We start from the raw sequence: 71,603 nt of genomic DNA, 5'->3' as shown, positions 1-71,603 counted from the left end.
ACATCATACTTGGTATTATCTTATGTATAAGTAATGCATAGAAAACCATTACATTAGTAATACCAAGGCTATTAATGCATGCATTAGTATGGATAAAGACAAAATTGTTCTTAAAGTCCCTTAATGCTAGAGAATATGGAGGGCATTTTTGTAAACAACTATTTTTCTTAAAATTTATACAATGCATTATAATTTTAATACACCACACTAAACAATAGATAAGAAAAAATATTTGCATAACTAATGCTTGCATTACTAACACATGCATTACTAATACACCTTATTCCGCACTATTTTTATACACCCTACCAAACGACCTCTGAATATTCGAATTACTGGGATTTACTAACCCACTCTTGTACAATCGCTTATGTCAATTATTTTCAGAATATTTTCCAGAATTTAGCCCAACTGAAATCATTTTTTGCAATAATCAGCTATATAAGTAGTAAAAATTAAAGAAACATGACGGATTGACAAAAATAATTCGCGAGAATGAGAAAAGAATGCGATTCACCCTTCACCATATTCACCTAATATTTTTTCTCATTTTCTCATTTATTTTGTGTTGTGGGAACAGATTTTATTCCTTTGTTTGTCTTTGTCCTAACACTTTTTCGTAAATATGATCATATTTGAGGACTTTAACATACACAAAAGCTGCTGATGTCATGATGGGTATACGTGGAAGAGCAAAAGCCACAAAATTTTAACTCAGTCAAGTACATATATGAGCCTACATATTAAGTGAACACGTGGAATTGAAGGGCTCATCTTGCCATCTTTCGGGGTTTCTATATTTTTTTCTATTTTTATTCATGTTGAGCTATTCACCATTAGAAATTACACTCCCCAAAAATTATAGCTATTACTCTTACATTAATGTTAATCGTAGTATCATATCTTGATTTAGTTTAGAAGTTAGAGCAGTAGTAATAGTTATGGTACATAATTAATTATTGTAATATAATAATGCAAAGAAAATTGAATAACTAAAAAGTTTAACATAATAAAGAAATAAAAAGGTAAACACTCAAATTCCAAGTTCTAAAATCAGTGGGTCCTCCTTAAACTCGGACAATGTAAGCCGTAAATGTCAAATTAATTCTTGCATTTTAATACATGAGCTTTTAATGCAAACTTTTTCAAATCTTAAATTTACTTTTAAGTGCTACATCCTATAGTTTAGGTGTAACTTCTTACATTTATTTTATAAATCAAAATAACTAAGCCAGCCTTATCTTTTATAGGCGCCACATTGACTATTATTAAAGCCATAAACCAAATCATAGCGGGAAAACTAGAAAAATACTTGAATCGAGTTTATATAGCTTCCAAATTTCTAGGTTATAAATATGTATTAACCATTTCATAAGCTTCCCCATGAACTATTGTGTCGCTGTTTTTAGCATACCATGTTGGATACTCTTAATGGATGAAACGTTTTGGAAAAAATCGTTCGGGCTTAACCCAAAATAAATAATACCAACCATGTCAAGAGTATCTTTTGGTCGTTTTAGTTCAATAACTGATATCCATAACTTTGAAGATGCATACATATCTTTTGAGCTTCAATGACCGTAATTACTCGGATCATGTAGATGTCACATAGTTAATTTCCAAATTAGCCCATGTATAATAATGGGTCATGTGAAACTTAGTTCAAGGGGGAGATTGTTGGATGAGTGTGAACAAAGTCCGACATGGAAAGTGAAAAGAAAAAAAAATCTACTTAGAAGGAGTTGGATACTCTTAATAGTGTAAGGCATTTTGGAAAAATCGTACAAGCTTAAGCTAAAGTGGACAATATCACACCATGTTAAGAGTATTTTTAACCCGTTTTAGTCTAATTTATTAGTTTTCCTTGAATTGGTGCAGAACTAATTAGCGATTCAAATATAAAATGTTCTAGTTAATATTGTCATATACCTTTATTTATAATGGTACTACTTTTTATATCTCCCTTTAGTACTTGTAAATAATGACAGACAATTTAAAAAATATCATTCTCACGGGTGAAAGTTCATAAAATATTACGATTAGAATTGTAAGATAACACAATGTACAATAAAATAATATACTCCCTCTGTTTCAATTTAGATGACATACTTTCCTTATTAGTCCGTTCCAAAAAAAATTACACATTTCTACAATTGGAAATAATTCAACTTTAAACTCTTCATTTTATCCATTTTACCCTTAATGAGAAGCTTTTATAACCACACAAATATCATGGCCCTACAAAGCTTGTACCAGAAGAGTCCACGTGTAAAGCAAAAACTTTCTCTCTCTAGAATGAGAGCTTCTCTCAGCTCCGCTGATGACGAGAAAATCGAAGACTAGAGGGAGGGGGCAACAATCGAAAGGTAGCAATCAAGGAATAACCATGGCGAAACTGGGAGTACCGGACTCTGCAAATGCATAGAAACAGCGTAGCATCAATGCAATCCAAGGAATAATACCATTGGACTTAACAATAGCATCCTCATCAAAAACACCACAAAAGTGAACAGAGAGAGGGGAACTCAGGATCTAAGCTTGGGGAAAACATCATGGGCTGACATGGTGGAGGAGGAAGTCATAGAAAGAGAAAATAAAGGTACGCAATTGAATTCAAACTCAAGCCCTAAATCATGGAGTCGTGTAGTTGGAGCAATTCCAAGTACAGAGGGGCTAGATCTGAGCAAAATAGTAGAGAATCATAAGAATGTGAAAATTACATTGGATGACATCAGAGATGAGGTGGAATATTGGGCATCGGCGGTGGTCTGCTACGTCCTAAGATCCAATCCTCCATAACTTGTAGTGGATGGCTATTTTCGGAGGATATGGGGGCAATTGGGAATTGATAAGGTTGCACAGATTAGTCGAGGGGTATTCATTGTACGCTCCCATGATTTGGAGAATAGGAATAGAGTAGTAGAAGAGGGAGTCCAAATGTTCGACAAAAAGCCAGTCATAGTAAAGGCTGGAAACCATATATGGACTTCACAAAAACTCAAATGGAGAAAAATCCTCTGTGGGTAAGACCATTGGGACTGGACATCAAATATTGGGGCAAGGTGCACTGACTAAGATAGCAGGGCTGATTGGCCAACCTCTCAAAGCAGATAGTGCAACTACCAAAGGGAAAGATTAACATATGCTAGAGTATTGGTGGAGATTGTGTTGAATCAAACATACCCTACATCAATAATGTTTGAGAATGAATATAATAAAATAGTGGAGCAAACTGTGGTATATGAATGGAAACCTGTGTTGTGTGACAAATGTGATAACTATGGTCATGAAATGAAAGAGTGAAGGAAATTCCTAAAGGAGGAAAAGGGTAAACAGGAGAAAATAGAAGAAATAAAAATCACCAGGGACAGGGGAATGAAAATAACAAGGAGATCAGTAATGAAAAGGATAAAGACACAGAGGTAATGACCAAAAGTAATGCAGAAAAAGGGGGTAAACCAGATCAAACAGATAACAGGCAAGCAAGGCAATCAACAAGGATTCAAAGCTGGCAAATACATAGCAACAGGGGTGACAGTGCAGAATGCAACCATAAAGCTAGGAAACACTTTCTCTAGTCTAATAGAGAAACAGCTTGTTCAAGAGAGGAACAAACACTCGGGAGAACCTAGCTCTTCTGTCCCTGAAGGAGTGCAAGGTGCAAGGGAGCCAGGACTTGGAAAGGGTGGGGGACTCCCCCATCCTAATGGATAACATAGGTTTCTAAAATACCAGAGGACTTAATAACCCTTCCAAACAGAAGGAGATAAAGCTATTCATGCATAATGCTAGGGTAGGGGTATTTGGTCTTCTGGAAAAAAAGGTGAAGAGAGCAAAAGCTCAGCAAGTCTCTCTTCACCTCTGTCAAGGCTAGTCATTTAGCACTAATTTGTCCGATATCCAAGAGGAAGGATATGGATTCTATGGAATCTTATGCTATATGGAGTCAACATACTCGGAGTAACACCACAACTTATTCACTGTGAATTACATCATAGAGGGACTGGAAGCACACTACATGTGACAATGATTTATGCATTCAATGATGCAGCACTCAGAAGAGATCTATGGCAGGCAATCAAAGATATTTATGGTCAGATGAAAGGCTCCTAGGCGATAATGGGGGACTTTAACTGTGTTCTACACAAGGAAGAGAGAAGGGAAGCCCATTCACAATGGCAGAGATAAAAGATTTTAAGAAATGTGTTGAGGAATGCTCATTGTTAGACCTTAAATCCACTGGAGCATTCTTCACGTGGACAAATAAGCAAAGTGGAGGAGATAAAGTACTCAGTAGAATTGATAGAGTAATGGTGAATGATGAGTGGAATCTTGACCTACTAGCATCAGTAGTACATTACAGGAATGAGGGGTTGTTTGATCACTGTCTAGCCATTATAAGTTGGGACAAGGGAAGCCAACCGAAGAATAAAATGTTCAGGTACTTCAATATGTGGAGCTTGGCCTCTGACTTCAAGGAGAAATTAAAGGCAGGATGGAGGACTGATAGGAAGGGCACAAAAATGTATGAACTATTGGGAAAACTACACAAAATCAAGCATACTTTGCAAGAGCTGAACAAAGATAGATTTAGTGAGGTAGAGAGGAAGGCAGATGAGGCAATGCAGAAACTCCAAAAATTCCAGGAAAGTATGCAAAGGGATCCATGTAACATTCAACTGATAGAAGAAGAAGGTATCCTATCCCAGGAATGCAAAACATGGAATAATGCTAGAGAGCAGTTCTTGAGGCAAAAATGCTAAATACAATGGCTGACTCAAGGAGACATGAACACAAATTTTTTTCCATAGTATGATTAAGGCAAGAAGGAACTCCAATAGAATATTCTCTATTGACACTGCAGACGGACAACACAAAATTGATCTAGAGGGAATAGCTAAGGCATTCATAACCTTCTATGAAGGCCTATTAAGAACAAATCAAAGGGATAGGGAGCATGTATGTAGTGGCTTGGTAAGACAGGGCCCTACTATTTCTGTTATGCATAGAACAAAACTAGAAGAACAATTTATTGAGAATGAAGTAAAAGAAGCATTATGGGCTATTGCTGGAGACAAGGCACCATGACCAGATGGCTTTGGCAGTCAGTTCTTTAAAGATGGATGAGAAATTGTAGGGAAGGATGTGGTAGATGCTGTGTTAGAATTCTTCAGGAATGGGAAAATGCTTAAAGCATGGAATAACACAGTAATTACTCCTGATACCAAAAAGTGCACAAGCATCCAGTGTAGGGTATTACAGGCCTATAGCATGTTGTAATACAATATACAAGATCATATCAAAGATGCTTTGTCACAGGCTCATAATAGTCCTCCCTGATCTAATATCAACAATCAAAGTGCATTTGTAGCTGGCAGAAGTATTGTGCAGAACATTCTCATTTGTCAAGATATACCAAGACTATATAACAGGAAAGCCACAACCAAGAGCTACTTGATTAAAATTGATCTCAAGAAAGCATATGATACAGTAGAATGGGGATTTGTGGAGGAAATGCTATATGCTATGAACTTCCCTGGAAGGTTCATTAAATGGGTGATGAATTGCATAACTACAACACAGTATAGCATTGCTTTGAATGGGGGTTTGTATGGAAATATTCAGGGTAAACGTGTATTGAGGCTGGGGGATCCTATATCACCACTTCTCTTTGTCATATGCATGAAATACTTTTCCAGAATAATGAAGAGGGTAGCAAGTATGCCAGGATTTGAGTATCACACAAAATGTAAAGGGCTGAAGCTGAATCACTTATGTTTTGCTGATGATGTTCTGCTATTTTGCAAAGGAACATACCAGTCAGTCTTGCTGATGCTTAGAGGACTTCAGTCATTCTCAAGGGCTTCAGGACTATGCACAAATGCAGGAAGTCTAATATCTTCAGTGCCAATATGAAACAACAAAGTCTGATGGATCTATGTGACATAACAGGCTATCAGAATGGGACTTTACCATTTAAGTATATGGGTGTTCCATTTTCAACTAAAAAGCTGAATGTAGACTGTGAGATATTGGTAGATAGGATGACAGCAAGAATTAAAACATGGGGATCAAGGCACCTATCATATGCAGGCCGAGTGCAGCTTATCAAGTTAGTACTGATGCGTGTTCACACATATTGGGCTTCCATTTTCCTCTTACCTAAAGCAGTGATGAAACAAATTACAACAATTTGTAGAAATTTTCTATGGGATGGGAAGGAGGTGAGCAACAAAGCACCATTGATGGCATGAGACTTGGTATGTAGACCAAAAAAATGAGAGGCTTAGGAATCACAAATGGGGTGATATGGAATGAGGCTGCAATAAGCAAGTATGTACGGAATATTACTTACAAGCCAAATGATAGGGTAAAATGGATAGACCACATATACTTAAAAGGTAGCTCTTGGTGGAAATATAAGCCTCCTAATGATTGTTGCTGGTATTGGAGGAAAATATGCTCGGTTAGGGACAGGTTTTCACAGGGGTATGTTGAACAAGAGTGGCTAGCAAGTAACGACAAATATAACATTAAAAGTGGCTACATTTGGAGACTAGTAAACATGGAAAATTGGCCTTGGAGTAGATGGGTATGGAACAAAGGAAATGTTCCCAAACACAATTTTATATGCTGGCTGGCTGGACATGAGAGATTGCTAACAAGAGTGAGATTGCAGATAATGGGGATAACCCAAGATACAAATGTACAATATGTGACAACGCACCTGAGATGATAGAACACATGTTCTTTGAATGCCAGTCCTCAAAAGCTTGTATACTGGCAATGACAAAATGGTTGAAAATTGGAATACAAAATACCACATTACAAGGCATATAGGGAAGGCTAACAAGAGGGGTCAAAGGAGAAAGTTGCAGAACAATCGGAAAGTTAGTAATTGTAACGACCCGGACGGTCGTTTTGAGAATTTAAGTTCTGTTCAGTGGCGTAAGGTCTTGATAAGCTTCGTATTATATGTATTGACTTGCGTGCGTGGTCGAGTTCAGTTACCGGATGATTCGGAGTCAAATTGGAAGAAAGTTTTTTTTTTGTTTTGGAAGCTTAAGCGGTGTGAGGTGACTGAAATTTGGCTTTTGTGTGAACGGCTCCTAAGTGAGTTTTGGATGACTTCTACAGCTCCGTATGATGATTTTGGACTTAGGCGTGTGTTCTGACTTGGACTTGGAGGTCCGTAAGGTAAATTGGAGCATTTCGACGAAAGTTGAAAAAGTTAAAGTTTGGAAGATCGGGAAGTTTGACCAATAATTGACTTTTGTGATATAAGGATTGGAATGCAATTCCGAGAGTTGGAACAGCTCTGTCATGTCATTTGGGACTTGTCTGCAAAATTTAGCGTCATTCCGGGTTAATTTGATAGGTTTCGGTGCGAGTTTTAGAAGTTGGAAGACTTGAAAGTTCATAAGTTCGATTCATGGTGCGATCCATAGTTTCGGCGTTATTTGATATGATTTGAGACCTTGAGCAAGTCTATATTAGGGTATGGAACTTGTTCGTATGCTTGGACGGGGGCTCGGGGGTCCCGGGCGTGTTTCAGACGAGTTTCAGGTGTTTTTCATAGTTTTGAACAGGTCTAGTTCTGGTGTTTTCGCACCTGCGACACTTTGGAGCGCAGGTGCGGCTCCACTTCTGCAATATTTGAGTCCTGGGAGCTCGCTCGCTTCTGCAGAGGCCTGCACGCAAGTGCGAAGGCCTCTTTTGCGGTCCAGCGATCGCACCTGCGAAGAAGCTCGCTTCTGCATCCCCATTCGTACTTCTGCAGTGCCACTAGTGCGACTGTAATTCCGCAGATGTGGATCTAGGACTGGCTATCAGAGTTCGCAAATGCGGACTCTTTCTCGCAAATGCGTGTGTGCAAGTGCGCTTCCTTATCCGCAAATGCGGAAGTCCTTGGCAGAATCATATAAGTCGAGGGTTTGACCATTTTCTTCATATTTTGAGTTTTAGACCTCGGTTTTAGGAGCTTCTTTGTGGGATTTTCAAGCAAATCGATTGGGTAAGTGTTCTTCACCTAGAATTTATTATATTCCATGATTTTATCTTTATTTTTAATATTTAATTTGTGTTTTGAGTTAATGAAAATGGAGGTTTTTGAAGAAAATTCTCAAAATAAAAAAATCATGATTTGAGGGACGAATTGGTATCAAAATTGATAATTTTAGTATGGTTGAACTCGTATCGGAATGGGTGTTCGAATTTTGTGAAATTTGTCAGGTTCCAAGGTGCGGGCCCAGGGGTTGACTTTTGGACCGATTTTTAGATTTTGTTAAAGATTGAGACTTTATGATCCGAATTAGTTTCTTATGAGTTTTATTTATGCTTTGAAGTTATTTTGGTTAGATTTGAGCCTTCCGGAGGTCTTTTCACCCGAGAAGTTCATTTTAGAGTATCGGTTTGTCTTCTTTGAGGTAAGTATCTTGCCTAATCTTGTGTGGGGGATTTCCCCTTAGGATTTGAGTCTTCTATGTTAATTGTTTTCTTTCTTATTGAAATTACTGTATTTTTAGCCATATCGCGTAGTCTTTATGTAGACATCATACTCTGTTGTTCCTATACTTATATTTGGTCAGGTTATCAGACCAGTAGGTGTCTTGACTGTTCCTCGTCACTACTCCACTCAGGTTAGTCTTGAAACTTACTGGGCACCGCTGTGGTGTGCTCATACTGCGCTTCTACACATTTTTTGTGCAGATCCAGGTATTTGATCGTTAGTAGCTATGCGGATCGACGCTGTGGAGACTCTAGGTAAACCTGTTGCTGCGTTCGCAAGCTACAGAGTCACCTTCTTATTTTGTATTTACACTGTTCACTCTTATTTCGAGACAGTTGTATTTTTGAGGTTTTCTAGCAAATTCTGTAGAGCTTATGACTTGTACTACTGGTTTTGGGGTTGTAAATTTAAAGAGTTTTCTATTTCAAATTGTTAGATTTTATTTAGATATTGTTGTTGTTTCATTTAATGTTAGGCTTACCTAGTCCGTAAGACTAGGTGCCATCAGGATATCCAACGGAGAGAAATTTGGGTCGTGACAAGTTGGTATCAAAGCTCTAGGTTCATAGGTGCGACGAGTCATAAGCGAGTTTAGTAGAGTCTTGCGAATCGGTACGGAGACATTTGTACTTATCTTCGAGAGGCTACGGAACTATTAGGACAATATCATTTCCTTCATTCCTATCGTGCAAGTTCATTGATCTCGAAGTTTAAACTTTTATCGTTCCATTCTCTCACAGATGGTAAGGACATGAGCTGCAGTTCCTGATGATGTTACCTCCAGAGCAGATGTCGCAAGGGGCAGAGGCAGAGGCCGATGAGGAGCACGTGCCGCAGCTAGAGCACCTACTAGAGCAGCAATTGAGGAGCCGCTAGTAGCTCCAGTTGGGGGGCAGGTACCGGAGGCGCCTGCTGTTAACCCCGGACTTCAGGAGACTTTAGCACAGTTCCTGAGCATGTTTGGCACATCGGCTTAGGAGGGGTTGATTCCGGTTGCACAAGCTACTTCACAAACCGGGGGAAGGACTCAGACTCCCGCCGCCCACACTCTAGAGCAGCAAGTTCACGTTGGTCAGGTTCCAGGTATCATGGCGACACAGCCTGTGGTTCCAGTTCAGCCTGTGGTCAGGGCAGCAACATCTGAGGAAGAGCAGCGTAGACTTGCAAGGTTCAAGATATATGACCCTCCTACTTTCAGTGGTTTGGCTTCAGAGGGTGCACATGGCATTCTAGAGGAGTGCCATCGAATTCTCCGCACTATGGGTATTTTAGAGACGAGTGGGGTTGCTTTTACTATGTTCCAGCTTAAGGGAGCGGCTTATCAATGGTGGCGGGCGTATTGATCGGCTCCAACCCTGTACCACTATAAAATGGCAAGAGTGGTCGATGCAGCTTTTAGCCGAAAGGTCGGGATCGATATCCACAAGGAGCTAATATAGGTTGGGAGTTGGGTTTCTATCCAATCTAGCTATGCGTGTTGCTCTTAATTGCACTTCTAAACATGTTTGGATTATTTTCTATTCTACTATAAGTGCTACTAGTTGCTGAAAATAATCTAAGTACAATGTTTTTGAAGGGTTTTTCTCAATTGATAAAAAGCACCACGGAAGTGACTTACACCTAGGCGAGTATCTAATGGGGTCTAGAATTTAGGACAGACTTGTTATATTTGGGATCATGATGTAACCTTTGCACATAGTTACTCACTCTATACCTCTCGGTAGTTTGAGTGACTCTGCCCTAATTGGCTTTCTCAAGCCCAATTGGGTGTTCAAACAATGCAAGCAAAATTGGCTCAAGTCGGGTATTACTATCTCTAGGTTTAACCCTTTAATTGGGGCTATCAATCTCTTGAATGCACCCCAATTCCTTGTTAGCCTGAATTTCCTAGACTTAGTCTCTCTTTCTTAAGAAGAGTCTAAGTCATAAAGGCACGAATCGGTGTTTGCAACCACCAATTCAACAATTAAAGCATGAATCAGGCTAAATATCATTAACCCATAAATAATTAAGCCCTAAAATAGAAGACCCATTAAATACGCACACTAGGGTTGGGTCACAACCCTAGCTAATGGGTTTAGCTACTCATAATCAAGGTAGAAATCAAAGATGGAGATGAAATATAAGCCATAAAAGTTAATTACGAGAAGAGAATCTAAGATTAATAGCTAAAGCTGCTCTAAAATTACTCTAAGTAGTAAAATGCGGCTGTTCACGAGCTCCTCAAAACAAAAGATGACCTAAAATGTGAAAAAGAACTATTTATACACAGCTATAATTTATGGACAAAAATACCCCTACGGAGGTTCCGCTGTCAGCGAAATAATAAGCGCCTCAGCGTAAGGACTTCTGCGGCCGCGCAAAACAAGCACGGAGCGCGTTTCTTCACTTTGTGCTTGGTTTTGAATCTTGATTCCGCGGACAGCTAAAAGATACCGCCTCAGGGTTGGTCTCAATCGCGGCCGCGCAATTTGGACGCGGATCGCGCTTCTCAGATGGACTCACTTTGCAAGGTCTCTGAACCTTGATTCACCGCTCTCAGCGGAATTACCACCGCGGCAGCGTCAGGTATTCCGCGGCCATACTTTTCCATCGCGCCCAGTGGTCTCTGTTGCAACCAAAATGCCTTCTCTGAACCTCAATTCCGCGGACCACGTAATTGTGGCCGCTGTAGCGTTGGATCTTCCGCGGCCGCTCTTTTCCTTCGCGGTCAGCGCTTTTATCTCAGCTTTGAATTTATGCACTTTTAACTCCTTCATGAGTTGATTTTGGCTTTCTTGCCTCATTTTGACCAAACCCTATACACAAGCATTATAAGTTAGTTTTCGGGAATACTTTTACACATTTTTTATCCAAAACCCAAGCAAAAGAGAGCATAAGATAGGCTAAAATCCATAGTTATCACGTATGAGTTGGGTAGCCCGGCTGATGCAGCATCACTTAGATGGGTTAGTTTTCAGAGATGTTCCTAAGAGAGTTTGTACCTCAGTCCCATCGGGATGCATGGCGCATGGAGTTTGAGCAGCTGTGCTAGGGCACTTTGTCAGTATCGGAGTATTCCGTTAGATTCAGTGATTTTGCTAGACATGCCCCTACTTTGGTCGCTACAGTTAGGGAGCATGTCTTTAGGTTCATTGAGGGGCTCAGGCATGATATTCGGTTCAACATGGCTCGGGAGTTGGAGTCAGATGTTTCGTTTCATCTGGTGGTAGGGATCCCTCGCCGGTTAGGGGGCATGTGGGATCAGGAGGCCAGAGGACAGGCGGGGACAAGAGAGAGAGGGCAGACGAGGTCAGGAGAGAGAGGACATGGAGGCTAGAAGGCCTCGTAAACTAGAGAGATCCACTGGTCCTTATTTTGGAGGCAGGGTACGGCATGGTAGAGGTTTTGTGGGTCAGCCAGTTCAGTTTGCACTTCCAGCTTCGCATAGTGTTTCCGGTGTTCATGGGTCTCAAAGTACCCGTACCGCACAATTCCCACAGCCACGTCAGCAGCGAGGTTGTTTTGTGTGTGGGATACTAGCCACATGGTGAGAGATTGTCCCAAACTTCGGACAGATTTGTTATAGCGAGGTATTCATGCGAGAAGAGGGCGCCAAAGAGGGGGAGGCCCGACCCGTTGATGTGTTCATATGGTAGGCGTGAGGTCGTTGCGCTAGATGATTTCATACAGGTATGCTTTTGGTTTATTATAGAGGAGCACCATTCGTATTTCATTACAGTTCTTCTTATCGGGGTGAGTTCCCCTATTTGTTGTTCCACCTATGGGTGAGTTCATGAGTTAGTAGTATGTTTATGTGTTTGCCCTATCGGGAAATTCTATGAGTGCCAGCCCGTGTCTATCGTTTGATTTTATTCATTATTGAGAGTTACGAGACTAGTAGTGAATTCCTGTTGTCCATTATGGTAGGCTTGATGTGATTCCTGAGTATGTTGGTTACGAGTTGTGATTTTTATGCTCTACCGCTGTGGGAGCCAGTACGTGTTGTAATTTTGTTGACGGAATTGATCTAGTGAATGGTTCCAGTTGGTTTGATGTATATCCTACTTGTGATTCAGAGTTGGGGGTGAGACCCTCGTGATTTCATGTGATTTGATGTGTTCGAACCGGGTTGTGTACCGTAGTGGAAGTTATATCAGGATGAGATCCTTGTGATTTGTTCATATACTTTAATTCTTTCCTTGTTATATTGTTTCGTAGGATAGTACTGATAGAGAGTTGTGCCTGTCGGACTTGTTTGATAGTTCTCTTATGTGTTTCTCTTTAGATGTTCAGTCATTTTTGTTTTGTGCTCCCAAAGTTTTAGCTTGTCGGGTGTGTGCCCGGTGGTGTTAGTTGTGACTTGTTGATCCGAGTGTATAGTTATGAGGTATTCGTGTTCCTCGCATCATTGTTAGTGTTGTGGAGGTTTGAAACAGAGTTCTAACAGATATGAGGCTAATTACCGGTGCTAGATTTGATTTCGGGCAACTATTATGATCAGAAATGCTATTATGGGCCTATATGGTGTGTCACATTGTGTGGTTGTACTTTGCGGGTGTAGGCATGAGTTGTTGCAGCTAGTTGAGACTGATACCAGGAGTGAATGTAAGAATTGGATCTTTTGGAGATGAGTGGAAGGTGAGAATTTTGACTCTAAGGCTTTTTGGTATTAGTGGAAGGGGTAAATTACTGTTGAGATGGTCTCATCAGGATCATGTGGATTGGGGTGACGAGGGGTCACCCGCGGGTGTATGTTGAAAGTGTGCATTTAATGATTTGATGACTTCGAGGCGAATATTGGCACGTTCGAAGACGAACGCTTATTTAAGAGGGGAAGGATGTAACGACCCGGCCGGTCGTTTTGAGAATTTAAGTTCCATTCAGCGGCGTAAGTTCTTGATCAGCTTCGTATTATGTTTATTGACTTGCGTGCGTGTTCGCGTTCAGTTACCGGATGATTCAGAGTCAAATTGGAAGAAAGTTTTTTTTTTGTTTTGGAAGCTTAAGCGGCGTGAGTTGACCGGAAATTTGACTTTTGTGTGAACGGCTCCGGAGTGAGTTTTGGATGACTTCTACAGCTTCGTATGATGATTTTGGACTTAGGCGTGCGTCCGGACTTGGATTTGGAGGTCCGTAGGGTAAATTGGAGCATTTTGGCGAAAGATGGAAAAGTTGAAGTTTGGAAGATGGGAAAGTTTGACCAATAGTTGACTTTTGTGATATCGGGGTCGGAATGCAATTCTGAGAGTTGGAACAGCTCCTCTATGTCATTTGGGACTTGTCTGCAAAATTTGGCGTCATTCCGGGTTAATTTGACAGGTTTCGGCGCAAGTTTTAGAAATTGGAAGATTTGAAAGTTCATAAGTTCGATTCATGGTGCTATTCGTAGTTTCGGCATTGTTTGATGTGATTTGAGACCTCAAGCGAGTTCGTATTAGGGTATGGAATTTATTGGTATGCTTGGACGGGGTCCCGAGGGCCCCGGGCGTGTTTCAAACGGGTTTCGGATGTTTTTCATAGTTTTGAACAGGTCTAGTTCTGGTGTTTTTGCACCTGCGACACTTTGGAGATCAGGTGCGGCTCCGCTTCTGCGATCTTTGAGGCCTGGGAGCTCGCTCGCTTCTCCGGAGGCCTGCACGCAGGTGCGAAGGCCGCTTTTGCGGTCCAGCGATCGCACCTGCGAAGAAGCTCGCTTCTGCATCCCTGTTCGCACTTCTGCGGTGCCGCTAGTGCGGCTGTAATTTCGCAGATGCGGATCTAGGCCTGGCTATCAAAGTTCGAAAATGCGGACTCTTTCTCGCAAATGCGTGTGCGCAGGTGCACTTCCTTGTCCACAAATGCGGAAGTCCTGGGCAGAATTATATAAGTCGAGGGTTTGGCCATTTTCTTCATTTTGAGTTTTAGACCTCGGTTTTGGGAGCTTCTTTGTGGGTTTTTTCAAGCAAATCGATTAGGTAAGTGTTCTTCACCTAGAATTTATTATATTCCATGATTTCATCTTTATTTTTATCATTTAATTTGTATTCTGAGTTGAGGAAAATGGCGGTTTTTGAAGAATCAAAATGAAAAATCATGATTTGAGGGACGAATTGGTATCGGAAATTGATAATATTAGTATGGTTGAACTCGTACCGGAATGGGTGCTTGGTTTTTGTGAAATTTGTCGGGTTCCGAGGTGCGGGCCCGGGGTCGACTTTTGGGCTGATTTTCAGATTTTGTTAAAGATTGAGACTTTATGATCCGAAATAGTTTCTTATGAGTTTTATTTGTGCTTTGAAGTTATTTTGGTTAGATTTTAGCCGTACTCTTTTCACTTTTAGAGTATCGGTTTGTCTTCTTTGAGGTAAGTATCTTGCCTAATCTTGTGTGGCGGATTTTCCCTTAGGATTTGAGTCTTCTATGTTGGGGATTTCTATTTACAACCCCAAAAATTTGGGGTTGTAAATTTTAAAGAGATTTCTATTTCAAATTGTTAGATGCTATTTAAATATTGTTGTTGTTTCATTTAATGTTAGGCTTACCTAGTCCCTAAGATTAGGTGCAATCATGATACCCAACAGAGAGAAATTTGGGTCGTGATAGTAATAGCAGCATTGGTATATGCTATATGGAAGGCACGAAATGAAGCATTATGGTACCAAAGAGTTCCTAATCCTGGGACAATATGTGCTCAAATTCAGTAGGAATGCAAGCTAAGGAATGATAGAATAGGCGGTAAGAAAGGAAGTAGAAGGGATAGGGAGTGGATAGAAGATCTGTATAGACAAAGGTCATAACACAAAAGAATACATAGGCCAGTTTTGCGACTATGGAAAGATTATAGGTAGCAATACCTAGCTTTCGTAGTCTGTATACATTTAAATTGTATACCTCATACAGTTGTCGTTGGAATGATTTAATAATATTTTTTTTCTTCAAAAAAAAAAAGTTTTTACCCTTTAAGCTTTTAAGACCACAAGTTTTAAAAGTCTTCTATTTTTTCTTAAACTCCGTGTCGAGTCAAACTAGCTCATCTAAATTGAAATTGAGGGAGTAAGCTTTATTTACGTTGCCCGGTCTACCCCTAACTAGTCTCGGGTAAAGGTAACAGTGGAAAAGTGAGACAAAAAAAATTTCAAAATCATATATTCATTGTTCAGTCTTCCAGATAAAATGGGAAATCCACAAAAGACCAACCTCTTCCTTCTTTTTCCACTTTTCTTGATCTTAGTTGCATTGTCATGTCAAGTTTCTTGTTTTATTAGTGATTCCCTAATACTAGACAGAATGAATAAGTTACTTTCAGATGAAACAGTTTTCAAACTTTTCCAAGAATGGAAAAAGAAGCATGGGAAAAGTTACAAAAATGTTAAAGAAGAAGAGATGAGGTTGGAGATTTTTAGAAGTAATGTGAAGTATATAATGGAAAAGAATTCAAAGAGGAAGTCAGATTCAAACCATTTGGTTGGCTTGACCAAGGAAAGTTAGGCTAAAATAAAATGGATTATCAGATTCCCGGTAACGGAACCAATTTGTTTAACCAAAAAATAGAATTTTGACTAAAGCTATAATTTAGAAGAACACGGGTCACTGATAATCGCAAGAATGTGTAAAAGAAAGTAATTTGGATAGCCAGAATATAATAGAACAAGTAAACCAAAGTATATTGAGATGATCTTTCGTATGCCTACAATTGTTTAGCCCTCTCCTTTTTTATAGTTATTTTTGAGATGTATGTCTTACCTTTGTCATAATAAGGCCATTATGGGCAATTAATGACATTGAATGTTACTTTACATAATTATTATATTCAAGACAGATTCTCTAACGTTTTTAGCATTTAAAGCTTATTAAATACTGTATTTGGACTCCCATGTGTTGTCAAATTCATTCCCTTGATTCCTCTTAATTCTTGAATTTAAATTCTTGAATAGGTACGGGCGCTGAATCCTTTGAATGTTCGCCTATGCCTCTTCCTTTGCCTTTGCTCACATCCATTGCTACTCGTGCCTCTTGGCTGGTTGAAATTCTTTGACCATTTGACCAGTCTACGTGTCACGACACGTCATCTCCATACTACTTTAATATGTAAACTCAATTTTCCCAATACAGAAGGTGGTTATGTAGTTCATCAACACAAGTACACCAAGGATCTCTGACTTAGACGACTAGGGTTTTCCGCTCAATCCAATTCTCAAATTTCTCTTTGATTTCATAGGTTAACAAAGAGTCACAACTTTGTCATTTGAAATATTACTCAATATGTTGCCAGATCTATTTTAGAGTGTTAGACTGAAATACAGTCGTTCAATTATATGATTAATATTTAGAAGGCGCATATTGCTTCGGGAGGAATCAGAATGAAAAATTGCACTTATAATATCATCTATCACAACCCAAGCAGTATATATAACTATATTTATGAATTAACTGAGTAGGACTTCTACTTTGATGATGCCACAGACTCACTTATCTGTGCTCTATCCAAGAAATTCATCATTTAGATACAAGCAAGATTCGTCAAGGAGTCGTTCTTGTAATTTTAGAAGCAAGAAAGCATCTAAAATTCCTGGCCTTTAGTACCTGGAGCCATTGGACAATCTAAGAGTCTTCTTTGGTATCAGTAGTAGATATTACTTTCAGCATCTCAACAAACTGATTCCTCTTCCACTGCAGAGGTTGATCCATCTCCCTTCTTGCTTTACTACTCCATGATGATTTGTACATGGCCATTCTTCTCTTCTTTGCTGCTACTCCTACATAGTCTCCATACTCCTTCAAAAATGAGAACAATACATGAAACCAATTAGTAGCTGGCATTCAAGATTTATTCAGGTAAATTAATGATCAAGTAGGGGCTGGTTTTTTGCCCTTTATTCTCATCCCGTGTGGTAACCTGTATCAGTTTCGGAATTTTCAAGTGCTATAATAGAAGTCATACCTTGAGGCACAGGCCTTAATTAACATCACAAATAGGATAGTCACTTGGGCAGCAATATTCTGATTTATCACATCAAACACCACTTTCATAAAGACAGCATCCCTGAATGAAGCATAATCCAAAAAACTCCAATTCACAGCAACATGTTTGACCTGCTGGACAGTAATAGTAGTCTCCACATTCACTTGGTGAAGGCGAAGATGGAGGGGGAGGTGGTGGAAGGACTGGAATCGGATAAGGAGATGGCGAAGAAGACGATTCTTTTGTTGGATAAGAAGCCATTGAGTTAATGGCACAAACTCCATATGGCAAATCAGTGTTCCTTCTTATATAGGCATACCCCTCCATTCCCCAATATGTACCCCATGAGTTCTTGATAATCCAATACTCATCATCTCCTACTGTTACTACTGCATGATCTATGTCATCTGGATTACTAGAACAATCTCCATCATAAATTCCCTGCATTAAAACATCCATGTCATGATTTCTGAAAGGGAAAAGGACAGTACTAACAAAGATAAATAGATAGAGTTACTCCTTTATATAGTTGAAAATCCAAGCTAGATCCATCTATGCCAACACTAACAGGTTGTTGAGCAACAGCACAAAGAAGGTCACTTTCCTTTTGTGCAACATCTTGGTATCCATCAATTGTTACAATCTTAGTCTTTTCCTGTTAAAGAAAAATGATAAGGACTTTCTTTCTTATAATTAAAACATATTGTTTGTGTAAGAAATGGATTCAGATTAAGAGGAAATAGAAACATTTCATGCCTTGGTGATATTGCAGGTGCCTTGAGATGCAGTATATGGATAATCAGAAGCTGAATCAATGCCACCATTGTTGATCACCCATTCAAAAGCATAGTCCATAAGTCCACCATCACAACCTGAATTGGATGAATCACAACTGACAAGTTCTTGTTCAGAAAGGTTAATAAGTTCACCAGTGGCTATTGCATTTATTCCCTCCATTGATCCACATGCCGAAAATGCCCAACAAGATCCTGCAAATGTTATGCAGATATCAGATATCAGGGGTGAAATATTGTGCATGGCTAGGTAACGACTGACATGAAAATAGTTAAAGAAAAGAATTCTTACCACAGTTCCCTTGGTTTTTAACATCAGTGACAACCCCATGTTTCCTCCAATCCAAAGCAGAAGGAGCATCACAAGAAGTCACTGAAGGTTTTCTCTCCACATTTCTCATCTGAATGGTCCTTTCCCCTTGTTCCGGGCTCGTTAATTCAGGTAGTGGTGGAACCCCCAGCGAACCATAGGAGGGAGAACCAGGTAATTTGGTTAATTCTGAGTTACAAAACTTAGTACTAACATTGCAGAAACAGCTCAAGGAGCAAAGTGACCGCATAGAGCAAATACCCGGGGTGCCACCAAGGATCAAAGGGGTAGATATGGATAAGTATTCTCAACAGCCCTGGAAGCCAAGCGCTGCTCCCCTTTCAATTCCAAAGAAGTTCAAAATGCCTGATATTCCAAAATATGATGGAATAACAGACCCACGAGATCACGTGACTGCATTTACAACAGGCGTAAAAGGCAACGATTTGGCTAAGCAAGAGATTGAATCAGTATTAGTCAAAAAATTTGGTGAAACACTCACTAAAGGAGCACTAACATGGTATTCTCTTTTACCCGAAAATTCTATAAAGTCTTTTTCTGAGCTTGCAGATTCTTTCATTAAAGCGCACTCGGGAGCTCAAAAAGTCGAAAAAAGAATGGAAGATATTTTCAAGATCAAGCAAGGGGACTCAGAATTGCTTAGGGAATTCGCGGACAGATTCCAACGTGAAAGAATGACATTACCGCGTGTACCTGACAATTGGGCAGCTATAGCCTTCACAAGCAATTTGAATGAAAAGAGTTAAGAAGCTACGAGGCGACTCAAGGAAAGCCTTCGTGAATTCTCAGCTACAACGTGGAATGACGTTTACAACCGTTATAGCACAAAACTGAGGATTGAAGAAGATATTATTTCACGACATCAAAAAGAAGAAAAGGTAAGCTCAAGACGGGCGGAAAACGAAAAAAGGTTCGGTAAAAATAGGTACGAGCCATACATGGGACCTGCGGGAAAAGACTCACGGTCAAAATAGGACAATCAAAGGTACGATCACAGATCGAGGAATAGAGAGCCAGGCTCATCATCTAGATTTGGGAATGACCGAAGCACACGTGAATCACGAGATGATGATAGAGGTCTAAAGGCAAGGTTTGGCGGTTATAACTTCAACGTGAGCACTTCTGAACTCGTGGCTGTTTTAAGAAGCATGGGAGATAAGGTACGATGGCCGAAGGAAATGAGATCAAATCCAAACAGACGAAACCCTGATCATTGGTGCGAATTCCATAACGATCATGGGCATAAAACGACAGATTGCAGGTTTTTGCAGGGTGAAGTTGATCATTTGTTAAAACAGGGGTATCTCACTGAGTTATTCAGTGAGAAAGGTAAATAAGCATACATGAAAAACAGGCAGGAACCTCCAAAACCACCTTCTCCCAAAAGAACTGTCAACGTTATAAGCGGGGGTGAAGACGTCAATGGCGTATCGTATACCGCAGCTAACAAGATTTCCAAAGTTACAATTACCCACGGGAAGCGGCTGCGGCATGTGTTAGAGGAAGAAAATATTACGTTCAATGATGCAGATGCCGAGGGTCTATTAACTCCACATAACGACGCACTGGTAATATCTTTACTTGTACATGACACTATCGTGAAACGAGTTTTAATTGATCCAAGTAGTTCCGTGAACATTATTTTGTTGCGAGTGCTACGCGAGATGCAAGCAGAGGATAGATTGGTACCAAAAGCGCATACTTTGTCAGGATTTGACAATTCCAGTGTTGTAACAAAAGGGGAAGTGATGCTTACTACATTAGCGGAAGGCGTTGTCAAAGACACAAAATTTCAAGTAGTGGAAATGGAAATGGCTTACAATATAATTCTTGGGAGGCCATGGATTCATGACATGGACGCTGTTCCATCAACCTTGCATCAAGTCATTAAATTTCCAGCGCCATGGGGAATATGTCAAATCAAGGGAGACCAACAGACATCCAGGAGCATCAACTCCGTGGCAAATTTAAGTGCGAAGGGTGAAGAGAAATAGCAATTACAGAATCTAGTTGAGGATAACATAACATCAACCTCAACTGAACAAGGGCAAACAGATGTGGATTCAAGGCCCGATTCCATTCAAGAACCAGAGGAAAATGAAAACATCAAAACGACGATAGAAGAGCTGGAGGCAGTGGTTTTGTTTATACACTGGCCAGAAAGGAAAGTGTATATAGGAGCCAATCTCAGCCCGGATATGAAACGTAAGTTGATTGATTTTTAAAAGCTAATGCAGATTGTTTTGCTTGGTCCCATTCTGATATGACAGGTATACCACCGGAGGTAATGACTCATAAGTTGAATGAAGACCCATCTCATCCACCTATCAAACAAAAGAAGAGAAAGCAGGGCACTTTCAAAAATAAGGTGATTCAGGATGAGATGCATAAATTGTTAAAAAATGGGTCTATTCGCGAGGTAAAGTATCCTGAGTGGCTAGCCAACATTGTTGTGGTATCTAAAAAGAACGGTAAATGGCGAGTCTGTGTAGACTATACAGATCTTAACAAAGCTTGTCCTAAATACTCTTTTCCATTACCTCATATAGATCAACTAATTGATGCAACTGCAGGGCATGAGTTGTTAAGTTTTTTAGATACATATTCAGGTTATAATCAGATTAAAATGGATCCGGGAGATGAAGAAAAAACTTCATTCATAACAGACAGTGGGACTTACTGTTATAAAGTAATGCCTTTTGGTCAAAAGAATGCAGGAGCAACGTATCAGAGGTTAGTTACCAAAATGTTTCAAGAGCATTTGGGAAAAACTATGGAGGTCTATATAGATGATATGCTCGTTAAAACTCAGCACTGAGGAGATCATATATCGCATCTGTCTGAAACGTTTAAAATTTTGCGGAAATTTAATATGAAGTTAAATCCCGAAAAATGTGCATTTGGTGTTGCATCAGGTAAGTTCTTAGGTTTTCTTGTTTCTAACCGTGGTATTGAGGTGAATCCTGCACAGATTAAGGCCATTGAAGAAATCCCTGATATACTTTCGAGCAAGGAAGAAGTTCAAAGATTAACAGGGAGGATTGCAGCCTTGGGAAGATTCATTTCTAAATCATCAGAGAAGTGTTTTAAATTCTTCTCAGCCCTTAAGAAGCAGGATCATTTTGAATGGGAGGAATGTCAACAAGCACTCAGGAATTTGAAAACATACTTATCAAATCCACCTTTCCTAGCAAAACCAAAGGCTGGGGAAAGACTACTCATTTACCTTGCTGTTTCAGAAGTAGCTGTAAGTGCTGTTTTGGTTTGAGAAGAACAAGGTAAACAATCCCCTATCTATTATGTTAGTAAGTCTTTGTTAGATGCGTAGACGCGGTATCCTCAATTAGAAAAGCTTGCACTTGCATTAATCATGGCATCTAGGAAATTAAGACCTTACTTTCAGTGTCATCCTATTGGTGTAGTAACTGCCTACCCTTTACGTAATATATTACATAAGCATGAGTTATGAGGTAGGTTGGCTAAGTGGGCTATAGAGTTAAGTGAATACGAAATCACGTACCAACCTAGAACTGCTATAAAATCACAAGTGTTAGCTGATTTCGTGGCTGATTTTAGCTAAGGGATGCAATTAGAAGCAGAAAAAGAATCACAGGTGCTCAATGGAACTACTCCAGGAACTTGGACTTTATTTGCTGATGGTTCATCTAACGTAAAAGGTGCATGTTTAGGGATTGTTTTCGTACCACCTACGGGTGAAACCATTCGACAAGCTATCAAATGTCATTTTGTAACTAACAATGAGGTAGAGTATGAGGCTGTGATTGCAGGTTTAGAATTGGCACGAGAACTTGGCATAAACCAAATTATAATCAAAAGCGATTCACAACTCGTGGTTAATCAAATGCTGGGAACTTATACAGCCAGGGAAACAAGGATGCAACAGTATTTAGAAAAGGTGCGGGAATTGATAAAGCAATTTCAAACCTGGAAAGTTACACAAATACCAAGGGATGAAAATCTCGAAGCAGACGCCTTAGCTAATCTCGCATCTGCGGCTGACGTAGCAAGTGGATGCAAGCGCCTCAGTTATTCATTTATTTCATTCAGTTCTTGACCCCGACAAGAATGAGGTAAATTTTAATAATTTAACTTGGGATTGGAGGAACGAAATTGTTTCTTTTTTGCAGTATGGAACCATCCCTGATGACAAAAAAAGCTCATGCGCTTCGAAAAAAGGCTGCTCGGTACTGCTTAAACCAGGGCAACCTATATCGTAAAATGTTCGGTGGTCCCTTAGCCAGATGCCTCGGACCTTCTCAAACGGAGTACGTAATGAGGGAAATACACGAGGGGCATTGTGGGAATCACGCCAGAGGAAGATCACTGGTGAGAACCTTAATTAGGGCTGGTTATTACTGGCCTAAAATGGAAGAAGAAGCAGAAAGTTTCGTGGCCAAATGTGATAAATGTCAAAGGTACGGTAATAATATGCATAGACCTGCGGAGTTATTACATCCAGTCATTGCACCGTGGCCGTTTATGAAATGGGGAACGGATATCGTGGGTCCATTACCACAAGCAAAAGGGCAGGTAAAATTTCTACTCGTACTCACTGATTATTTTACTAAATGGGTAGAAGCAGGAGCATTCAAACAGGTACGAGAAAAGGAAGTCAAAGATTTTATTTGGCGAAATATCATATGCCGATTCGATGTACCAAAGGAGATCGTATGTGATAATGGCCCTCAGTTTATAGGAACTCAAATCACGGAATTTTTTCAAAGTTGGCAGATTAAAAGGATTACATCTACACCTTATCATCCGGTGGGTAATGGGCAAGCAGAATCAACGAACAAGGTTATTATCAATAATTTAAAGAAGCGTTTAGAAGACTCAAAAGGAAATTGGCCAGAAGTGCTACCTGGTGTTTTATGGGCATATCGCACAACAACAAAAACAAGTACGGGAGAAACACCATTTTCATTGGTTTATGGAGCAGAAGCTTTAATTCCAGTTGAGATAGGAGAGCCAAGTACGAGGTTTGCACATGCAACAGAAGAGTCTAATAACGAAGAAATGCGTGTAAGCCTCGATTTACTTGAAGGAAGAAGGGAAGCTGCATTAGTAAGAATGGCAGCACAAAAGCAAGTCATAGAACGGTACTACAACCGGAAAGCACGCCTCAGATTTTTCAAAATTGGGGACTTTGTGCTCAAAAAGATTTTTCAATCTACAAAAACAACTAATACAGGAAAATTAAGTCCAACATGGGAAGGACCCTACAGGATCTGTGGCATTGCAGGCAAAGGAGCGTATGAGTTGGAAACAATGGATGGAAAAATACTACCTTCGCATTGGAATGTTGTTCACCTGAAGAGATACTATTTCTAAGGAATACCCACGGTCAGGTACCCATCTTTTAAAGTTTATTTTTGAATTGTTAAAATTTTACTAACGATTTTAGATGATAGGCAAAAAGCTAACCCGTACTAAATGATGAGTCACGACCTGTAAGGCACACAGAATAAACTAAAATTCCTGGCCTAGGGTTACAATTATTCTGATAGAAATACAAACGGGTTAAGCAGTCTTCATCTAAAATCGCACCTCCGAGTCCCGTATGTTTTTCCTTTTCAGGAAAAGGACCAAATGAGAGAAACAATCAAGTGCTCGAGGCTTCATACTTCAACGCTCAAACACTTGGGGGACTACATAATATACACGAGTATGTGTTTAAAGAAGGCAAAGAAGATTGAGGAAAAATCTTGAGGAAAAATCAAGTCTGAAAAAGTCAAGTGCAGAGTAGAAGTCACAAAGTCACGAGCCAAGGCCAAAGAAAACCTTACTGTAGTTAGGGTAAAAGCCATGTACTAAAACGAGTTATAAAGAAAAACCTCGTGTTTTTATTATTCTGAAACGGGTTATAAAGAAAAACCTCGTATTTTTATTTTTCTTAAAAATCTGTTACAAGAAAAACAGTTACGAGAAAGTTATAGATGTAATTCGAATACATGTAAAGAATTATTCAAAACTAGACAAAGTTCAAATAAAAACTTGTCAATGTTATTTCAAAAGAAACATGTGTATTCCTATTTCTTTTATCGTATGTTAACACCATTATGAAGTTGAGACGTCTTCTTCATTAAGTGTCAAAATATAAAAGGGCCCTCTTTTATAAAATTCATGTTTAATTTAGCTATTCATGAAGTTAACAGAAGCATTTTCTAAAGAATAAAAATGCAGATTATTCTATAAGTCCTTAGAAATAAAGGCAAGAATAAATTAAATAGAAGTTCAAGATAGTAACGAGAAAACATCTAAAATATTAAAGCTTAAGACTAAGTAAGAACTTAGTCGAAAAACTACGAATTGTTTATATAGATTGCCCCATGAAAAGACTTGGGGACTTGCGTTTCCAAAATAAACCCTCAAATGAAACCAAGGGTTTTAAACATAACCTTCCAAAAAAGTACCTACAACAAAAAAAGAGAATTCAAACTGTTTAAATTTATCACTAAAAAGATGAGGGAACTGAAGAAGGTGCATCAACGGCAACGGGCTCAACTTGGGCAGGTGCATCAACAATTGCGGGTTGATCTTGACTCGCAGCAACAGGCTCGACAGGGCTTGGAAGAGCTGGGATACCCATATCAACTTCAACATTCACGGAAGCTTCGGCCGCAGGAGAAGGAAAATCTTGAGTTTGTTGAGCCTTCTTAATGGTTTCATTAACCTTAGCCAACTCAGACTCTAAGTTGAAATTTTCTTGGCCAGCTTCAATCAGGGTATCATGGCGTGAGTTCAGAAACGCCCAACTTGCCTCAATAGCAGATTTCTCTTCAAGGGTCTCATAATCCCTTTCCCAATCAGCAATCTCATTCTTTAGCTCTTAATTTTCAACCAGGACAGAGTTGTAAGAAATTTGAAAAGAGGCATGGGAGCTTTCTAAAGAACGCACCTTATCAGAAGAGACTCGAAGGTCTTCTCGTGCTTGAGTTAAGCTTTGCACGAGCTCCCCAGAGTAAGTCTCTTTTTGACTCAAGAGAACCTTCAACTCTCTGTTCTCTTCACTGGCCTTGGATAGTTATTCTGAGAAGGAAGACACGAGACACTCTTTTTAAGGAAGACACGAGACACTCTTTTTCTTTTTCTGTTTGGCTTAAGGAAGCTTTTGCAACTGCTAATTTTGAGGTTAAAGCTCGCACCTGCTGCTCTAAGGTACTCCTGCTCTCTAGTAAATCTTCCATGTCAATTTGTGCACTCTCAAATTGTTCCTTCCAATTGATCGCCTCCAACTGAGAATCACGTGCTACCTTCTCCAAGAGGGGGATTCTGTTCATCATTTCTGTGCTGATAAGATTGGCCTAAAAAAAGGAAGGGGAATAAGAATCCCAAAGATAAAAAATTTTACAAAGTAAAGAAAGGAGAGAAAGAAAATACCTTCAAAGTGGCGTGCACGATATCATTCATTAGGGTCAGGGAACTATGGCTCTCCAGCTTTGCTCTTTCAATTGGGCCAATCAAAGGCTCCAGTCATACATCTGCCTGACCTGATTTCCTCAAAAGGCTGCTCTCAGCAGGAACTTCAATAACCATCCTCCTCATAGCGGCACTTCTACTTGAAGAACCCACCTCAGTATGATGAACGATTGGAGGTGGAATTGTCAAAAGAGGAGTGGTAGAAGAGGTAAGAACAGTTGAGGTAAGAACAGTTGAGGAAGGAACAGTAACAGCTGGGGGTGGCAACGAAGGAATCACAGGCACGGGAGTTGAAAAAGAGGCTAGGGGTGTTTCATCTAAAACAGGCCCTAAATTTCCACTATTAAAACCGCTAATAAAAATCTGTTCAATGGACTCACGAGTATCACCAGGGTCAACGTCATCGTCAGGAATTACCATCGGGGTTTCAATGGATTCAGTAAGAGGAACGGGATGACAGAGATGCCTGTGCTTCGTCATCGGAAATTATGCGTCTTCGAGCTCGAGGCCTTGTCACCAAAGAGCCCCCATCTTCCTCTTCTTCGGAATCTTCTTCTTCAACGGTTTTTCTCTTCGACGAAGAACCCAAGACTATTTCTTGAGCTCTTTCCAAGGAGATACGGGTTCCTGAAGAGGCACGGGAAGCCGCAACTGCCTCGGCAGTAACTCCTCGAATAGCAAATCCTGATAAAAAGATGGATTGAAATTAGAGCCATAAAGAGAAACATATGCATCAAAGATGAAACAAAATAAGAAGCTCTTACCATGAGTCTTTACTTTCCTACCAAAACGGTTAGAAAGTGTCTTCCAAGACCTCCCATCCATTGGTGCGGTCTTCAGTAATCTGTCTACCCAGCCACGGAAATTGGGAACATCTCCCACAACTCCCATGGTTGCTAAAAAAAGGAAAAAGAGAAGCAAAATTAGAAAAGTTGATAAACTTGAAGGAAAAGTCACGAACAGGATAAAAGACTTACGTGCAAACTTCCACTTCTCAGGGAAGGGAACGTTATCTTCACCCACTAAACCAGCAGTGGGGGCAGCAACAAACCGGGCATACCAGCCACGGTCCTTGTCATCCTCAGGACTCACCAAAACCCTCTTACTCCTGGCTACTAGTGTGAAAACACCATTGCGAAAAAGCCTAGGGGAGTAAAGATGAATTAGGTGAGGGAAAATGAAGGGAACACCAGCAGAATTGGTTAAATGCCTTAACAGGCAACAACCCTCCATATGATTGGGCCAATTTGACCCAAACAAACGTCGAAGAAACGACAAAAATCAAGAATGACTGGGTCAATAGCTGGTTTAAATCCTAAGGTAAAAGGGTATGTATAAACAAAAGAAAACCTCATCAAGTAAGAAGTGATTCTCTGATTTGGGTTAGGAATAATGATAGGAAAGTCATCACTCCAATGGCAATCTTTGCGAACTACAGGAGCCAAAATTTCTGTAATCTGAGTGGGAAAAGCATCAGCACGATCTAAAGTAGAAACCTAATTCCTAAGAGATTCCCTGTCATGATAAAAAGACAATTACGTAGGGACTATCTCTTCTACTAAAGGCTCACGTAATGGTTCAGAAGGTTCTTTATCCCTAGAGGAAGATTTTTGAGAAAGGGAACCTCTGGTTCTAGAAGAAGGACCAGAACTAGGAGATAAAACAGAAGAGCCTCGTGCAGATCCCGAACATCGGTGCTTACCTCCCCTTCTGCCTCTACTAAGAGCACTAGGGAAGGTATCAACAATGGAAGCCCTTCTAGGGTTAGGATTCGATGAAGACATAATGAAAAAGGATAATACGAGGAAGAAACAAACAGAGATTTGAGAAATAGAGTGTTCAGTAAACTTTAAGAGGTAAAGACAAAGAAAGAAGTTATATTTATACTGATGAGCAAGGTCAAAGGAAAAAGTGCAATGATGGAAGGACCATAATAATGATAACTGACACTTCGTAAACAGGGAAGCTGAAAAGAAAGCCTAAAAAAGTGCTGCAAAATTGCAGAACCAATAGGAAGATGACACGTGTGAAACTCATTAAATGGAAGTGACAATTGAAGCGTCAATTCTGTCATAGCATTAATGGTGACAAAAATTCCCGTTTTAATGAAATCCACTTCCCAAATGTTCAATTGATGAATAAATAGCAAGTGGGGGGACTATCTGTATTGGGAAAATTTAGTTTACATATTAAAGTAGTATGGAGATGACGTGTCGTGACACGTAGACTGGTCAAATGGTCAAAGAATTTCAACCAGCCAAGAGGCACGAGTAGCAATGGATGCGAGCAAAGGCAAAGGAAGAGGCACGGGCAAACATTCAAAGGATTCAGCGTCCGTACCTATTCAAGAAATTTAAATTCAAGAATTAAGAGGAATCAAGGGAATGAATTTGACAACACATGGGAGTCCAAATACAGTATTTAATAAGCTTTAAATGCTAAAAACATTAGAGAATCTGTCTTGAATATAATGATTATGTAACGTAGCATTCAATGTCATTAATTGCCCATAATGGCCTTTTTATGACAAAGGTAAGACATACATCTCAACAATAACTATAAAAAGGAGAGGGCTGAACAATTGTAGGGATACGAAAGATCATCTGAGTATACTTTGGTTTACTTGTTTTATTATATGCTTGCTATCCAAATTACTTTCTTTTATACATTCTTGCGATTATCAGTAACCCGTGTTCTTCTAAATTATAGCTTTAGCCAAAATTCCATTTTTTGGTTAAACACCTTCTAAGAAAGAGACCTCAAGGCCAAGGAAATAGTAAACAGAACCAAGGTCTTTGATTCTGAATTGCTGATCTAAAAAGGCTTTCAAATCTGCAATTTCTTGACCATTATCACCAGCCAAAAGGATATCATCCACATAGACTACCAAAATAACAATGGAGGAGGCAGTGATTTTGGTGAATAAAGAGGAGTCATTCTTGCTAGGGGAGTAACCTCTAGAAAGGAGAGACTGGGAGAGCTTTGCAAACCATTGTCTAGAAGCCTGCTTTAGACCATAAAGTGATTTCTTCAATTTGCAAGCTAAAGGAGGATCAGAGAAAGAAGGGCCCACAATCAAGCCCAAAGTTATTTTTATGTACACCTCCTCATGGAGATCACCATGTAGGAAAGCATTGTTGCCATCCAATTGGTGGACTGCCCAACCATGTTTGACTGCTAAGGTGAGAAGGCACTTGACAGTTGTGACCTTGACAACTGGACTGAAAGTTTCAAAATAATCTATGCCCTCTTTGTGAGAATCACCTCTGATCACTAATCTTGCCTTGTATCTCTCAATTGAACCATCAGACCTTTGTTTGATTTTGTATACCCATTTGCATGGTATGGCCTTCTTGCTTGGAGGCAAAGGAACAATGTCCCAAGTTTGATTTGCCTCCAACGCTTGAAATTCTTTAACCATAGCATCCTGCCAGGCGGGATGAGGAGCTTCTTGATGGTAAAACTGAGGTTCATGCATATGAATCTCAGTAGAGGTAACCTTGGAATTCACATGACAAGTGGGAATGACTGTGTAGCAGACATAGTCCTGAAGATAGGTAGGTGTGGTGGAATCTCTAGTGGATCTCCTAAAGGACACAACAGAAGGAACAGTAGAAATGGTAGGAGAAGGAGTAGGAGAAGGGGAATGAGGAGCATGAGGAGAAGAACCTACTGGTGAAGCAGGTTGAACAACCTGAACAGGTGAAGGTGCAGATTTGTAGTAATGGGGGAAATGTCTGTGAAGGGATCAGGTGAAATGGGAAAAATAGAAGGAGGAGATGAAGAATGATAAGGGAAGGTATGTTCATGAAAAATGATATCCCTAGAAAATAGGATGGAATGAGATATAAGATTGAGCAACTTATACCCTTTCTTTCCTAAAGGATAACCTAGAAAAATACATGGAGATGCTCTAGGTTGAAATTTATCCCTACCCACCTTTTGCAAGGTAGCAAAGTAAAGACAACCAAAGGTTATAAGATGAGAATATGTAGGAGGATGACCATGAAGTATCTCAAAAGGTGACAAGTTGTGTAACACACTAGAGGGAAACCTATTGATCAGGTAGGTGGCAGTAAGAACACAATCACCCCAATATTTGACAGGTAGTTTAGATTGAAATAAAATAGCTCTTGATGTTTCCAAGAGATGTTTGTGTTTCCTCTCAACAACCCCATTTTATTGAGGAGTGTGGGGAATTGTCGTTTGGTGAAAAATCCCAGAATCAGCAAAATAGGATGAGATTTGAGAACTCGAGCCTAGCTCAAGTGCATTATCAGACCTAATTGTTTGAACTTTAGAGTTAAAATGATTCTGGACCATGGAAACAAAAGCTTTGATAATAGAAAATGCATTACTCTTACAAGAAAGTAAGTGTGTCCAGGTTACTCTTGAAAAATCATCAACAATAGTCGAGAAATACCTAAATACATTATATGTTCTTGTATGATAAGGACCCCATAGATCAATATGTACAAGTTGAAAGGAGTGAGTAGACTTGATAGTGCTATCAGGGAATGAGAGTCTTTGTTTCATAGCTAAGGGACAAACAGGACAAATAAATGACTGTTTTGAAGACAATTTATCAGAAAGAACTGAAATAGATTTCATTCTATTAAATGGCATATGCGCTAATCTTTGATGCTATAAAAGATCAGCTTTATTAATAGAAGAAACATGATTACAAGCAGTTGTACAAGCACTGTAACCACATTTAAGAGATGAAGATATAGCTGATATGGTATTTATATATGAAACAGACTATCCCACAATGAGATCTGAATGAATGATATACAACCCATTGGCAGCTCTACCAATTTCCAGTGGCCTATTCAGAGAAGGGGCCTGTATACAACAAGAGATATTGGTAAAGAGGGTTGTACATTGAAATTGATCAACCAACTGTGGTACAGAAATCAAATTGAACTGGAAAGAAGGAACTAAAAGTACATTTGCTAAAATGAGTTCATTACACAGTTTTAAAGAACCAGTGCAATTGACTTTTACTTTCTAACCATTTGGTAGTGTTACTAACTATGGAGAAGATAATGGTTAAATATTATGTAGGAGTTCTTTATGTGGGGTCATATAGTTGGTAGCTCCTGAATCTAGAATCCAAGTGTTAACCTTTAATTGAGAAACACAGCATAAAGCAACAGAATACACAGCAAAACTACAAAACACAACTAAAATGCTCCCAAAGCAAAAGAGGCAATGCTGGGATCCTGATTTCCAGTAGAAATTTGAGACTGTTGGAATAGACTCATGAGGTGTTGATACTGCTCTTTACTGAAACCATGGACTGAACTTCCAGGTAGAGCTTTAGGAGCTGAAAGAGAATCAATTTTAGGCTGAACACAGGCTACAGTCTTCTGACCTTTGGTAAATTTGAAGTCAGGAGGGAACCCATGCATCCAATAGCACTTGTCAAAAGAATGACCAGGTTTTCTACAATATTTGCACACAATGTTTTTCCTTTTATTCTCAAAACTTATTTTCTGAGAGTAAGACTTGTTTGTTGAAGTGTTTTGGACAGGAGTGGATTTGGCATGAAAGGAAGTTGATTCAGAAAGAAATGGAGATCCTGAAGCTTGAATTTCCCTTTGACTCTCATCATGTAGTAACATTGAATAAGCTTTACTCAAAGAAGGTAGAAGAATCATCATGAGAATGTTACTTCTAACATTGGAGTATGTTTCATTTAACCCAGTAAGAAAATGAATGAGCTTTTGTCCTTCACTACACTGTGGTTCTGCTCCACAGGTACAAGCTGGCCCAAACGAAGCAGTTTTTAACTCATCCCACAATTTTCTTAACCTAGTGTAATAACTAGCAATGTCACTATAACCCTGAGAGACTCCACCAATTTCTCTTTGAATTTGGTAGTATCTACTAGCATTAGATTGACCATATCTCTCCTCTATATCCTTCCAAAGATCCCTTGCAGTGTCACAGTGAAGTACACTGTCAGCAATATCCCTAGACACTGAATTACTCAACCATGCAAAGACTATGTCATTGCATCTTAGCCAATGATCATACATAGGAGAATCAGGAGATGGCTGAGTGATTCTCCCATTAACAATCCCAACCTTGTTCTTAGTAGATAGAGCAATAAGAATATTTTTTCTCCAAAATACATACCCAGTGCCAGAAAAGGGGACAGTTACCAGTGTAACTCCCGAATTATCTGATGCATGCACATACAACGGATGAGAAGGATCAAGTGAGGTGTTAAGGGGAATAACAGTAGAGGTAGGTGATGAGGTAGAAGTCGAGTCTGGGGCCATGCGTGTAATTCAAAGTTGAAATATAGATTAAAACTATCTGACATATACAGCATGGTCTCAAACCAAACACAGATATGAACAATTTTCAAAATTAGGGCACAAACTTGAACATTCTATCAAATACTGTGAGGAATCGATGAGATGTTACCGGAATTCCTCGATTGAGCTTATGGAAAGTAAAACCTGATCTCGCAGAGGCGAAATTTGCAGAAAACCCCAAATATTGTCTGAACTGTCGAAATCATCTGGGAAAGTCGTGATTGATGAAACCAAAGAAACTAAATCGATGAAATGATGATGAGCGTTGCGGACAACTCGGATCGATGCTCTGATACCATGTTAACCTATGAAATCAACGAGAAATTTGAGAATTGGATCGAGTGGAAAACCCTAGTCGTCTAAGTCGGTGAGAGAAAGGAATTGAGAGACGACAAAGTAAATAGAAATTGATCCATTGATTAAAAATAGAGTCAACAAACTCTATTTATATGTACAAATGAATGGCTAAAATGTAAAAGTAAAAACAGGCCCAATAAGGAAAGGCCCAATACTAGTAAGCTCAACTAGGATCTGGATTTTGTATTAAGGCTCTATCATTCTTCAAGGCACGACAATATCTAGAAGCCCCTAGTGATCATAGGAAACTAAGTCTCATACGGTAATATCTCGATAGATCAGATGCTCGCCTCGTGCATACTTTACATCTTGGATCGTCTGTCCAACATGACCGAAAAATATACCTTGTATGTCCATCCTGTACGTGTACACATTTTTTTTAAGTTCACAATTAAATATTATTCTATAATTAAGAAATGTTATACACGTAAATTATTATATATATATATATATATATATATAGATAATCAAATGATTTTTTTACATTTTTTTCTTTTGAATTGTACATATCTTTCTACAATCTTTACTAGACAACAAGATCCAGATTAACACTCTAAGAGTGCCCATTGGGATGATAAAACATGTAATAACTTGGTAATTTCTTTCAGCGCATTGCAGAAAACTGATTCCTCTTCCATTGGAGAGTTTGGTCCACGTCTTCTGTTCCCTTAGTACCGCTACTACTCCATGGTAGCTTGAACTTGGCCATTGTTCTCTTCCTTGCAGCAACTCCAATTTTGTCTCCATAGTTCTGCAAAAAGGGTAACAAATGCGAGAATCTTATTAACAAGAAGCTTTCTTTCAATAAAATTTTATCTAATTACATTGGGAGAAAGAGAAAATAGAATCCGACTCACACATATCTTTGCGTGTGAAAGACCTGACAAAATATCACTAGACTATAAGTGTTGGTTGTATAAATTAAAGATAAGGGCGGATATAGCTACCACAACTTAGATGTATAGGTAAAAGATCACCAAAGTTCATTAAGTATTACGTTTTAAACTCATAGTTTTAGTTGTGTAATGAGTTTATAGGTAAAAATATAAAAATTAAAACCTATAAGTTGAAATCCTCGATCTGAAGCTATTGAAGCTTAAAAAGATCGGTAGTAACAAGGAGAAAATGAAGATTAAGTCATACCTTGTGGCATGTGCCTTCTAAAACATCACAAAATGGAAAATCAGTTGGGCAGCATAAATTTGATCCCTCACAGCAAACACCATTTTCAAGAGGACAACATCCATGAACTAAGCACATGCCATAGAAATCTACACCACAGCAACATGTTTGATGTTCTGGACAGTAATATAAGCCGTCTTCACATTCATTTGATTTTGGAGAAGGCGGTGGAGAAACCGGAGGGGATGGTTGCGCAGCTAAGATAAAGAAAAGAACAAAACCAAGAAGAAGAAAAAGGTGGGCCTTTTGTGTATTCCCCATTTTTGAGTGCAATTTGTCCTAAAATTTTATCCGTTGATACATATAAAAGTACTGGATATTTATTTCAACAAGATTGTGATGGACGTTGTTATCGTTACCCCCAAAACATCTCTCGTCCACCCCTTATTTATCAATTATCAACAAGTCGATCGGATATTAGCACTGGGGTTTTCTGAGTAGAGCATCTCGTTTCTACGTAAACTAATAATTTAGGTCATTAGTAGGCAACATTGCAATGCTACTTTTTTATTATCTCTCAGTTAGATGTGACATCTTGATATCATTTTCACACTTTCCAACTATTATTTCAAGCATACATTTAACAAACTAAAGCACAATTTTTTTTGTGGTTTTTGGTTAAGAAAATTTCCTTTCAACGCATTGCAGCTATATGATTTCTCTTCCATTTCAGAGTTTGGTCCCTTTCCTCTGTTGCTTCAGTGATAGCTCTCCATGGTAACTTGTGTTTGGCCATTCTTTTCTTCCTTGCTGCCACTCCAATAGTGTCTCGGTAATCCTGCAAAAAGGCAAATAAAAATCAAACGAATAAGATATATTTAACTTTCTTAAGAGTTGTTTAAGTTGTATTTCCTTCACTTGTATTCCCTGTATTTTTTGGTAATCAAAATTTTGGTCCTTCTGCTATACATTGAATATTGAACATTTGGCAGGGAAAACTTCTACATAGCGCTTTACATGAACTCATACTAGCTCGGGTAGTAGGTTTTAGATACCAACAAATATCTAAAGCAAAATAAATTACTTAGGCCTTGTACTTCTAGTTTCTAATGATTGAGCAAATTTATGCAACCTTAATATCTTTCAAAAACAAAAAGTTGGATTTTTCCCTTAAGAAAGTGCTGTAAGAAAAGTCATACCTTGAGGCAGAGACCCTCATAAACATCACAAATGGGATAGTCAGCTGGGCAACAAAATTCTGATCCATGACAGCAAACACCATTCTCGTACGGACAGCATCCCTGAATGAAGCATATGCCAAAGAAGTACAACTCACAGCAGCATGTTTGATCTTCTGGACAGTAATAAAATTCTCCACATTCACTTGGTTTTGGAGAAGGCGGTGGAGGAGGCGGAGGGGATGGTGGAGGAGGTGGTGGAACGGCTGGAGACGGATAAGGAGATGGCGCTGAAGACGCTTCCTTTGTTGGATATGAAGCCAATGAATTAATGGCACAAACCCCATATGGCAAATAAGTGTTCCTTCTTATATATGCATACCCCTCCATTCCCCAAGATGTACCCCATGAATTCTTGATTATCCAATAGTCATCATCTCCTTTAGAACCATATCCTACTATTAGTACTGCATGGGATAAGTCATCTGGATTGCTAGAGCATTCTCCATCATAGATTCCCTGCATTGACCACAGAACAGAATAGAAAGAAATATCACATCATTTTAGGATTATTGACACGTGAAAAAAAATGGAGTAATAGAAAATAGTTACCCCTCTATATAGTTGAAAATCAAGGCTGCTTCCGTCAATGCCTACACTAACAGGTTGTTGTGCAACAGCACAAAGAAGGGCATTCTCGTCCTCTGGAACATCTTGGTATCCATCAATTGTTACAACCTTACGGTTCACCTGTTGAGAAAATATTTAGACATTGATCAAGTTATTCAAGAAGGAAAATATTTGGACACTGGATATAAGACTTGATATGAAATTAATCATCACATGCCTTATCGTAGTTGCAACGGCCTTGAGAGGTAGTGTATGGATAATCAGCTTCTGAATCAATGCCACCATTATTCATCACCCATTCAAAAGCAGGGTCCATAAGTCCACCATCACAGCCAGTATTGTATGAGTTGTCACAATTGATAAGTTCTTGTTCAGAAAGGCTAATAAGTTCACCAGTGACTATAGCATTTAGTCCCTCCATTGCTCCACATGCCGAGAATGCCCAGCAAGCTCCTGCAAAAGTTATGCAGAGATCAAATATATTACTCTAATGATGTACATAACTGCATATGCATTGATCCCTAGTGGCGAAGCCATGAATACATACTAGGGGATTCAAAAAATTATTAGAATGTCACACCTAGGATAATCTAAAGCAATTTTTGTAATTCATTTGACACAACACTAGAATACTTACTTGTGTCAAGGGAAGTCAACAGTTTATATATAACAAATCATTTTCCCCTTATTTGTGCAGTATAATTTTCCGGCAAAGGGTTGCCAATGCCAACACCTAGCTCCACCCCTTCTGTTATTGTAGTAATATTGCAGAGAAGGAAAATGTCCCATAGAGTTTTGGACCTTTTGGTACTATTGACTTGTGACTTGAGCCAACAAGAATTTCTATGAGGACCTTAGGTAAGACAAATTTGCAGATTTAACTCACTTGGTTCCTTTTGTCTGGATTTCATAATGCCTATTAGCTGCCTAGCAGTTAAACATGTATGGAGTGTAAACCAGCCCATCTTTGGTGTGGTTACCCAATAATGTACATGTATGAAATGCAATGGGACAATATCTAACTGTATTTAAATGAAGATAAACATCTGCTGAACAGAGTAGAAATAGTGGGTTTGTGTCGGTTACAGTCATGCTTAAATCATAAAGAAGTATTCACCATCTTTGTCTTGCCTTTTTTAGTTAAAGAAGTAGATCGAAAGTTTGATAGATTCAATAACACATCTTTCAGATATGACCTAGTTATCAATATTTCTTCTATGAATATCATGAATAATGAATGCACCGTTATGGGCTATACAGGAAAACATAACTACCATTAGTTTCTGTCGTAGCCTATTCAAATCATTCTACTCACCATTTTCCCTCAAACCAAAGACCTACTAGAAACATGTATCCCTTTTTTTTCCTTCTTCCTGTCAGTACTTTATGCTGTAAATTCCTCAACCACATCCAACCTTTAAGCAAAGGAAATTACTAATACTACAAAAACACTAAAAAGAGAAAGGAAGGGATTTTCTCCAAATCGAATATCCAAACATTTTGCACCACTATAAGCAAGAAAACTAAGTAAGGGTATCACATTGTTGAATAAAAAATGGCAAGAAAACACAAGTAAGGTTACCACATTGATCTTGATCCTTGACCTCAGTGACAGCCCCATGTTTTCTCCAATCCTTTGATGGAGGAACATCACATGAAATTGTTGTAGGCTTTCTCTCCACACTCCTCATTTGAATAGTCTTTCTCTTGTTAAAGGGTATCTTAATCTTTGAAGTATGAACTTGCTTGAAATCCTCATTGCTCATATCAGCAAACTTGGTCAGACCAACTAAATGGTCTGAATCTGAAATCCTCTTTGAGTTATTTTCCACTATATACTTCACATTCTTTTTAAAAATCTCCAACCTCAGTTCTTCCTCTTTCTCATTCTTGTAAACTTTCCCATGCTTCTGTTTCCATTCTTGGAAAATTTGGAATACTCTTTCTTCTAAGAGAAACTCAGTTGGTCTGTCTAGTATTGGAAAATCAGTAGTAAAAGCAGAAACTTGAGAGTATAATGCAGCTAAGATCAAGAAAACTGGGAAAAGAAGGAAGTGTCGATAGGGAAACTGTGTGCTTCCCATTTTTCAGTAACATTAACCAGTTAATGAATTTGTGATAATATATGCCTACTCTCATTAATTTATAACATTAGAAAAAATGACGTTTAAGGTTCTCAATAACTTAACTCGAGAAACACATGAAAAACTGTGACTAACTTTTTAACTGTAGTTTAAATTGACAAATGATGGAATTGTTTAAGCAGGATGAGGACTGGTAGAGTGGTAGGTGTGGGTATGTAAGACACATTTTCTGGTAGGTATGATAAATGCACTCTAATTATGTACGGGTGGGAAAACAGACACTTGTTTTTGTAACTCTGTGGGGCCGATCATGCTGGGATTACCGACGTGGCAAAATAACTAGTAAAGAAATAATTTCTCAAAACAAAGTCTTTTGGTGTATTGGTCTATTGGAACGAGTAGCATTTGCAACTGTAGATTAAGACAGGAAAATTGACTTTTATATAGTATTGAATATTCCAACATGTATGTGCACGCATGTTGGTAGTGTATAAGTATTTTTTTTTCCTTCAAAAGTGACTGTAAGAAGTTTCTCCAGAAATCGAAGTTGTGAGGGTAGTTTCTTATTGTAAACTAAAAAATTTCTAAAAAGAAAATCTCTTGGACCCATATCTTGGCAGGTCATAAAGTCAATCAGTGGATAATTTGAAAGGACAAGTAGTCTTTAACCTTATCCACATGTTTGCTTTAAAAAGGAAGTAAGGCCACCTCTGAAGTTTGAGAACCAGCTGGAACTTGGATTGCTGACTAATCTAATATCCTATCAAAGAAGATGAACTTGCGGGTAATATACTGTATGTAAGACTGACAGGCTTCGAATGAGGCTTTGAAGAAAGAGATAGAGGTTCTCAAGAGCGGATCTTCAAGAGCAAAGACCGGAGAACAGTAAGAGCTGATTTGTCTCAATTAGGCTTTTGACGGAGCGGAGAAAGATCTTATTTTAATTTAGGGGATCCCTCTATAAAGAATAAGGGAGAAGATCTACAACCTAGCAAACTAGCCTCCTTCTTACTAGCATTTTTCCAGGTCCTCTCGAACCAGCATCTTCCAACCTGGTGCTCTCACTTCTCGGACTAGTACAGGTCCAAACCAAAGCCAAAGCTCCAAAAGTCTTAAAAGTGCTCTCCGAACCGTGCTGGATAGTCACCCATCACACGGCTCTCAAACCCAACCTGTGGTGGACCCCGGGAGACAAAGTCAAAACGCAACATCCTTTGCCCCATACTTTGAGATGCTCCTCCCCGCCAATCAAGGAGCGAGGCTGCTCGTGATAGGCAACGCTTTAAGCCGCTATCGTTCGGTTCGGATAAGTCAAGTTCCTTCGGTCGCTTCGCTCAGGCGGTCTTCCCTTATCTTCCCTAACGTTCAGAGTAGTTATGGTTTGAGATGAGAAAGGAGCACCGGCCGAACGCAATGAATGAATAAGAAATTGACAGAACCGAGTCAAAATGAGTCTGTGCCTCTTAAAAAGATGAGCAAATTTTAATGGCTGAACCATAATAGTGTCTCTGGAGCCACGTGGTTGTGATGCTATATAAATTTGGGATTTTTTTTTTCTTTTATAAATTTCACCATCCCGGGGGTTTAGGCAGACCCAACCTGTAAATTAGCAACCAATATGAGAAGACATGGAGGAAGGGGACATAGCGCCTAACCTCTCCATCTACAACAATCAAGTTAGGCATTCCTAACTTTATACAAAAAGTTACACCCGAAATATTGGAAGTGGTGAAAACACCTATGGCTTGGTAGTTCCCAGTTACATTTGATCCTAGTAAGTAAAAATTTGAAATTTAAGTTACATGCATTAACAACATAGGGATTGCTCACACGGTCAGCACAACCGCTCACGACCCCAGAATTAGGAGCAATAACTCTAATAAAGAAAATTATTTTAAATAAAAAAAAAAGGTTGACAGGACCGTAGCATGGTGAATTAGCGCGCGAGCTGTCAGTTTTCCTATATTCTTCTTTTTTTTGGGCGAATGATTACTCATCTCCTCATTGATTAACTTTACTTTCCTTTTCTTCTTAGCGGAGCGTGGTGGGGGCAGGGAGTTTTTTTTATTGACCTTTGATATAGCTAAAGACGTGTGTGCATATCCCCCACATTCCATTCTCCACCACACACACTGCACACATAACAAAAATGAATTTAAATAAATATACATGAACGAAGAAAATCAGTATTTGACTAACAATACTGATCGACTACATAATCACAATAATAATAATAATAATAATAATAATAATAATAATAATTACTAACATCTTCATGCAACTTTATGCTGTAGTCTGCTAGGCAATTGGAGGTAGCTAGTGAACTTTAGTGTAACATTTGATCAGTTTGGTAATTGTCTCCCCACACTATGAGCTTTTCTGTATCTCCTATTCTTTCATTAGATTGTGCAAAGCAAATGAGATACCATATTTCTATTAGAAGTTCTTTTCAAAGTAAACTTTGACCAACTAGTAATTGAAAAAAAAGTTATACTCCCATGATTATACACTCTTAGTTGTCAGTTGTCACAGCCAAAGAAATTACTACATATGAAGTATTATAAATCAACAACTTTTTCAAGAATGTACACAACATAACACTCGAAAGCCATAGTCGTTTAATTACTACATAAGATGAAGAAGAAGAAGAAGAATTCTTATGTAGTAATTTCTAACAAGTATCCGGATCCACTACATAACTCTTTTTCCAGCTCTTTAATTTCAAGAAATTCACTTTGCTTCAGCAAGATATATTAAGGAATCAAATTTTATTCTTGAGAATGTTAAGTGGGATGATAAGAATTGTTTATTTCAGAGCATTGGGGCAACATGATTCCTCTTCCATTTCAGAGTTTGGTCCATATCCTCTGTTTCTTTAGTGCTTGTACTCCATGGTAACTTGTATTTGGCCATTCTTCTATTCTTTGCTGCCACTCCCAGAGTGTCTTGAACCCTCTGCAATAAGGAATAGAATTTTTAAAAAAAATAATAAGAAGAAGATATTCAACAGAAGTTATCACTCTCCTGCAAAGATGGTGCTAACTCAAGTCCTAGATATTGGGTTAAGGATTTGTATAGAGTCAATCTACAATTCTAGGGCATTAGAGATGACCAACTTATACAAAGGTTTGAAAGAGAGATAAAAGAAGAAAGAGGTGTAGGCATCAAAAGCCAACAAGAGAGATAAAAGAAGAAAGAGGTGTAGGCATCAAAAGCCAACAAGACTATTCAAATTTTCTTTCTAATTATTACGACTCCTCTATCTATGGAACAATTTCACTTATTACAGGTTTGGATGTTATTAAGCGCGAGATAACAGGCAAAAAATAAATTTTAGCAACCAATTTTAATAACCAAAAGTTACATTTACCCATCAGTTTAAGTACCATAACATAACAGAAATCATACCTTGAGGCAGAGGCCTTCATAAACATCACAAATGGGATATTCAGTTGGGCAGCAGTATTCTGATCCATCACAACAAACACCATTTTTATGAGGACAGCAGCTTTGAATGAAGCAAATTCCAAAGAACTCCAACTCACAGCAGCATGTTTGATCTTCTGGACAATAATACAAGTTTCCACATTCACTTGGTTTCGGAGAAGGCGGTGGAGGGGGTGGAGGGGGTGGAGAGGGAGGCGGTGGAGAAGGAGGTGGTGGAGGGGGTAGAGAGGGAGGCGGTGGAGGTGGTGGAGAAGGAGGTGGTGGAGGGGGTGGAGAGGGAGGTGGTGGAACGGCTGGAGACGGATAAGGAGATGGTGCAGAAGCCAGTTCCTTCGTTGGATAAGAAGCCAATGAATTAATGGCACAAACACCATAAGGCAAATCAGTGTTTCTTTTTATATATCCATACCCCTCCATTCCCCATGATGTACCCCACGAGTTCTTGATTATCCAATACTCATCATCTCCTTCAGAACCATATCCTACTATTAGTACTCCATGGCTTAAGTCATCTGGATTACTAGAGCAACTTCCATCGTAGATTCCCTGCATTGATCCCATAATATAAAAGAAACAAAGTTCACATCATTTTGGATTCTTGAGAGAAGAACTGAGAGAGTTATGTAAAAAAGGTGTTAAGGCATAAGAGTTACCCCTCTGTATAATTGAAAATCAGCACTCGATCCATCTATGCCCACACTAACAGGCTGTTGAGCAACAGCACAAAGAAGGGCACTTTCCTCCTGTGGAACATCTCGGTATCCATCAATTGTTACAGCCTTTTGGTTCACCTGTTGAGGAACAAAGATCAAGATTGTCTTTCAAAAAAGGATATTATTTGAAAAATGGATAGAAGACTTGATATGAAATTGATCATCATATACCTTGGTTATATTGCATGCGCCTTGAGAGACAGTGTATGGATAATCAGAATCTGAATCAATGCCACCATTGTTCATCACCCATTCAAAAGCAGGGTCCATATATCCACCGTAACAGCCCAAATTGGTTGAATTATCACAATCAATAAGTTGTTGGACAGAAAGGCTAATAAGTTCACCAGTAACTATTGCATTTATTCCCTCCATCGCTCCACATGCTGAAAATGCCCAGCAAGCTCCTGCAAATGTTTAGTAGGAATAGAACACATTACTCCACTAATGTAGATTTAAAGATCATATATCATCTGCATTGCTCCTTAATTTTATAATTGCAAAGAAAGAAATTATCATTGTAGCATTACCACTGACCTGTTACTTGAACCAATGAAGGGTCTATTTAGATTGTATGTTAGCCCAAATTTGCAGACTTAACTCACTCATTGCCTATTCGAGTAAGTTAGCCCAATTTTTCCCTTTTTGTGTTACATAAGTGCAGAAAAGGCAAATAAAATTAAAGAAATGACTGCACTCTTATGTGCAATAACCTGAGAGGGAAACAGAATTAGATCATCTGAATTTACCCTTTTGTTTCTGCCAATTGAATGTTGAGATCATTCTACTAACTGTTTATCTTTTTCTCTATCCAGATATATACTAAATAGAAATACCATTTATTTCTCATTCCTTTATGCTGTAAACTTCACAACCACCTCCAACCAATAAGCAACAAGGTATTACTACTAAAACTGCAAGGGACTTAAAGAGAAAGGGGAGCTTTTGGTAATCGACAAATTAGAAACTTCATTGCAGCCCTTGTGATTCAAGTGTTCAGGTCAACTGACTAGTAGACAGAAAAGACAGTATTTACCTATTGCTAACATGATTGATCTGAAAATTTAACAGAATATAAGCAAGCTTACCGCAGAGGTGTTGGTCCTTGACCTCAGTGACAGCCCCATATTTCCTCCAATCCCTTGAAGGAGGAGCATCACAATAAACTGGAGTTGGTTTTTTTTCCACATTCTTCATCTGAATAGTCTTTCTCTTGTCAAATGGTATCTTAATCTTTGAAGTATGAACTTGCCTGAACTCTTCATTGCTCATATCAGCAAAGTTGGTCAAACCAACCAAATGGTCTGAATCTAACTTCCTCTTTGAGTTCTTTTCTACTATATACTTCACATTCCTTCTGAACTTCTCCAGTCTCATTTCTTCCTCTTTCTCATTCTTGTAAAGTTTCTCATGCTTCTGTTTCCATTCTTGGAAAAGTTGGAAAATTCTTTCTTCTGAAAGTAACTCATTTGGTCTGTCTAATATTGGAAAATCACTAGAAACACAATAAACTTGAGATGATAAAGCAGCTAAGATCAGGAAAAGAAAAAGGAAATGATAGGTTCCTTGTGTATTTCCCATTTTCAGTAATATCAACCAATAAATGATTGTGAAGCATTTCTATTTCTATTCATATAGTTTGGAGAAGGTGACTTTTAAGGCTCATAATCAGTCAACACACACATGACAACTGTGAAGCAGTTGAATCTTGTTCAGAATGATAAATTAATATAGATTTTTTTTAAGTGATCTCTCGAGTAGGTGAGGGTATTTTAAAAGCATTTCTGGTTAATATATTTCCATGAATTGGGCTACTCACAGTTAATTCAAGTATTTATCGTTTACCCTCTTTAAGCTAGTGCTGGCAATTCATTTTCTCCAACTTGTGAGGACCCATAATTACAAGTAACTCTATTTAATAAATATTAACCGAAAATTAAAATTCTTTACATTGTCACAGTATATAACTTAAATCTATCGGCTCGAACTGAGGATCAAAATGAGTTGATTTAATTAAGAGATATTGCGCAATAGGCTGATTCCCAAAGCATGTGCTTCTGCTGCAAGATTTACAACTATAAACAAGTTTAGAGGCAACAAGATGGCGAATCTGCGATCTGCCAATTTTTTTTTTCTTTAATGATGGAAAATTCCTTTTAATTTTGAGAAAGAACAAAATATCATCCAACACAAACCCAAATGGAAATATAACGTCTTTTTCTTTTGAGACAATTATTATTCCATAGTTGATTACACATGTCTGTGTCTAGTGACTACTCTTTTCCTTTATAGAGAGGGGAAGCGAACGTGGATCCCAGTTTGACTTTCGAGATAGCATAAAAAATGTGCATTGATATTTCTCACTATTCACTCCTCAACATCAGTCATAATATTTATCAGGCCACTTATATCTTTAATAAATCATACAGAAATGACAAAATTAGACCAGAAATAAGAATATTCATAAAAGAAAATTCAGGTGTCCGTAATCTCCGAGATGATTTCGCCCAACTTCGCTGTCGATTTGAACAATGGCAAAGGCAATTATAACTGAAATAATATTGGTAACAATTATCAAAGTGGAAACTTGTGAGTTAGCAGAGTGTGAAGCTGTTGGTGGCGATGGTAGCAGTGGTGCTGCCGTGTGCTGGGATTATCGTTCGGCAATTACGAAATGCAAAGCTGAAATTTTGTCGCATCCATTGTTTGAGGCAGCGTTGTAACTTACAACTTAGTGGAGCGTGCTCAGGAGTAGAAATACCCACGAAATGGTACCAGGCCTAACAGTTGGCAAGGAATGAATAAATAATAAAAAGAAGGAAAGATACATGAATCGGAAGGAAATAAGGAAGGAGAATTGGAACGAATATAAGGCATTTATAGCAATAAGTACGTCAATTATAGATGTCCAAAATAATGGGCAATCAATATTATTAATACCCATAATTAACCCAAATTATGGAAAAAAATCGTTACTATTGTATATTCCTATATAAGGGCACAAAATTCTATTTGTAAGGACAGATTTGAAACAATATTGAAATATACACTTTACTTTTCTGCTTTCTTAAAACTCTCTACCTTGACTTTGCAATCAATTATTTCCTTTGTTATTCTTATTATATCGTTGAGAGAGTGAAGTAAAACTTGATTATTAGTAACTCGTTTTCTTCTAAAATTAGACTTTGATCAAAAGGTATATTTTTGGTTAAAAAAATTGGTTCCGTTAACGGGAATCTGATAATTTTTTCACTTTCCAAATTCACTTTTCTATCAAAATATCATATCAACTGCCAACGACAATAACCAACTGAACCAATAGAACCAACAAGGGAGGGGGGGGGGACCCCACCAATCCCTTCACCACAAGATTCTCATCGACAGTCCCGAGAGGGGACACCTCAAAGATCAACATCACATACGAATGATCAACAAAGGGACGAGCAAACTGTCGAGGACGCATTAAAACAACTAATTGCGGAACACGTCAACAACGCCCTTCAAGCTTTTGTTAGTGGATTGCCAACTGCGCCTCCAACTCCTCCTCCAAACAATACCGCACCTATAGAAAACCCATGCTCGGGACTTGCAAATTCAGGAAGCGGAGGAACTCCCAGTGCATCTCGTGATGGAAGATCAGGTACACCACATAATTCCGATTTACAAAGTTTAGTACTAACTTTGCAGAAGCAGCTCAAGGAGCAGAATGATCGCATAGAACAAATACCTGGTGTGCCTCCCGTGATTAAAGGAGTGGATATTGATAAATATTCACAACAACCCTGGAAGCCAAGTGCGGCACCTTTGCCGATTCCAAAGAAGTTTAAAATGCCTGATATTCTAAAGTATGATGGAACAACCAACTCACGAGATCATGTAACCGCGTTTACAATTGGCGTGAAAGGCAACGATTTAACCAATAAGAAATTGAGTCAGTGCTGGTAAAAAAATTTGGCGAAACACTCACGAAAGGAGCACTAACATGGTATTCTCTTTTACCAGAAAACTCTATTGATTATTTTGCTGAGCTTGTAGATTCATTTATAAAAGCACATTCGGGAGCTCAAAAAGTCGAGAAGAGGATGGAAGACATCTTCAAAATAAAATAAGGAGATACGGAGCTACTCAGGAAATTTGTGGATAGATTTCAACGTGAAAGGATGATGTTACCGCGGGTACCTGATAATTGGGCGGCCATGGCGTTTGCCAGTAACTTAAATGAAAAAAGATCAGAAGCCACGAGGAGACTCAAGGAAAGCTTACGAGAATTTCCTGCTACAACATGGAATGATGTGTACAATAGGTACAGCACAAAGCTGCGGATAGAAGAAGACACCAACACTCGGGCAAGGGGTGATGAAAGAACAAGTTCGAGTCGACCAAAAACCAAAAAAAGGCCTGTTAAGAACAGGTACGAACCTTACATGGGACCAGCAGGATGGGATTCACGCTCTAAACAAGAAAATTCAAGGTATGGTTCTAGATCAAGGGATAGAGATGCGGGTTCATCATCCAAGTTCGGTAAAGAACGAGATGCGCGAGACAGTAATGCTAATACAAATACAAAGATTGGTGAATAAAGTTTCAATATTAGCACTTCTGAGTTGGTAGCTGTTTTAAGAAGTATGGGAGATAAGGTGCAGTGGCTAAAAGAAATGAGATAGAACCCTAGCAGAAGAAATCCAGATTTATGGTGCGAGTTTCACAATGACCACGGCCATAAAATAACAGATTGCAGATTGTTACAAGGTGAAATAGAGCATTTGTTAAAACAAGGATATTTAACTGACTTGTTCAGTGAGAAAGGTAAGCAATCCTATATGAAGAATAGGCAAGAGCCTCCAAAACCTCCATCACCAAAAAGGAAGGTTAATGTGATAAGCAGAGGAGAGGAGCTCAACGGTGTGACGTATACGACTGCAAAAAAGACATCAAAAGTCACGGTTATCCATGGGAAGCGAGTTCGCCAAGTTTTGGAAGAAGACAGTATCACGTTTGATGATGCAGATGCAGATGGCGTGATAATCCCTTACAATGATGCACTGGTAATATCTTTACTTGTACATGATACTAATGTGAAACGAGTTTTGATTGATCCGGGTAGCTCCGTAAATATCATTCTTTTGAGGGTGGTAAACGAGATGCAAGCTGATGACAAGATGGTGCCCAAAGCACGTACCTTATCTGGATTCGACAATTCAAGCGTTGTTACAAAAGGGGAAATAGTGCTTACCACATTTGCAGAAGGAGTTGTCAAAGATACGAAATTCTAGGTGATATGTACGGACATGGCGTATAACATGATTCTTGGCAGGCCTTGGATTCATGATATGGATGTTGTACCATCTACTTTTCATCAAGTTATTAAGTTCCCTTCACAATGGGAGATTAGACAAATACGTGGAGATCAGCAAGCTTCTAAAAGTATCAATTCAGTTGCGGATTCGAGCATAGCTAACGATGATACAGATAAGAAATAGCAACTACAGAATTCAGTTGAGGACATAACAACACAAACCTTAACAGAAAGTGGACAAATGGACGTAGATTCAGGACCTGATTTCATTCAAGAGCCAGAAGAGAATGAAAACATCAAAACAACAATTGAAGAACTCAAGGCTATCACACTTTCCGAGCAGTGGCCAGATAGAAAAGTTTATATTGGAATGAAGCTAAGCCCAGAAATGAAAAGTAAACTTGTCAAATTTTTACAAGCTAACGCAGATTGCTTTGCTTGGTCGCATTCAGATATGATAGATATACCATCAGAGGTGATGACCCACCAGCTAAATGAAGATCCGTCGTATCCACCTGTCTAACAGAAGAAAAGGAAGCAAGGATCTTTCAAAAATCAGGTGATCCAGGATGAGGTACAAAAACTTTTAAAAATTGGGTCAATACGAGAGGTAAAATATCCTAACTGGCTAGCTAATACTGTAGTAGTACCAAAAAAGAATAGGAAATGGCAAGTTTGTGTAGATTATACTGACTTAAATAAAGCTTGTCCTAAAGACTCATTTCCTTTACCGCACATAGATCAACTAATTGATTCTACTGCAGGACATGAGTTGTTGAGTTTTTTAGATGCCTATTCAGGATATAATCAGATAAAGATGGATCCTTTAGATGAGTAAAAAACTTCCTTTATCACAAAAAGGGGGACTTATTGTTATAAAGTCATGCATTTTGGATTAAAAAATGCTGGAGCCACATACCAAAGATTGGTAACAAAAATGTTTCAAGAACACCTGGAAAAAACTATTGAAGTCTACATCGATGACATGCTAGTCAAGTCGGCACAGGCGGGGGATCATATCCAACATTTGTCAAATACTTTTCAGATTCTCCGCAAGTTCAATATGAAGTTAAATCCCGAAAAATGTGCCTTTAGCGTGGCTTCAGGTAAGTTCTTAGGTTTTCTTGTTTCTAACCGAGGTATTGAAGTAAACCCTGCACAGATCAAAGCCATTGAGGAGATACCAGACATACTCACGAGCAAAAAGGAAGTGCAGTGGTTGACAGGTAGGATAGCAGCTTTGGGAAGATTTATTTCCAAATCCTCGGAGAGAAGTTTTAAGTTCTTTTTAGTGTTGAAAAAGCAAAACCAATTTGAGTGGACTGATGAATGTCAACAAGCACTCAAAAATCTAAAAGCATACTTGTCAAATCCATCGCTACTGGCTAAACTGAAGGATGGAGAAAGGCTACTCATCTATCTCGCTGTATCAGAAATGGCGGTAAGTGTAGTATTAGTACGTGAAGACAAAGGTAAACAATCTCCAATTTATTATGTTAGCAAATCTTTATTGGATGCTGAAACTCGATATCCTCACTTAGAAAAACTTGCTTTAACATTAATTATAGCATCTAGAAAGTTGAGGCCTTATTTTCAATGTCACCCAATCTCTGTAGTGACCGCTTACCCCTTAAGGAATATATTGCATAAGCAAGAACTGTCAGGTAGGTTAGCCAAATGGGATATAGAACTCAGTGAATATGATATCATGTACCAACCTAGAACTGCGATGAAATCACAAGTTTTAGCAGATTTTGTGGCAGATTTCAGCGCAGGATAGTTCCTGAAGCAGAAAAGGAACTGCACTGATGGCTCCTCGAATGATAAAGGAGCATGCTTAGGCATTGTTTTAATCCCACCTTCAAGAGAAACCATAAGGCAAGCAATAAAGTGCCATCTCATTACTAACAATGAAGCAAATACGAGGTTGTAATTGCAGGTCTGGAATTGGCACGAGAACTCGGAATAGAGAAGATTATAATCAAATGTAGGGGGCTTATTTATTTAGAGAGGTGCGGATGCAGAAATATTTAGAAAAGGCACGAGAATTAATCAGACAATTCCAATCGTGGAAAATCGTGCAAATACCCAGGGAGGAAAATGCGAAAGCAGACGCACTGGCTAATCTCGCATCTGTTGCAGAATTAACGAATGAAGAAAATACTACCGTAATACATTTTTTTCATTCAGCACTTGATCAGGATAAAAATGAGGTAAATTTCAATAATTTAACTTGGGATTGGAGAAACGAGTTTGTTAATTTCTGCAGTATGGAATTCTACCTGAAGACAAGAAAAAGGCTCAGTCACTTCGATGAAAAGCTGCCCGTTACTGTTTGGTTCGGGGAAACCTGTATTGAAAGATGTTCGGAGGGCCTTTAGCAAGATGTCTTGGACCTTCTCAAACAGAATATGTGATGAGAGAAGTGCATGAGGGACACTGCGAAAATCTTGCAGGAGGAAGATCCTTAGTAAAAACTCTAATTAGAGCAGGATATTATTGGCCAAAAATGGAAGAAAATGCGGAAAGTTTTGTGGCCAAGTGTGACAGATGCCAACGATATGGCAACAAAATGCATCGCCCAGCGGAGCTATTACATCCGGTTATTTCACCATGGCCTTTTACGAAATGGGGGATGGATATCGTGGGTCCACTACCACAAGCTAAAGGAAAGGTACGATTTTTATTAGTATTAACAGATTATTTTACCAAGTGGGTAGAAGTAGGTGCCTTCAAACATGCGCGGGAGAAAGAAGTCAGGGACTTTATTTGGCGAAACATCATATGCCTATTCGGAGTTCCAAAGGAAATCGTATGTGATAATGGCCCGTAATTCATAGGTGCGAAAATCACAGAATTCTTTCAGAGTTGACAGATTAAAAGGATAACTTCAATACCTTACCACCCTGTGGCTAATGGACAAGACGAATCGACAAACAAAGTTATTATTAATAACTTAAAGAAAAGATTAGAGGAGTCAAAAGGTAAGTGGCCTGAAGTGTTACCAGGTCTTATGGGCTTATCGAACGACAGCAAAAACAGGTACGGGAGAGACTCCATTCTCACTTGTTTATGATGCTGAAGCCTTAATTCCAGTTGAAATAGGTGAACCAAGTACAAGATATACCCAAGCAACTGAGGAATCAAATGAGGAAGAGATGTGAATAAATCTAGATTTGCTTGAAGAAATGAGAGAAGCGGCTCTAATAAGGATGGCAGCGCAGAAACAAATTATTGAGAGATACTAGAACTGGAAAGCTCATCTTAGATACTTCAAGATTGGAGACTTCGTCCTCAAAAAGTTTTTTCAATAACAAAAGCGGCCAATGTGGGAAAGTTGAGTCCAAATTGGGAAGGACCCTATAGAATTCGAGGCATTGCTGGAAAGGGTGCATATGAGTTGGAAACAATAGAAGGCAAAGTACTCCCATCAAATTGGAATGTTGTTCATTTAAAGAAGTATTACTTCTAAGCAAAGGAAGAACCCCCGGTCAGGTATCATTCAAGTATGATTTAGTTTTGTTCTTTTTTAATTATACTAACCATTTTAGATGATATGCAAAAAGCTAACCCTTACCAAATGATGATATTAGACCCGAAACATACGAGGAATACTGAATTATTCCCAGTCTAGGTTACAACCCTTTTGATGGAGAAAAGGGGCTAAGCAGTCATCATCTAAATGTATACTTCCGAGTCCTGTATGTATTTTTCTTTTCAGGGAATGGACCAAAGGAAGAAACGATCCAGTTCTCGAGAATTCATACTTCAAAGCTCTAACACTAGGGGGGGGGGGCTATATATATATATATGAAGAGGCAAAGAAGACAAAAAGTCGGAATTCAAGAAGCCAAAAATCAAGCCTTCGAAAATCTTTGAAGAAACTCGAAAAAAGGACACAGATGGATCCAAGATATACTCCAAGTTCTTATGAGTTTTTTTTAGTCACGGGACTATAAACCCAAAAGTTTGAACCTACTATAAAAAAAGCAGTTGTGAAAGAGTTATAAATGTTGTATTACATAAACAAAGAATGATGTACAAAATTTGAAAGTTCAAAGCATAAAACTTCCTCAAATTATTTCTTTTTTATACTTCTTTCATATATTTACACCCAGATGAAGATGAGACATCATCTTCATAAGTGTCACTTATAAAAGGGCCCTCTTTTATTATAATTGTGAGTCTATTAGAATCACGGAATAATGAAGCATTTTTAATGCAAAATTAAATATCAAAGGGTGAAACAAAAACTCAAACATCAAAATAGGCGGAAAGGAAAGCCGAGATTTATATATTGAACTTTGCAAAAAATAAGGCATACGTCTGTCATCAAACCCCAAAACAAGATAGGGGTAAACCAACTACTATTCCAAAAAGAAAAAATAAACTTCCCATCAACAAGTTCTAAACAAAACCATCAAATAACAGAAAAAACTAGGAGGCATCGTTCACTGGAACATCAGCAACGGGAGCATCATCGACGGAGGTAGAGGGATCAGCTTGAGAAGAACCTTGAATAGTAGATTCCCCAGGAGCAAGTTCATCATCCTCGGGAATTCCATCTTCAGGTGAAGGAAAGCTTTGACTTTGCTGACTTTTTTCAATTTCTTCTTTAGCTTTAGCAATCTCAGCGTTGAGGCCAAAACCCTCATGGCTGGATTCCATTAGAGTCTCGAGGCGAGTATTCAAAAAAGCTCTACTCACTTCAAGTGAAATCTTATCCTCGAGAGCCTCAAGTCTTTCTCCCACTGATCAATTTCAGTTATCAACTCCTCCTTCTCTGTTTTAGAAGTGTCAAAAGATGCCTTCAAAGGAGTAAGGGAACTTTCCAAGAACTTAAACTTATCAGTAGAGGCATGGAGGTCTTCTTGAGTTTGAGCAAGTGTTTGAACCAACTCTCCTGAATAAGCCTCTTTCTAGTTAAGGAGTTCTCTCAAACTCCTTATCTCCTCGGTTGCCTTTGAAAGCTGCTCAACAAATGAGGACTCAAGGATATCCTTATCCTTACCAACTTGGCTTGAAGAATCTTTTTCAATTGCTAATTCAGCGGAGATCACATGCATTTGTTGCTTAAGGCATCCTTCTCCTCTGCCAACACTTCCTTCTCCAGTTGAAGACCTTTAAAATGCTCTTTCCAATTGTCAGCTTTGGTTTGATAATCAGCAATTTGTTGGTCAGCATGAACGATTCTTTTCATGAGTTCCGTGCCTATCAAGTTGATCAATAAAGAAAGAAAAGAGGTTATTAATAGAATGAAAAGAGAAGAAAGAAGGAGTAAAATCAAACTGGAAACTTCAGAGATGAATGAACAATATCATTCATTCAAGTCAATGAACTGTGACTCTCCAACTTTGCCTTCTCCATATGGCCTAGTAAAGGCTTCAACAACATGTCGTCTTGGCCCAACTTCTTCAATAAGTTCCCACCTTCAGGAACCTCAACAACAATTTTCTTCATCGCTTTCTTGCTACTGGAGGGATCAACTTCCATGTGAGAAGTGGTAGCAGTTGAAATAGCAGATGAAGTGAAAGCAGTCACGGGGGGAGCATCAGCAGCAACTTCAGGTAAGGGGACTTGAGGATAATCCGGGACTGACGGTGGAAAAGAGGTAAGGGAAAACTCCTCAGAAACGGGCTCAAAGGCTTCTTCACTCTCGAAGCCATGGACAAACAACTATTCAGCAGAAGCAGGGGGGATCATCCACTTCTCATCATAAATCATTAACGGAGCATTTTTTGGTTCATCTAAAGGTCTGGGAGGAACTGACCTTGATGGAAGGGTAGTTTCATCGTCGGAAATAACGCGCCTCCTAACTCAAGGCCTACGAACTAAAGAACCCTCCTCTGGTTCCTCTTCTCCCTCAGAGCCATGGGCTCCATCAACCTTCCTCTTTGAAGAAGAGCTCAGAATTCTTTCTTGGGCAAGACTCACTATTAGTCTTGCAGATGAAACAGAAGCAGGACTGACACCACGAATAGGAAATCCGAACAAAAAAAAAGAGGCATGGTAAGAAACTCTTTAAGTTAGCAAAAGAGATAAAGAAAAAGACTAAGCGGTAAAAAGTACCGTGTGTCTTAACTTTCCAACCAAATCTCTATGAGAGATATTTCCAAGATCTTCTCTCCATAAGGGCAACAGATAGCAACTTCTCTACCCAAGCACGGAAGTTAGGGATCTCCTCAAAAACTTCCATAGTTACTGAAAAAGTAGGCAAGAGTATACATGAGAATCATTTTTTAGAAAGGAAAAAGATAAGGTGAAAATACTTACGTGCAGAATTCCGTTTTTTTCTGGAAAAGGCATGTTTTCTTCACCCACCAAAGCACTAGTGGGAGCAGCAACGAAGCGAGCATACCAGCCTCGATCTCTGTCATCCTCGGGGCTAACTAATACTCTCTTACTTTTGGCCACAAGGGAAAAAACTCCTTCACGAAATAGTTTAGGGGAGTAAAGATGAAGTAGATGACGGAAAGTAGAAGGCATAGAGTTTGACAAATAACGGAGTGCTATTATATCTCGCATTTTCGTATGTTAAAGTTTCATCGTAAGTTAATCGACTTAAGTTCGGGAATAAAATTATTTTGAGATTATAAGTATTATGCTATTAATAACAAGTGATAAGTAAATTCGTGAAGGTAAAAGGGTAAACATATCAAAGAAAATGAGTTCTATTGAAGGTGGTCAATTTGGGATAAAATACGGTCCAAGCTATAATGCCCCATATTTATGAATTAGTGCTATACCACATGACCATGATAGTAAGGTATATGAAGTATACTAGTATTTAAGTGAAATGAGATATAAAAATTATTATGTGGCGAATTGGTTAGATATATGATAATAAAGAAAATAAATTTTATATACATTAAGTACTTAAATGTGGGGATAAGCATGTGGTATATATCTTTTATCTTAGTAAGCACTATATGTCATAAATGTAGAACTCCCACCGCCAATACATGGCCAGGTGGAAGCCAAACATTTAATGACCTTGTGTTTTCATTCTTGGAAAGGATATTATATTGCTTACCCTTCATTTGGTGTGCTCTCATTATTTGAAAGGCCATTATAAACATTCACCCTTCATTTGGTATAGAAAAGGAATTAACAAACGTTCAACACCCTTAGTTAAAGATAATTCTTTGAATATGATCAAGTTTGAATATTCATCTACGACCTTCTCGAGTTCTTATGAGCAATTACGGTATGTTAAGGCTATCCCTTCTTTCTTTTTTGGCATGATCCAAATGATACAAAAGAAACGAGCAAATGCACAATCATAAACGACTTTATTCATAGAAATACTAGGGATGTCTATGTTCTTGATTCCCCATGTGACATTTTATTATATCTTCTGTTCATGGGTCTCAGAATAATACGTAGTTGATGAAGTTTATCCGAAAGGTATATTGATATTATTAACATACTTTTTTATGCATTTCATTCATTTATACATGTACATTGACCCATGACAAAGATGGCGTTATATACGTGTATATTATATGTATATGGGATATGGGAAAAGGTTACGGCGTTATATACGCACCACCTGATCAGTTGGTACATGTTGATGATTTTGCCCACAGTGGCCGAGATAATATGATAGGATGCCCTCAGAGGCTTGATGATGTTACGTACACCTATACCTATGCATGACACGAAATTTATATGCACGTGGATGATATTATAAATGTTTCAGGTTATACAAAGTGATTTAGACTTACAGGCGGAATTCTTTATTACATGTTTCATCTATGTCTATTATGTACTGATTTTCATGCCTTACATACAGAGTACATTATTCTTACTGGCGCCCTATTTCCCGGAGCCTGCGTTTTATGCCCCCAGGTGCAGGTAGACAAACTGACGGTTCCCCTTCTTAGGATCCTTGATCAGAAAGAGTTGGCGTGCTCTACTTGATCCGGAGTTGTTTTTGATTTTGGTACGATATGCTTGTATACATATATGGGTATGACGGGGCCTAGTCCCGTCCTTGTACAGTTGTATATTCTAATAGAGGTCTGTAGACAGTATGTGTAGTTGGATAGTATGTGGCCTTGCCGGCATCCAATTTTGGATATATAGTTGTCTATAGCAGCCTTGTCGGCTCGCCCTATGTATTCTTCACGTATATGTATATATGTCTTTTGGACAGGTTTTCCTCACACATGTTATTCTCGTAATTCAGCGGATGTTATTTATGTTTATTTCTTAGTTGCATGTTTAAGGGTGTTCGATAGGTAGGACTCGGGCACCTGTCGCGGCCTATAGATTTGAGTCGTGACAAAAGTGGTATCAGAGTAGTTCTGTCCTAGGGTTGTCTACAGACCGTGTCTAGTAGAGTCTTCTTTATGGGTGTGTTGTGCACCACACTTATAGATAGGAGGCTACAGGACATATAGGATGTTATCCTCCCTTCTTATCTTAGATCGTGCGATATAAGAATTCGTGTTCCTAACAATATGTTATATTTTCAGCGATGCCTCCGAAAACTACAACCGCCCAGAAGGGCAAGTCCGTGGCATTCAGCTATTAACTCGATTAGTATCCGCACAGGCTCGACGTCAGTAGGGAGGTATTGGTCATGCAGATAGGTCCGTCAGTGCGAGTGTTTGTGATTTCATTAATTTGGACCCTCCGGTATTCAATGGAGCAGATCCAAGCGAGGACCCTCAAGTATTTATCGATAGGATGCAGAGGACTTTAAGGATAATGAAGGTCACTGCGACTGAGCCAGTTGAACTAGCTTCCTATAGACTTCAAGATGTTGCAGTTAATTGGTACGAGTCTTGGGAATTGGCCAGAGGTGAGGATGCCCCTCCAGCAGTATGGCAAGAGTTTACAGAAGCTTTTCTTCGTCATTATCTGCCACCAGAGCTTAGACAGGCCAGCGTTGATAGGTTCTTGACCCTTTGGCAGGGTAACATAAGTGTTCGAGAGTACAATCTTCAGTTTGATTCGTTGGCTAGGTATGCTCCCACTATTGTATCTAAGATGGAGGATCGGGTTCGCCGGTTCGTGATGGGGTTAGAGCCGACTTGCTTAACGATTGTATGTCGGTCTCACTTCAGGCAAACATGGATATTTCTCGTATTCAAGTATACGCTCAGGGTGTAGAGGAGCGTAAGCAGAAGCAGAGGGCCGATCGTGAGCATGATAGGGCCCAGAATAAGAGAGCGAGGTCTTCGGGTCCTTCTGGTGAGTTTCGAGGTGGTCAGAGACAACAATACCCGAGGTATCCAGCCCATCCATCGGCTAGCGCACCCCCTCAGTTTGGCGGTAAGAGATTTGATCGTTCCGCATATTCAGGGCCTGGTCAGAATTCCAAGGCCTCAAGTTCTCAGTATATGGGTGAGTCAAGTCAGATAAGGCCGCCCTTGCCACGATGTGCCTAGTGTGGTAAGCAGCATGCCAGGCAGTGTCGTATGGGGTTGGGTGTTTGCTATACTTGTGGTTATCCGGGCCACATTATAAAGGATTGTATAACGAAAGGTGATGCAAGCATAACTCAGCCAGTGGGATCTATAGTTGGTTCTTCATCATCAGTACGCACTCTAGGCAAGGTTCACAAGCACCAATCGGTCGCTGTAGAGGCATAGGCAGAGCATCTAGCACAAGCGATCCTCAGAATCGCATTTATGCGTTAGCAGGACGACAGGACCAGGAGTCATCATGATGTTGTTACAGGTATATTATCAGTCTCCTCATATGACGTATATGCACTGATTGACCCAGGTTCAACCTTATCATATGTTACTCCGTTGGTTGCTAGTAAGTTTGGAATAAAACCTGAGTTGGTTAAACCTTTTGAGGTATCCACGTCCGTTAGGGACCCAGTGATAGCTAGGCGAGTATATAGAGATTGTATAATAGTAGTTCATAGTCGATCTACAGTAGCAGACCTAACCGAGTTAGATATGGTAGAATTTGATGTTATAATGGGTATGGATTGGTTGGCTTCTTGTCATGCCAACGTTGATTGTAGAACGAAGATGGTCCGATTCCAATTTCTAGGGGAGCCTGTTTTTGAATGGAAAGGTAATACGGCATCATCGAGAGGTAGATTTATTTCCTATCTCAAGGCAAGGAAGATGATCAGAAAGGGCTATATTTATCACTTAGTTTGGGTTCAAGATATGAAAGTAGAGTCACCAACCATTCAGTCCATCCCTGTGGTTAATGAGTTTCCTGATGTTTTTCCCGATGAGCTTCCGAGTCTTCTGCTAGAGCGAGAAATTGAGTTTGCGATTGACCTACTACCAGATAATCAACCAATATCTATTCCTCCTTATAGAATGGCACCCGCAAAGCTGAAAGAATTGAAGGAACAACTAAAGGACTTGCTTGAAAAAGGGCTTAATCAGACCTAGTACGTCACAGTGGGGAGCACCTGTGTTATTTGTGAGGAAGAAAGATGGCTACTTGCGTGTGTATAGATTATAGACAGTTGAATAAGTTAACGATCAAGAATAAGTACCCCCTCTCGAGGATTGATGATTTATTTGATCAGTTGCAAGGTGCCTAGTGTTTCTCGAAGATAGACTTGAGGTCCGGGTACCATCAGGTAAGAGTTAAGGAGAAAGATATTCCGAAGACAACATTCAGGACCAGATACGGGCACTTTGAGTTTCGTGTTATGTCATTCGGTTTGACTAATGCTCTAGCAATATTCATGGATTTGATGAACCGTGTGTTCAGACCCTTTTTAGATATGTTCGTAATTGTATTTATTGATGATATATTGGTTTACTCCCATTTAGTGGCTGAGCATGCATATCATTTGCGTACGGTGCTCAAAGTTCTACAAAAAGAGAAGTTGTACGCTAAACTCTCTAAATGTGAATTCTGGTTGAACTCTATAGCTTTCCTTGGGCATATCATTTTGGGTGAAGGTATCCGGGTTGATATACAAAAGATTGAGGCAGTAAAGACTTGGCCTAGACCCACGACACCAACGGAGGTTCGTAGCTTTCTCGGTTTGGCAGGTTATTACAGGAAATTTGTAGAGGGATTTTCTTCTCTTTCATCACCTTTGACAAAGTTGACTCAGAAGGGAGCAAAGTTTCAGTGGACTGATGCTTGGAACGGAGTTTCCAGGCATTGAAGGATAGACTAACTTCAACACCGGTTCTAACACTCCCAGAGGGAACCAATGGTTACGCTATCTATTGTGATGCTTCGGGCATTAGATTGGGTTATGTACTGATACAGCATGGTAAGGTTGTAGCTTATGCTTCTCTTCAACTAAGGAAGCACGAGAAGAATTACCAGACCCACGATTTAGAGTTAGCCGTGGTGATTCATGCACTAAAGATGTGGAGGCACTAAAGATTTGGCAAGTTATTACAGGAAATTTGTAGAGAGATTTTCTTCTCTTTCAGCAACTTTGACAAAGTTGACTCAGAAGGGAGCAAAGTTTCAGTGGACTGATGCTTGCGAACGGATTTTCCAGGCATTAAAGGATAGACTAACTTTAGCACCGGTTTTAACACTCCAGAGGGAACCATTGGTTACGCTATCTATTGTGATGCTTCGGGCATTAGATTGGGTTGTGTACTGATACAGCATGGTAAGGTTGTAGCTTATGCTTCTAGACAACTAAGGAAGCACGAGAAGAATTACCCGACCCACGATTTAGAGTTAGCCGCGGTGATTCATGCACTAAAGATGTGGAGGCACTACTTGTATGGCATTCATGTTGATATTTATACGGATCATAAGAGCCTCCGGTATATCTTCAAGAAAAAGGAATTGAATTTACGTCAAAGGAGATGGTTGGAGCTACTTAAAGACTATGACATTGATATTTTATACCATCCGGGGAAGGCAAACATAGTAGCCGACGCCCTCAGCCATAGATCTATGGGTAGCCTATCATATTTACAGCCAGAGAAGAGGAGAATAGTCCATGAGATTCACCAGCTAGCTAGTCTTGGAGTTCGATTATTGGATTCAGGTGATACCTGAATTACTATTCAGGACACGACAACATCCTCTTTAGTAACTGAGGTGAAAGAGCGCTAGTATGAGGATCCTGTGTTAGCTCATTAGAGAGATACAACCCCTCAGAAGGAGAAGAAACCATTTGAAATTACAAGAGATGGGGTCCTCAGATATCGAGGACGATTATGCGTCCCTAATATTACAGGGCTGCGCCGGCAGGTTATAGGAGAAACTCGCTATTCCCGTTATTCTATCCATCCAGGAGAAACAAAGATGTATCATGATATCAGGGAAATATATTGGTGGGACAGAATGAAAAAGGATATAGCAGAGTTTGTTGCTCAGTGCCCTAACTGTCAGCTGGTTAAGATTGAACATCAAAAACCCGGTGGATTATTGCAAGCTATAGAGATTGCGACTTGGAAGTGGGAAGTAATCAATATGGATTTCATCATAGGCTTACCTCGTACCCAACGTAAGTTCGATTCTATATGGGTGATTATTGATAGACTTACAAAATCAGTCTGCCCATTAGGACTACATATTCCGCAGAGGATTATGCAAGGTTTTACATTAAGGAGATAGTACGACTGCATGGTGTCCCTATATCTATTATCTCGGATAGAGGAGCTCAGTTTATAGCTAATTTCCGAAGGTCCTTCCAAAAAGGATTGGGGACTCAGGTAAGTCTTAGTACAACATTTCATCCCCAAACAGACGGACAGGCTGAGCGTACTATTCAGACGCTTGAGGATATGTTACGGGCTTGTGTGATAGACTTCAAGGGTAGCTGGGATGATCATTTGCCGTTTATTGAGTTCACGTATAATAATAGCTATCATTCCAGTATCTAGATGGCTCCATACGAAGCTCTTTATGGACAGAAGTGTAGGTAACCAATAAGGTGGTTCGATGTTGGGGAAACTACGTTAGTAGGACCAGAATTGGTTCAGCAGGAAATTGAGAAAATTAAGCTTATACAGGAAAGGCTATTAGCAGCTCAAAGCCGTCTGAAGTTTTATGCGGATAATCGACGGCGAGACTTGGAGTTTCAGGTTGACGATTGGGTATTCCTAAAGGTATCACTGATGAAAGGCGTTATGAGGTTCATAAAGAAAGGAAAACTTAGCCCTCGGTACATTGGACCATATAAGATCATACGTAAGGTAGGCCAGGTAGCATATGAGTTAGACGTGCCTTCTGACTTGGAATTTGTACATCCAGTCTTTCATGTGTCTATGCTCCATAAATGTATTGGAGATCCTTCCAGAGTTGTGTCAGTTGACGATGTTCAGGTCACGGAACAGCTATCATATGAGGAAACTCCCATTGCTATACTAGATAGACAGGTTCGGAGATTGAGGACTAAAGACGTAGCTTTGGGGAAAGTACTTTGGAGAAACAACAATGTGGAAGAAATGACTTGGGAAGCCGAAGAAGACATGAAGTCTAGATATCCTCACTTATTTCCTCTTCCAGAGAAGGATCCAACTGAGACATCACAGCCCTAAGGTACGAGTATGGATTCTTGTGTTAATTATTTTTACTAGTCGTGTGAGGCCATTGTCGTGATTGATGGTTGTGGCAATATGTGGCGTTGAATTATTGAGTTCTCTACATGAAGAATTGATAGTATTAATGCTACAAAGGCGACCCTGCCAAAATTTATATAGATCCCGAGGAGTGAAACATTCAAGGACGAATGTTTCTAAGGGGGGAAGTATGTTACATCTCGCATTTTCATATGTTAGAGTTTCGTCGTAAGTTAATCGACGTAAGTTCGGGAATGAGATTATTTTGAGATTATAAGTATTATGCTATTTATAACAAGTGATAAGTAAATTCGTAAAGGTAAAAGGGTAAACATATCAAAGAAAATGAGTTCCATTGAAGGTGGTCAATTTGGGATAAAATATGGTCCAAGCTATAATGCCCCATATTTATGGATTAGTGCTATACCATATGACCATGATAGTAATATATATGAAGTATACTAGTATTTAAGTGAAATGAGACATAGAAATTATTATGTGGTGAATTTGTTAAATATGGGATAATAAAATAAATAAATTTTATATACATTAAGTACTTAAATGTGGGGATAACCATGTGGTATATATCTTTTGTCTTAGTAAGCACTATATGTCATAAATGTAGGACTCCCACCGCCAATACATGGCCAGGTGGAAGCCAAACATTTAATGACCTTGTGCTCTCATTCTTGGAAAGGCTATTATAACGTTTACCCTTCATTTGGTGTGCTCTCATTCTTTGAAAGGCTATTATGAACGTTCACCCTTCATTTGGTATGGAGAAGGAATTAACAAACGTTCAACACCCTTAGTTAAGGATAATTCTTTGGGAATTCATGCCAACACGTTGAAGATAATTCTTCTGAATATGATCCAAGTTCGAATGTTCATCTACGACCTTCTCGTGTTATTATGAGCAATTACAGTATGTTAAGGCTATCCCTTCTTTCTTTTTGGCATGATCCAAATGTACATAAGAAATGAGCAAACGCATAGCTTTCATAAACGACTCTATTCATAGAAATACTAGGGATGTCTATGTTCTTGATTCCCCATGTGACATATTATTATATCTTCTGTTCATGGGTCTCAGAATAATACGTAGTTGATAAAGTTTATCCAAAAGGTATATTGATATTATTAACATATTTTTTATGCATTTCATTCATTTATACATGTACATTGACCCATGACCAAGATGGCGTTATATACGCGTATATTATATGTATATGGGATATGGGAAAAGGTTACGACGTTATATACGCACCACCACCTGATCAGTTGGTACATGTTGATGGTTTTGCCCACAGTGGCCGAGATTATATGATGGGATGCCCTCAGAGGCTTGATGATGTTATGTACACCTATACCTATGCATGACACGATATTTATAAGCACGTGCATGACATTATACATGTTTCAGGATTTACAAAATGATTTAGGCTTACAGGCGGAATTCTTTATTCCATATTTCATCTATGTCTGTTATGTACTAATTTTCATGACTTACATACTCAGTACATTATTCGTACTGACTCCCTATTTCCCAGGGCCTGCGTACATGCCCGCAGCTGCAGGTAGACAAGCTAACGGTTCTCCTTCTTAGGATCCTTGATCAGCGAGAGTTGGCGTGCTCCACTTGATCCCGAGCTGCTTTTGATTTTGGTACGATATACTTGTATACATATATGGTTATGACGGGGCCCAATCCCGTCCTTGTACAGTTGTATATTCTATTAGAGGTCTGTAGACAGTATCTATAGTTGGATAGTATGTGGCCTTGCCGGCTTCCAGTTTTGGATATATAGTTGTCTATAACAGCCTTGTCGGCTCGCCCTATATATTCCGCACGTATATGTATATATGTCTTTTGGACAGGTTTTTCTCACGCATGTTATTCTTGTAATTCAGCGGATGTTATTCATGTTTATATCTTTGTCGCCTGTTTAAGGGTGTTCTACAGGTAGGACTCGAGCACCCGTCGCGGCCCATCGGTTTGGGTCGTGACACATGCAACATCTCTCCAAACAATAGGACCAATCTGCCCTAAACACACATTGAAGTAACGACAGAACTCAATAATCACTGGCTCAATAGGAGGTTTGAAGCCTATGATAAAAGAATATGTATTAACGAAGGAATAACCTGTTTGGTATGAAGTTATTCTCTCGTTGGTACCAGGAACTAAAATTGGGAAGTTAGGTTTCCAATAACATTCCCTTCGAACGAGAGCGAGAAGATCAGTGGTAATCAGAGTTGGGTAATGATCAACACGATCAAGGGAAGCAGCCATGGAAGAAACTTGGCTCTCCATGGATTCACTATCAGTCACAAAGGATAGCTCTTGAGGAACAATTTCATCAACGGTGGGTTCACGTAAAGCTTCAGTTGAATCTTTATCTCTAGAAGAAGATCTTGGAGTTGCAGAAGCCCTAGGTATAGAAGAAGATGGATTGACGGCACTACTTTGAAAGGGGAACCACGGCTGGAAATAGAACCGAGGCTACGCAGCCTACCACCTCTTCTACTTCTAGTAGGTACATTGGAGGAAGCAAACTCGTCGACAATTACGACTTTGCGAGGATCAGGGGAAGACATGATTAACTAAAGAAGAACAAGGGAAAAATGCAGAAAGGAGTAAGGCAAGAATATGAAGGAGGGAAGGCTTCAGAAAATCAAAAAAGGGGTAAAGTATTTATAAGAAGACACGACTATTGAGGTCATTATGAAGCGTCATAATGGAACCGTCACTTCGTGTTGATGCGGTTGCAGAGAAACCCTAGAAGACGCCGAAGAACTGAGGGACCATTTGATAAAAGCCACGTGGCATGATCATTAAATGAAAATGATGAACGTCGCATCGGTTCAGAAGAGGGTATGATTACATTCGAAAAAACGGCGGCAGAGAATTCCCGCCATAAAAACTTTCCACTTCCCCGAATATTCAGTGGAGAATATTCAGGAAAGTAGGTGGACTATCTGTACTGGTGGTAAAAAGGCATTACACGTGGAATATTAGACTGTTGACATGGCATGACGCGTGTAATAATGATGTAGCAACACGTGGCTAACTTAATTGAAAGGGGAAGAAAAGGCACGAGAAGAAATACCCACGAGACGGTATCAGGCCTAACAGTTGGCAAGGAATGAATAAATAATAAAAAAAGGAAAGATACATGAACCGGAAGAAAATGAGGAAGGAGAATTGAAACGAATATAAGGCATTTATAGTAATAAGTACGTCAGTTATAGATGTCCAAAATAATGGGCAACCAATATCATTAATGCCCATAATTAATCCAAATTATGGTAGAAAACCCGTTACTATTTTATATTCCTATATAAGGGCACAAAATTCTATTTGTAAGGACAGATCTGAAACAATATTGAAATATACACTTTACTTTTCTGCTTTCTTGAAACTCTCTACCTTGACTTTGCAATCAATTATTTCCTTTGTTATTCTTATTATATTGTTGAGAGAGTGAAGTAAAACTTGGTTATCAGTAACCTGTTTTCTTCTAAAATTAGACTTTGATCAAAAGGTATATTTTTGGTTAAACACTTACCCTCCCCAGACCCTACTTGTAAGAAATTACTGGGCTTGTTGTTATTATTATTTTATTGTTTCTACTTCTAGTCTAGTTACGAATAATTGAATTGCCACCTAAACTCATAGATTCAAAGTAAACATTGAGTGTGACAGGTTATATCTCGTTAATAAAATGATCAAAATCCGTTTCCTTCTTCTTTCCTCTCCTCTCTTTAAACTGGGGAAAAAAAAAGCAGCAAGTCCTGTAAATTTGCTGCTTCATATTAGCCTTGATATCACATTTCTATCCATTTTATTTATTTGTGCACTTTTACAGACCCTTTACCTTGTATCCATACTTGTAAAGGGAAAAAGAAATTAAAAAGAAAGAAAGAAAGAAAGAAAGAAAGAAATGGCTACTATAATTATCATCGCATCCTTGTCTCGACAGTCAGTTTGCCACGCTCATGAAGAGAAAACAGACACGTAGTAACAATCTTCATGTGCAGCTTACCAGTTTGCCACGATTTAATTTGCTGACATCTATGTGTGCAATTCTTTGAACACACAATTTGTGCATCCTTCAACTCTATCCTTCTCACTTTCCATGAATGCCACAACATTCGATTCAGGTACGTACCAAAGTAGAGAGTTCCGAGTTGCAATATCTTAAAGCTACTCCATCGATATTTAATTATATCATGAAATCACATAACTTTACAAGTGAAGTAATATAAATTAGAATATAAAATACTCCTATCAATTAATTCTAGTTAAATAACAAAATTTATAGTACAAAAGACATGACATGTTATCATTAATATCGTATAAATGTTGTTCGCTGCGAATAAGTTTCTCCAGCTGTGAATGTGTAGCAAAATGATAGTATGATTCTAGATTCATGTAACTTACTTGTTAATGCAAGTACAGGGTCGGAACATAGTAAATTTACATAGTATTTATCTCATATTTAATCGCTTCTTACGACAATTATTAACATTTCATGCAAGTAATCTATAGAGTTTTTTCATTTCATGAACTAATTAAGAAGTTGGCGAAAGAAGAAAAGATTCATTATGTGGATAAGTACTAATAACTCAAAAACGCAAGAGGAAAGATTAATTAAAATAAGTAATTAGTAGTATATGATATAAATATCTAATGATTAACAAGGTATTTCTGTTTTCTTCAAATCCATAGAAGAAACTCCAGAAGTAGCCATATTTTCAGCTACCCAGGCTAAAGATCTATGATGCCATCTCAAGATATTATCAGTCACCTCACATGTATCATCTTTACAACTATTTTCAGGAATATCCACAACATAAGACTCAATTACCACTGTCTTGTTGGTACTTTTCCCAGTACTAGTTCTCAATACTTTGTCCTCATCATCTTCTTCTTCTTCTTCTTTATCCTCATGCAAAGTGATAGTAGATTTGAAGTTCAAGAAACTGTGATCGGCTTCGACAACACTGAACACAGAAACATGCATGTCATCATCAAGAAAATCGAACCTTTCTATGCTTTTTTTACCAGGAAATCCAGAAACTAACGTGACTTCCCTTATACTCCCAACACCACCATCACCAGAAAGTAGAGTGCAGCTGCCGATGAAGTTCTTATAGCATTGTGGCTTGTCGAATTTTCTTACGAAAGACCATACCAAGGGAAGAGGTGCATCTATAGTTTGGACTGGCATTGAAGACCATTGTTTTGGTGAGAGTTCATGGGTGTGGTAAAGTTTGACCATTTTATCTTTGAGCTTTTGAGTTTTTTAGATTTGTCAATAACATTATTGGATGCATGTGGAGCTTGGGTGCCTCGTTGCTTCGGCAAAGGGAAAGAGGTGCATTTCGCTCTTATATATAATGCATACAAATTAATTAGACCAAACATTAGAGTTTAAATTTCTTTTCTTTTTAAATTGGCGCATGCTTATCTAGAAACGATTTTCCCGAGTTGCGACAAGGATTGATGTTATCATGATTGAAAAATCTTAAGCTTCTTATTTATAATGTTATTAAGAAGCAGAGAGTTCAACTTAGAGGTTGAACTTATGTTGGTATAAATATATTGGTAAGAGATAAGAGAAGTTTAATTTATTCCTACATAACGGCAGTAGTTAATATTTGAACCTCCATTATTTAAATTCTGGTACGCTCACGCAAGTGAGTTGTGTGTAGCATCTTGATGTCACACTTGATGAGCATCTTGATCACAAATATTGTCGTATTCCTAATTTTTATATTTCCCTATTCTATCTATTGCATAAATCTCGCTTTAAAAGCAACTCAATGTTGGAAGCTAGCTCCTGTTTGTTTGGAACTTGGAACTTGAAACTGGAGATTTAATTTCCCATTACTCCTTTTTCCCATTTGTCATTTTCTCCGGCCTCTTATAATGCATTCTTATAGTTATCTCATTCCTTCTCTGATCTATAAATATTTAATACTTAGTCCAGTTTGTAATAAAGCTGGGATATCTATACGTGTACTCTCCGGCGCCACTCAACTAAGTCATTGATCTCCAACTTCTCGAAATTTTATTTCATAAAGCGATTTCATTTATATCTTTAAAATTAGGTCTAATTGGCACTGAATATGAAATCCAAATTAAACAAATTAGATTATGGTGTCAATATCATATGCGCTTTGCTTTCCGTAGAAGAAGTTTGATAAGTTGTCCAAATTTAACCAACAAAAGTTTGATTCTTGAGGATGCCACAAAACTTTAATCATAATTATCTTTCTTTGACATATTTTGAAGAGGAATTTTAATAAACCATTACGAGAGCTTGTTGCTCTCTTGTTTCAGTTCAAAACAATTAATCTCTTATTTTATGGATTTGCTATAAGATTCAAATTAGCTATGAATGATAAATTTACTGAAAGTATAGCTACAAATAATAAATACAGTGTAAATGTTTGATGTGTCGCATAATTTTTCCTATTTTGAAACTCTAAATCTTCGAGTTAGATGAAAGGATCCTTCTCCTTAATTAGTTTAAGTAATTTCCCAGCTTAATTTCCTATTCCTTTAATTGGTTCATGTATTGTTCACTAAAATAAATTTAACTTTTCATAATATATATATATATATATATATATGAATTAGGTCAAGTACTAATTTAAGTTACTTAAGGAAATCATTATTAAGAAACTGAAAGTAAAAAAGTAGTACTCCGCAGGATGGAAGAGTGAGGCTACGAGCACAATCTCAGGTTCTTAGAAAAAAAAATTGGAGGAGCATAATCATACACGACCGCTCTTCTCATTAGATTGCCTTTTTTTTTTTGGTAAAACCTAAGAAAAATATGGGTAGGGCCGCTAGGCCTAGGCCAGGTATATCATCTGCACCGTTATGCCTCCGTTTTCGAGACATATATAAAGGTAGGCGGTTGACCACTAAATTTACGGATTAAACTAGCTAGGACATGCACATATGCGTAACGCCAACCAGTGGCGGAGTCTCGTTCACTCTTCGCTAAAAAATTATATTATATTGCTAGATAAACTTTTTTATTTTATATATTTACTATATTTTGATTTCCTTTAATTTTTTGGTGTATTTTGTATAGGGTCAAATTCTGCCCATTACGTCTCCACGTTGGTAGGAACGACCAACGAATATATGCTAACTGAAGTGAGGGCACGACCTAAGAATGTCGGCGTGACGTATATCATCGGTTCCGTCGTCTCTCTCGAAGGAACGCGACCAATTTCTGTATTATTTTATTATTTTAAGGAGGGTCTCCTATTATATAAAGGAGGATCCCAATGTTGTAAAGGGGGGAGGTATTTTTTATTGAACAAGCTCTCTCTCTCTCTCTCTCTCTCTCTCTCTCTCTCTCTCTCTCTCTCTCTCTCTCTTGAATATCAATCTATTGAAGCTATACAAACATAATACACATATCTAGGTCTTATTATCTTCGATTACGATTGATCCTTGATTCACTTTGATTGTTCTCACTTATAAGGTATATAGTATCTTTTGAGTCAAACAATTTGGCGCCGTCCGTGGGGATTTCGGCAATCGAAATCATAGTTTACACCTAGAATATAAAAAAAAACAATGAACCACCGTTCTTCACACCATACAGAAGCCAAAAATGGCAGAAAATGACGCAAGAATGAAAGCAATAGCAGGCGTCACAGCCAATCTCATAGGCCCTCTTAACGAGGCCGACAGAGAGAACATCCTGAGTACAACACCTGGTAGTGCGCCGGATGGAGAGATCTCACCCTCTTCATCTGAAGACCTGACAATCTTGCACGAGAAAGGAGCCTCTACATCCGCAGATAAAGAAACACCACCTCCAAGGGTCAAGAAACTGCTGGAAGAGTGGTTGATGAACACTCTAGGTAGCTTGCTTGAAAACTCACCCAAAGCAACATTAGAAATCCGTCAGTGGCAAGCATCGCCTCTACCACCAGTGAACCCGATATTGTACGAGCAAATAACACCCACATCGATGTCCAGGCCAACGATGGTGCACTCGCAGCCATCCTTAAGAAGATGGAAGAAATGGAAAATGAGAACAAGGCACTTCGAGATCAAATGAAAGAGCACCAGGAAAGAGTGGACAAAATTCCCGGTGCTCCGAAGTTATTGGATTTTATTGCAGTTCTAGGCTGATATATGATATCATACTCACTGAGTTCTATCGCCCATTTAGCTAATCTACTTGATAATTCCTGTTTATACAATATATTCCTCAGGGGGAAAGCAGTTATAACAGAAATAGGATGACACTGAAAATAAGGTCGTAACTTCCTAGATGCTATAATTAATGCTAAAGCAAGCTTTTCCAAGTGTGGATACCGTGTCTCAGCATCTAGTAAAGATTTACTAACATAATAAATTGAAAATTGTTTACCTTTATCTTCTCATATAAATACCGCACTTACCGCTACTTCTGACATAGTGAGGTAAATGAGCAATCTTTCACCATCTTTTGATTTGGCTAACAAAGGCAGATTTGATAGATACGACTTTAGGTCCTTGAGAGCTTGTTGGCCCTCATCAGTCCATTCAAACTGATTCAACTTTTAAAATACTGAAAAGAATTTAAAACTTTTTTTTGACGACTTTGATATAAATCTCCCCAGAGCTGTTATCCTGCTTGTTAATCTCTGCACTTCTTTTTTGCTCGTGAGTATATCTGGCATTTCCTTAATAGCTTTGATCTGTGCAGGATTCACTTCAATACCCCTATTAGAAACAAGAAAACCTAAATTACCTGAAGCCACGCCAAATGCACATTTTCCCGGATTTAGCTTTATATTATACTTGCGGAGAATTTCAAAGGTGTCTGACAAGTATTGAAAATGATCTCCCACCCGTGTTGACTTGACTAACATATCGTCTATGAAGACTTTCATAGTTTTTCTCAGATATTCTTGAAACACTTTCGTCACCAATCTTTGATATGTAGCTCCAGTATTTTTCAAACCAAATGGCATGACTTTATAACAATAAGTCCCCCTGTCTGTGATAAGGGAAGTTTTTTCTTCATCTAGAGGGTCCATTTTTATTTCGTTATATCTTGAATATGCATCTAAAAAACTTAAAAGTTCATGACCTTCGGTAGAATTAATTAGTTGATCTATATGCGGTAAAGGAAATAAATCTTTAGGACAAGCCTTATTTAAATCAGTATAATCTACACAAACTCGCCATTTTCCATTCTTTTTGGAAACTACCACGGTATTAGCTAACCAGTCATGGTATTTTACCTCTCGTATTGACCCAATTTTTAAAAGATTTTGTACCTCATCTTGGATTACTTAATTTTTGAAAGATCCTTGCTTCCTCTTCTTCTGCTTGACAGGTGGGTGTAATGGATCCTCACTCAATTTGTGAGTCATCACCTCCGATAGTATACCTGTCATATCTGAATGCGACCAAGCAAAGCAATCTGCGTTAGCTCGTAAAAATTCAATTAACTTACCTTTCATTTCTGGGCTTAAATTTGCTCTGGTGTAAACTTTTTTGCATGGCCAGTGAACAAATAATACTACAGCTTCGAGCTCCTCGGTAGTTGTCTTAGTGTTTTCATTTTCTTCTGGATCTTGAATCAACATCAGTCTGCCCTTGTATGTTTTTAGTTGAGGTCTTTGTAACAATGTCCTCAACCAAATTCTGTAATTGCTATTTCGCGTTTGCATCATTGGCTACCGTGCTTGCAATCACCACTGAGTTGATACTTCCTGAAGCTTGCTGATCTCTACGGATTTGACGAATTCCCCACTGTGAAGGAAATTTGATAACTTTATGCAATGTGGAGGGGACAACGTCCATATCGTGAATCCACGATCTTCCCAGAATTATATTGTAGGCCATGTCCGCGTCTATCACCTGGAACTTTGTATCCTTGACAACCCCTTCTGCAAATGTGGTGAGTACAACTTCCCCTTTTGTGATAACGCTTGAATTATCAAATCCGGACAAGGATCGCGCTTTTGGAATGACCTTATCATTAGCTTGCATTTCATTCACCACCCTCAGTAAAATGATGTTCACTGAGCTACCTGGATCAATCAAAACTCGTTTTACGTTAGTATCATGTACAAGTAAAGATATTACCAGTGCATCGTTGTGAGGAATTATCAAGCCGTCCGCATCCTCATTATTGAATGTTATACTGTCACCATCCAAGACTTGGCGAACTCGCTTTCCGCGAGTGACCGTGACTTTTGACGTCTTTTTTGCGGCTGTATATGTTACTCTATTGACCTCATCTCTCCCAGTTATTACGTTGACTGTTCTTTTTGGTGATGGAGGTTTTGGGGGCTCTTGTCAGTTCTTCATATATGATTCTCTTCCTTTCTCACTAAACAAATCAGTAAGATAACCTTGCTTCAACAAATGCTCGACTTCTCCTTGTCGAAGCCTAAAATCTGTTGTTCTATGGCCATGATCATTATGAAATTCGCACCAGAAATCTGGATTTCTTTTGCTTGGATCTGATCTATTTCTTTAAGCCACCGCACCTTATCCCCCATACCTCTTAAAACAACCACTAACTCGGAGGTGCTGATGTTAAAGCTGTAATATCATATCCTGACTTGCGTATTGGAATCATTGCTTCGGACATCACGTTCCTTTTTGAACCTGGATGAAGAACTCGTGTCCTTTTGCCTTGGTCTTGAATAGAATCGTGCGCTTTCTTGTTTAGATCGAGAGTCTTGCCCTGAAGGTCCCATGTAAGGCTCACACCTGTTTTTACTAGACCCTTTTTCTGATTCTGAACGTCTCGATCCTAGCCTTTCATTGGCCCTTGGTTGTGCGACTGTATCTTCTTCTATCCGCAACTTCGTATTGTACCTGCTGTACACATCGTCCCAAGTTGTTGTTGGAAATTCTTGCAAACTTTCCTTCAGCCTCCTCGTGGCTTCTGAACTTTTCTAGTTCAAGTTGCTCGCGAATGCCATAGCC

At 38.8% G+C, this 71,603-nt stretch overlaps 6 protein-coding genes across 6 annotated transcripts; all 6 read right to left on the bottom strand.

Moving 5' to 3' along the window:
• Nucleotides 1-17,483: 17,483 nt before the first annotated feature.
• Nucleotides 17,484-18,627, bottom strand: LOC109215368 (oryzain beta chain-like). Its single transcript, XM_019379419.1, has 4 exons — nt 18,519-18,627; nt 18,189-18,421; nt 17,950-18,087; nt 17,484-17,873 (listed from the first exon to the last, which is right to left on the bottom strand). Exons 1-4 carry the CDS (start codon nt 18,625-18,627, stop codon nt 17,484-17,486), a joined length of 870 nt encoding a protein of 289 aa, XP_019234964.1.
• Nucleotides 18,628-31,183: 12,556 nt separating this feature from the next.
• On the bottom strand, nt 31,184-32,287 carry LOC109215366. Its single transcript, XM_019379418.1, has one exon. It carries the CDS (start codon nt 32,285-32,287, stop codon nt 31,184-31,186), a length of 1,104 nt encoding a protein of 367 aa, XP_019234963.1.
• An 827-nt stretch (nt 32,288-33,114) lies between these two features.
• LOC109215373 (oryzain beta chain-like) lies at nt 33,115-34,258 on the bottom strand. The gene is made up of 2 exons (XM_019379425.1): nt 33,827-34,258; nt 33,115-33,434 (listed from the first exon to the last, which is right to left on the bottom strand). Exons 1-2 carry the CDS (start codon nt 34,124-34,126, stop codon nt 33,288-33,290), a joined length of 447 nt encoding a protein of 148 aa, XP_019234970.1. The 5' UTR covers nt 34,127-34,258; the 3' UTR covers nt 33,115-33,287.
• Nucleotides 34,259-34,347: 89 nt separating this feature from the next.
• LOC109215372 (low-temperature-induced cysteine proteinase-like) lies at nt 34,348-37,905 on the bottom strand. The gene is made up of 5 exons (XM_019379424.1): nt 37,196-37,905; nt 35,831-36,066; nt 35,596-35,733; nt 35,005-35,502; nt 34,348-34,643 (listed from the first exon to the last, which is right to left on the bottom strand). The coding sequence occupies exons 1-5, from the start codon at nt 37,695-37,697 to the stop codon at nt 34,500-34,502; spliced, it is 1,518 nt and encodes a 505-aa protein (XP_019234969.1). The 5' UTR covers nt 37,698-37,905; the 3' UTR covers nt 34,348-34,499.
• A 2,265-nt stretch (nt 37,906-40,170) lies between these two features.
• LOC109215371 (cysteine protease XCP2-like) lies at nt 40,171-43,598 on the bottom strand. Its single transcript, XM_019379423.1, has 5 exons — nt 42,946-43,598; nt 42,029-42,264; nt 41,798-41,935; nt 41,106-41,690; nt 40,171-40,652 (listed from the first exon to the last, which is right to left on the bottom strand). Exons 1-5 carry the CDS (start codon nt 43,436-43,438, stop codon nt 40,509-40,511), a joined length of 1,596 nt encoding a protein of 531 aa, XP_019234968.1. The 5' UTR covers nt 43,439-43,598; the 3' UTR covers nt 40,171-40,508.
• A 21,730-nt stretch (nt 43,599-65,328) lies between these two features.
• LOC109215365 (abscisic acid receptor PYL12-like) lies at nt 65,329-65,916 on the bottom strand. Its single transcript, XM_019379417.1, has one exon. The coding sequence runs from the start codon at nt 65,914-65,916 to the stop codon at nt 65,329-65,331; it is 588 nt and encodes a 195-aa protein (XP_019234962.1).
• Between the last annotated feature and the right edge of the window lie 5,687 nt (nt 65,917-71,603).

Source organism: Nicotiana attenuata, unplaced genomic scaffold, assembly GCF_001879085.1.
Source record: "Nicotiana attenuata strain UT unplaced genomic scaffold, NIATTr2, whole genome shotgun sequence".
Taxonomy (NCBI): domain Eukaryota; kingdom Viridiplantae; phylum Streptophyta; class Magnoliopsida; order Solanales; family Solanaceae; genus Nicotiana; species Nicotiana attenuata.
This window is presented reverse-complemented; position numbering and strand designations above follow the sequence as displayed.

What these genes read in the sequence shown, in the direction of transcription:
- LOC109215368 (XM_019379419.1), bottom strand. Translation starts at nt 18,627, where the DNA reads ATGAGAAATGTGGAGAGAAAACCTTCAGTGACTTCTTGTGATGCTCCT. An exon ending in GCACCTGCAATATCACCAAG is followed by an intron (nt 18,088 to 18,188) that starts GCATGAAATGTT and finishes TTTCTTTAACAG; the next exon opens with GAAAAGACTAAGATTGTAAC. An exon ending in ATTTTCAACTATATAAAGGA is followed by an intron (nt 17,874 to 17,949) that starts GTAACTCTATCT and finishes GTTTTAATGCAG; the next exon opens with GGAATTTATGATGGAGATTG.
- LOC109215366 (XM_019379418.1), bottom strand. Translation starts at nt 32,287, where the DNA reads ATGGCCCCAGACTCGACTTCTACCTCATCACCTACCTCTACTGTTATT.
- LOC109215373 (XM_019379425.1), bottom strand. Translation starts at nt 34,126, where the DNA reads ATGGGGAATACACAAAAGGCCCACCTTTTTCTTCTTCTTGGTTTTGTT. An exon ending in TAGAAGGCACATGCCACAAG is followed by an intron (nt 33,435 to 33,826) that starts GTATGACTTAAT and finishes CCCTTTTTGCAG; the next exon opens with AACTATGGAGACAAAATTGG.
- LOC109215372 (XM_019379424.1), bottom strand. Translation starts at nt 37,697, where the DNA reads ATGGGAAGCACACAGTTTCCCTATCGACACTTCCTTCTTTTCCCAGTT. An exon ending in ATTTTCAACTATATAGAGGG is followed by an intron (nt 35,503 to 35,595) that starts GTAACTATTTTC and finishes TGGTCAATGCAG; the next exon opens with GGAATCTATGATGGAGAATG. An exon ending in ATGAGGGTCTCTGCCTCAAG is followed by an intron (nt 34,644 to 35,004) that starts GTATGACTTTTC and finishes GCCTTTTTGCAG; the next exon opens with GATTACCGAGACACTATTGG.
- LOC109215371 (XM_019379423.1), bottom strand. Translation starts at nt 43,438, where the DNA reads ATGGGAAATACACAAGGAACCTATCATTTCCTTTTTCTTTTCCTGATC. An exon ending in CAAGGACCAACACCTCTGCG is followed by an intron (nt 42,265 to 42,945) that starts GTAAGCTTGCTT and finishes AAACATTTGCAG; the next exon opens with GAGCTTGCTGGGCATTTTCA. An exon ending in GCGCATGCAATATAACCAAG is followed by an intron (nt 41,936 to 42,028) that starts GTATATGATGAT and finishes GTTCCTCAACAG; the next exon opens with GTGAACCAAAAGGCTGTAAC.
- LOC109215365 (XM_019379417.1), bottom strand. Translation starts at nt 65,916, where the DNA reads ATGGTCAAACTTTACCACACCCATGAACTCTCACCAAAACAATGGTCT.